Source organism: Camellia sinensis, chromosome 11 (assembly GCF_055761805.1).
Source record: "Camellia sinensis isolate YWXY chromosome 11, ASM5576180v1, whole genome shotgun sequence".
Lineage (NCBI taxonomy): Eukaryota > Viridiplantae > Streptophyta > Magnoliopsida > Ericales > Theaceae > Camellia > Camellia sinensis.
The window spans coordinates 48,350,987-48,423,075 of record NC_138971.1 but is presented as its reverse complement, the minus strand read 5'-3'; the positions used below and the strand labels follow the sequence as shown (position 1 = coordinate 48,423,075).

Here is a 72,089-nt window from a genome sequence, read left to right as displayed (position 1 = left end):
GGGCGGTCATGGCCTTGGTTAGGTTGGGCTGGCTGCCGGAGTGGGGTACGCCGGCGGTTGTTTCTGAGGGGCTCGGTTCTTTGCCTCTGTTGTGGGCGGTTGTCCGTGAACCGACTGAGACGCCCTTGACGAATGAGGGTCTCGACCTGATCCTTGAGGTTGATGCAGTCATCAGTGTTGTGGCCATGGTCCTGGTGGAAACGACAATATTTGGACTGGTATTTCCAGTTGGAAGGGGTCCGTGAGGGCAGGGGCCATTTGAGGGGGTAATCCCGTTGGATCTGGTGGAGGACTTGTTCCATGGGAGAATTAAGGGGCGTGTATCGCTTGAACCGATCGGGCGGTCGGGGTGGTGCCGGCCGGTCAGCATGAGGAGGTCGGTCGGTATAGTTGGGTGTTTGGCTATTATACTGGGTGTTTCTAGGTTCCGAGTCTTTTCTCTGGGGGTCTGGTTTTTAGATATTGGATCCTGCTGAGCGGCTAGTGAATCTTCGGCATTCATATATTTCTGGGCTTTGAAGAGTAGGGCTGCCATGGAGGTCAGGGGTTTTTGGAGAGGGAGAAGAGGAAATCGAACGATCGTAGCCCAGCCATGAAAGCCGTGAGGATGACCTTGTCGTCATTCTCCGCTACTTGTAGGGCTTCGGTGTTGAAGTAGGTAACAAAACTGCGCAGCGACTCCCCTTCGGTCTGTCGGATGTTGAAGAGTTGGGTTGCCGGGCGGCGTTGGCGCTGGGCTCCAATGAAATGGCTGAGGAAGGAGTCGCTGAGGTGCTAGAAAGTGGAGACAGAGTCTGCTGGTAACTGGCTGAACCACAGTCGAGCTAACCCCTTCAGTGTCACGGGGAAGGCCCGACACATGATCTCGTCAGGGAAGGCATGGAGGATCATGAGGGTGCGGTAGGTCTCCAAATGGTCGACTGGGTTCGTCGTACCGTCAAAAGATTCAATGGTGGGCATCTTGAACTTGGCGGGCAGAGGTTTGTCCCGAATGGATGCAATAAATGGTGAATTTTCCGTGGTAGAGGGTTTATGCTGAATGTTCTGCATGACCCCTTGGAGTTGGAGCTTCATTGCTCGTAGCTCAGCGTCCTAGAGGGGAACGTGGTCACCATGGTCAATCAATGGAGGCTGGACGCTGCTGGCTTCCCCTTCAGGGGCTGGTGCTACGATCAATGGGTGTGGAGGTGGTGGTGGTGGATTTATGTGTGGGTGAGGAGGCTGCAAACCTTCCAAGTTGGGTGGATGAGGTTGCGGAGCAGTATGGCTCGGGGTTCTTTCTTGGTTGGGCGGAATATCTGGAGGTGGTGGAGAAGGCATCGGAAGGTTTCTTTGGAGTAAAGCATTTATCAGGGCCTGGTTTTTGCTCGGCCATGCGGTTAATGCTGTTGGTAAGCTCAATAAAATACTGCGGTGGGTTGTTTGGATTGGGGGGGTCGGCCTGATGGTCGGCAGCATTATTGTGAGAAGCCATGGATCTAGTCGTGACCATACACTTTGACGGGTAGGAGGAAAAGGTTGTTGGAACGGGGTCTCCGGCGACAGTGAACACAACTGGCGCGATGAGCAAAGCGTTCCCACAGACGGCGCCAACTGATGATACAGTTTGCCCCGGTGAATGGATCGGACTGGTCCAAGCTCCTCAAGCCCAAGTCCAAATGATCAAGCCCACCAGATAACCTGCAAGCAAGTTCAACGGAGAACGGGGTAGTCCCCCAGTGAACCCTCCGACGAGCACGTTAGGAAGAAAGGTAGAGTATAGAGGGAGAGATTAGAGGTAGAAAAACTTAACCTTCTTCTTGTCTTCAACGTTTGCTTATATCCTTTGGTAATCATTTCACTGTCCCTTCCGACCTGCCCTCCTCGCCGAAAGCCTATGTTGTAACTTACCTTGTTCAGGGTAAGGGGGTCCTGTTCTGACGGGGAGCTGTTGTCGTAATAAATGCTGTGATGGGCTGCATTAATGGTGATGTGCAGTGGCAATAATTTTGCAGATTTTTGTCTGCTGATGTGGCTCGTCCTTCTCTTGCCGCGTGTCTGAATGTCATTGGCTCTTTATGCCATGTTGGACTCCAGCTGTCCTGGACCTCACCAGCTGGGTTATGCATTGGGCTCCAAGTGATGGGCTTGGATTGTCCATAAGTGATTCGTGGCCTTCATGGGCTTATACACGTCAATATATAAAAAATATATTATAACTAATACTAAACCAAATTAAAACTCTTTTAGTAAACCAATTGGGTCCCACACTCCAATAAGGAGGTATACCCAATAGGTTCAACCGTGTTCATACCGGAGCGCCGCCGCAGTTAAGGTGATTCAATTTTTTGCCACCATAGACATAATATTTTACATGCTTAAATTACTCAAGTTGAGCACTCAAGTTCCACCTTGGCTAGGTCATAGTGTAAAATAAATTTTGCTCTAAATTTTATGATCTATAAATTTGTACAATGTTAATTAATATCCTTATCATATATCTCAAAATTTAAAAATAAAAATAATTTTATAATCTAAAAAATTATAAAATATTAATATATATCATTATCATATATATTTAGCCGTGCATGGCAAGGTTGAATGCTACTATAATTATATTGAAATTCATTAAACTTCTAATTCATAGATCACTTACTCATTTTTATTTAAAAACTATTTATTCATATTGATGGAAAAATATTATCATCTCTTTTATAAATAATGTTTATTTTTATATTTTCATATCATTAGTTCTTGTTCTGTTGAGAATACTACAACAACTTCCAAACTCAACTCACAAGCTAAGCTAGTTCCTTCAACAGTTGTTGCAGCCGCAGCCACATCAGCTCAGTTACTTACAAAGTCAGTTAGCTTAGGAGTTGGTTAGTGTGTATGTAACTAGAGTATAGTGTATCAGTAGTTTGTTATAACAAACTCCCAATTGATATATATATATATATATATATGATTGTAATATGTAAAAGATGATTCATTAAATAGAGAGAGAGGATTCATTTCTTGTAATCTCAGTTTCTTTATGGTATCAGAGCATTGAAGCTTCTACGAGCATAGATCCTCCGATCACAGATCTATGGCCAATCTATCTTCTTCTTCTTCTTCTTCGATTCCATCTAATCTCACAGTATTAATCTCATATCTTTCTTCATTCATTACTGTGAAACTTGATTCTAGTAACTTTGTGATTTGGAAAAGTCAACTTCAGAATATTCTCAAAGCTACAGATCTGCTTGGATATGTTGATGGCACAATTTCATGTCTACCTGCCACGATCACAGATTCAACTGGAACAGAGTGTTGAGAATACCACAACAGCTTCCAAACTCAGCTCAGAAGCTAAGTCAGTTCCTTCAGCAGCTGTTGCAGTCGCAGCCACAGCCACATCAGCTCAGTTAGTTACAAAGTCAGTTAGCTTAGAAGTTGGTTAGTGTGTATGTAACTAGTGTATAGTGTATCAGTAGTTTGTTATAACAAACTCCCAACTGATATATATGTATATATATATATATGATTGTAATCTGTAAAAGATGATTCATTGAATAGAGAGAGAGGATTCATTTCTTGAAATCTCAGTTTTTTCAAGTTCCCATAACCTTACTAAAATGGGGATCAAAATAATTATTATGAACTTGTATTTTTTTCCCAAATCTCAGTGTAGCTTACCTAAGGCTGGGCTGATCTGTCATAACTAAATGATCCGAATCAATCCATTACAGAATAGACGGTTTCAATATTCCGAGTGAACGGATGCAGATGCATTTTTTCTAATCCATTTAAGTTAGGACGGATTATAAATAGGAGGCCATCCCACCCAAGTTGATAAGCCAACACCTCTAAGAAAATGATTTTTGGCTTTTGTGTTGCGTTAGGGAAAAAAAAAAATTAATAATTATATTTGCTATTTATAAAATATAAAATTTGGCCTTTTTTAATTATAAAAAAATGAAGAATAAAAATTTTTGGTCCAAAATAGTAAAAAAATTACTAAAAAATTATCCAAAATAGTAAAACCTAAACTGCTAGACCAATCTGTATCCATCTGCCAACCAGCATGGCGCACTCAATCTGCATCTACAAACTAATTGGACAGATGTAGATTAATTTTTCCCAATTCACCTAATTTTGAATGAATAACAGGTAAGAAGCCACCCGATCCGATCCGATCCGATCCGATCCAATCCATTCCAAGAGCATCCTAAGCTTACCTTCTCAAATTTATTGTAGAATTACTGATAGTGTAATCAAAAATTTAAACAAATAGTCAAAAACTTAAACAGATAAAATATTTGAACAAATAGTTAAAAAATTAAACATACAGCTTAAGGAATAAAATTGAAAACAAAATGGCATTCAAAATAATAAATAGGCTTCCCATCAAACTATTTCACAAAAGCTCGACCTCTCACCAACAAAAAAATATCCACCGAACCTTAATGCATTTGACAATTGCTAGATTGTACTTTTCATCAATTTTCTCTTTTATTTATTTATTTATTTTAATCACAGCAATGGATGAAACTTAGTATCAATTAAATTCTGAATACATGATTTTTTAATTCTACATATGTCAAATAATTACTAGACACAAAACTTAAATTTAAATTCAAGAGAGTGGAGAATGAACCCAACTTAATAGTCTCCTAGCCAATTGGCACTGAATCAATCCATCCCAAAGCCCCTAAAATGTAAAATAAAGAAGAAAAAAAATAAAAATAAAGCACGTTAATTGAAAATTAAAAATAAAACAAAAAAACAAAGTTTTAAAACCAATTAATTTACAACAACAGTCAGGACTATCTTGTAATATAGTGAAAGTAAAATAAAATAATTTTTTAATCTATTCATCCATTTTTAGGGGTTATTTGGGATACTGGGAGCTTGTCTCCAGTCCATTTTATAGTAATTTTATATATTAAATTATACATCATTTCTTACATTATTTTATATAATCACAACTCACAAGAAAAAAAATATGCACAATAATGATATTCTCGAGGAACCTCTAAAGTTTAGATTTATTGCTTGAATTATTTTTTCAATTGTTGAACAGTAAGTTCTTTTATATATTGATATCATATTACAAATGATTAATTACTTCACACATTGAGATGTATCTATCATTTGTATGTTTTCATTATTTTTTCTTTTTGGGTTTAGATGTTGTTATGTGATTCTTTTTTGGTTAGTCATCGTTGAATTTCTTTTACATAGTTGATATTTTAATTTAATTAAGAGTGTTTATTTTACAATTTTATAATTTAATATATATATATATATCATATAAAATCATTATATAATAATCCAACTATAACATATTTATATTTAATTTTTTTAATAAATTTTATGTAATTTCTACTTCTATATATTTTTGTTTTCCAAATGAATATAAAAGAAAATTAAATGGTTAGAATTACTTTTAATTTTATTTTACTAATTTTTCTTCTAATTTAACTATTATTTTTAATGTCAAAATGAGTATTTATTTTACTATTTTATAATTTAATATATATTATACAAATGATAATTAGACTTTTATAATATGATAGAACTAAAATTATTAAAATACACAAATAAATTAACTAAATTTAATATATATAAATATTCAAGAAACAAATTTATAGAACGATAACGCCAATATTATTAAAATAAATAATTAAAATCATACTAACTAAAATAATTTTTAGAAAATGAGTTGGACCCCCTCAAGGAGGCACCTCCTTTGACCCCTTCTGTATCTGATTGGTCAATTTTTCTTTTTTCTTTTTTCCTTCTCCTCCAATCACCACCCGCCACGTGTGTGAGGTGGTGATTGGAGCGGGTGGTGATTGGAGGAGGTCTCAATCACTGCCCATAATTTTTTTATAAACACATTATACCATCAAATATTTATTTAAAAAAAAAATAATACATACGTTGCACGGTACCGTTAGTTTCAACAAAAGCAAAGCATCGTCAAAATCCACTGCTTGTACTATTAAACACTTTATTTTTTTTTTTGCAATGGATTAAATAGTGTGAGAGATACTACAAAAATAATAAAAGCTATTAAGGCTTCGTTTGGAAAGTAGGGTTGGGGCTATTTTAATCATGAAAAAATAAAATAAATTTTTTAACCCAATAAATAAAATATCATATTCAATCCATAATCATTACATTTTTTCTTTTACAAAAAGTCAAAAAAGCCAAAAAAAAACTTTCCCAAACGAGATTTTTTAGCCCTATGCTAAAATAGCCAAAAAGTCAAAAAATCAAAAAGCCAACCCACTTTCCAAACGAACCCTGCCTCTAATTGCTTTGGAGTTTTCAAAAATAAAATTTTGAATTTATATTTTTATATTTTTAATATTTTTTAAAAATATTTTAATACATTTTTTTAATTATTAGATCCACTTAACATTAATATACTAAAAAAGTTTTAAAAAATTCTACGCTCGAACAACACTTCCTATGCTCGAGTGGTAACTATTTCTGTGTCTGGATGCTCAAGCGTCACTTCTTATGCTCGAGCAAATTGTGCGTATATCAACCCGTAAAAGTCACTTTTTACATGTCTTTTTCATATCTCTCTCTTTCTAAACTTTCTAAAAACCCTAAGTTGAGACATTCTCTCTCTAAAACACACATTCTCTCTTTTAAAACACTTGGATCCATTGATTTCTCTACCCTACTTCCTTTGAGAAAAAGGTAAAGCTCACCTAGAGTTTCGTTTTCATCCGAATTGAGTTGGATTTTGGCTTCTTTAAGGTTTCTCCATTCCCTCCTTCGTCTTCTAGCTTCGAGGTAGGGATTCTTTACACTCTTTTATGATTTTTAACTTAATTATTTATTTTTATAAAGCAATCTTGTGATTTTGAAGAATTTTGAACAAACATAGGATTTTGGTTTAAAATCAAAAGAGGAATTTTCAAATGGATGTATGGAAAATGGTTGTGGGATTGGAAATGAGGTTGGATTATGATAGAATTGTTGATTTGATACTTGGAATGCATTTTGGAAGAAAAAGGGATTTTGCCCTAAATGTTTCAAATATTTATTTTGTATAAATAAATAGAATTGATGTTTGAAATGTGAAATTGGATATATAGATTGATATGGATGATGGAGTTGGATATGTATTATCGCTCACATCTTGAATTTTGGAAAGTGTATCTATGTTGGAGATTTTATATCTGTTTAAAAATATCTATTTTAGGCCATCGGTGGATGATAAGTATGATTGTTGTAGAAATTGAATGAGGATTAGGTAAATTGAAACTAATTTCTCATTCATGTGCATTGAACATTGTTGCTCATTTAATACGTTACAAATGTATATGATTTTGAGGAAAATGGGTGAATGTGGAAAAGAAGTGTGTATCACCAAATTAAGTTAGCCTGTGTGTCCAAGGTGAAAGTCTCAAAAAACGCGCGATACATGGGTGCCGATTCCCGCAGATGAAATATCCGTGAAATGGCAATAGTAGCACTTGTGTGGGCTACATTTACATGGGTGTCATACGACGATTTCCTACGGACGAAATATCCGTAAAAGATTGTACCGATTTAAGATTTCCCCCTTGTTTTCTATTGTAAAGGACATACCGATTTAAGATTTCCCCCTTGTTTTCTATTGTAAAGGACATGATTTGAGAATTGTGACATAAGTTGAGCATAGCATGGTCTTTGGGAAAGAAATGTAATGTGTTTGGTAACGTTTACGTTTTCAGTTTATATTTATAAAAATTTTATAAACTGATTTTTGTTATTTTTTGTTTATTTTTAGAAAAACATAAACTACAAACGCGTTTGGTAATTGACAAAATGTTTAAAAAATTTTAAAAATATAAAAAAGAGTGAGAAATGGCAAGTGGTGGCAAGTGGCGGTGGAAGACGGTGGTGGAAAGTGGTGACGGTGGATGGTGGGTAGCTGGTGGTGGCGGGTGGGTGATGGTGGTGGGTAGGTGGGTGACAGTGGCAGGTGGTAGCGAGTAGGTGGTGGTGGCGGGTGGTGAGTGGTGGTGGCAGGTGCGTAGCGGATGGCGGGTGGTGGTGGGTGGTGGCGACGGGTGGGTAGTAGCGATGGGTAGGTGGCGGGTGGTGGTAGTGAGTGAATGGGTGATGGTGGCGGGTGGTGGGTGGTAGCGAGTGGGTGGTGGTGGTGGTGGTGGTGGTGGTGGTGGCGGGTGGCAGGTGGTGGTGGTAGATGGGTGGTGGATGGCGGATGGGTGGTGATGGTGGATGGGTAGGTGACTGTGGCGGGTGGTGGGTGGTAGTGAGTGGATGGTGGTAGTAGTGGTGGCAGGTGGGTGGCGGATAGCGGGTGGTGGCGGTAGGTGGCGGGTGGTGGTGGTGGTGGTGGTGGGTGGGTGGGTGACGGTGGCGGGTGGTAGCGAGTGGGGGGTGGTGGTGGTGGTGGTGGGTGGTGGTGGCAAGTGGGTGGCAAGTGGGGGTGGGTGATGGCAGTGGTGGTGGCCGTGGGTGGTGGTGGCGGGTGGGTGGCAGCTGGCTGGTTATGGCAAGTAGGTGGCGGGTAGTGGTGGCAGACGGTGGATGGTAATGACGGGTGGTGGGTGGTGGTGGTAGTGGTGGCGGCGAGGGGTGGATGGTGGTGGCGAGTGGATGGCAGGTGGGTGGTGGCTGGTGGTGGCAGGTAGGTGGTGAGTGGTGGTGGCAGGTGGTGGTGGAGGGTGGAGGGTGGGTGGTGGGTGGTGGGTGGTAGTGGCGGAAGACGGTGGTGGAAAATGGTGGCTTGTGGTGGCTAGTGTTGGGTGGTAAAAAAAAAAAAACTCAAAACGAAAACACATTTTTTGTGTTTTCATTTTTTGGCCAAATTTATAAACTGAGACCACTGATTTATAAATCAAAAATTTTACCAAACAAGTTTTTATTTTAGTTTTTAAAATTTTTGTAAATATAAACAGAAAACTGAAAACTGAAAACGTAAGTGTTACCAAACGGCACCAAAATGTTTTCGCATTGGCATTGCATATGCATTTCATCCTTATATCTTTGTTAAGGTTCATATATTGTGTTGGATTATTTCTATTAGGCTTTGACTCACCCTATATGGGAAAACCATTTTCCAATGTTGATGAGATGCCTCTGCCAAAGCAGTAGCTTGGGAGGATTGGAGCAAGAGTTTCATTTTATTTACTTGTTGTTATTATTTTGTACAAGCCTAGGGCTTTACTTGTATTGGATTTGAATCCATTTTGATGTAACCAAGTATAATCTTGGAAAGTTGTAAGCCTTTAGGGCATATGATTATCTGTTTAGCTTTCGTTTCTTTCTCAATTTTGTAATACATGTTGTAGATTCAGGATATGCCGTTTATGAATGTATATCGCATGTATTACATTTTGTATATCAAACTCTAATTAATGAAAGCGTATAATTTCCCTTATGTTGCTATTTATTGATTATTATGAGGGTATGTTGTATTTATTTCGGAACGTTACAGTATCGATTAAATTTTGAATACATGATTTTTTAATTCTATATATATTAAATAATTACTGGACATAAAACTTAAATTTAAATTCAAGAGAGACCGGAGAATGGAACCCAAGTTAATACTCTCCTAGCCAATTGGCACTGAATCAATCCATCCCAAAACCCCTAAAAAGTAAAATAAAAAAGAAAAAAAAAATAAAGCACGTTAATTGAAAATTAAAAATAAAACAAAAAAAAGGTAAAAAAAAAAATTAAAACCAATTAATTTACAACAAAAGTCAGGACTATCTTGGTAATATAGTGAAAGTAAAATAAAATAATTTTTTAATCTATTCATCCATTTTTAGGGATTATTTGGGATTTACTTATTTTATGTATTTTTTAACTTTTTATGAAAAAATTAAAAAAAAAATTAAAAAATATATATAACTCAAATAAGTACACTTATTACAATTGCACAAGTTTCATAAATATCACAATTACAATGATAACCTTAGTTTGATTTAAAAAAGAAAAAAATAAGAAAGATTGAAATGGGAGTTTTTTTCTTTATTATATTTATTTTAAAAAAAAAAATGCTAAGAACACATAGGGTTTTAGGCATAGAATGCACAACCCTTAACATTTTCCTTAAAAAAAAAGTAGATAAGTCCAGTTTTAACTCTAGTTAGTGACCCACTCTTTTTCATCACAAATTAATTAAAAAATAAATAATAAAAAAATAAAAAATAAAAAAAAGAAGAAAGGTAAAAAGAGGGATAACAATAGGACTTTGTGCTTTTGACTAACGTTAGTTACATCTCAACATCAAACTGAGGGAAACTTTGGAACGAGGCAATGAAATTTCAACTAAAGCAAAGCATCATCAAAATCCACTACTCGTACTACTATATTTCCCAAAACACTGATTTTATTTTTTTGCAATAGATTAAATAGTGTGAGAGGTACTGCAACAAATCAATCTTATTGTAAACTAAACTTGCATTGTGTCAATCACAGAGTGGCTCAACTCAACAGCCAAAAATAATAAAAGCTATTAACTCTTATTTGAGTTTTCAAAAACAATTTTTAAAATTTTTAATTTATATTTTCATATTTTAAATATTTTAATCCATTTTTTTAATTGATAGATCCACTTAATATTAATATATTAAAATCGTAAAAAAAAATTGTACAAAAACTTTCAAAAAAAAAAAATCATTGAATACAACAAAATACGAAAATGTATTGAATTTTCATTTTTTTTAATATATTTTTTTGTAATACAGAGCATCTTAATGACTTTGCCAAAATCCTTTTTTAACTTGTTATAGTGTCAAAAAAAAAAAAAGGATAAATTACAAATATAACTCTTGAGATTTGATTAAAATATGAATCGTCCCTGTGATTTTAAAAATTACATTCTACCCCATGAGATTTTTAATTTCATAACAAATTGCTCATTTTATTAACAAATTATCTAGTCAATTAATAGTTTTTAATGATGTTAATAATATGTTTCAATTAATAATTTAGGTAATTTTATTATTATACAAGAGAGCAATTATGAATTTTATTTTTTCAGTTAATTTTATTAAATAAAAAATTCTAATAAGAAGGTATTTATAATTTTTTAAATCATAAGAAATAACCTATGTTTTAAGTAAATCTCAAAATGTATTTATGATTTACTCTAAAAAAATATTTATATATTCTTTTAGCTATACCAGTCTAACGACGGCTCCCCATTTTGGCAAAACCAAGTGCTAAATTCAACCAATTTTTAAAATTTTCATTCATTGGAATGGTAGATACAGTAAGTTAAAGTTAGCTTTCATTTGACATATCAGATTTTTTAACTATTTTAGTCATAAAAAAAATAAATAAATTTTTTAACTTAATAAAATAAAATATCATATTCAACCCATAATCATTTTATTTTTTCTCTCATAAAAATTAAAAAAGTCAAAAAATTTATTCCAAACAAGACTTTTTAGCCCTAGACTAAAATAGCTAAAAAGTTCAAAAACTAAAAAGCCAACCCACAGTGAATTAAAGTTAATTACTTAGAGCATCTTCAATGGTGCATTAATTTTTTTTATCAAATTTGAGTAAAAACTTCCTTTGATATCAAGTCTTTCAACGGAGGATTTTAGAGTTTCATCATAACACCGGTTGACTAGGCGAATGTCCAGTCAGTGCAATTTTTTCACAAATTTTTGCCTTGAAATTGTCATCTGGGGGACATCCGGCAATGGAAATGAACAATGATTTGATGAAAGGTACATTGTCCTCAGTTTGATGAAAGAAAAGTAAAATTCTCAATTTAATACCTAATTGATGCAACCATTGGAGCAAGAAAATAACTCATGTTTCATCAAATTTAAATTTGATGAAAAATTTGAGTAACCATTAAAGATGGTCTTAAATGGTGCAGTGAATGTTACTCCCGTGGAGTTGTAATTCTTGAGATGATGAATTATAAGTAATTAACCTATATAATTGTAATTATTATTTTTAATATTATTTACTTTGTTTGGTTTCAATTTTCATAATTTACGTTTCAACATATTCTATTTTTTCATTTTTTGTATTTTTTATTTTTACTGAATTTTTTTAATATTTTAAGCAAATTTTTTTTTAAAAAAAATTTAGACACATTTAGCATAAATACACTTAAAAAGTATAATATTTGTGAAAAAAATCTTTAAAAAAATCACTAAATACCAAAATGTAAAAAAAAATGAAAATTCAGTATATTTTTTGTATTTATTAATTTTTTAAAATATTTTTTTATAAATATTTTACTATTTAGATATATCTAAGTAAGGTGCATCTAAAAAAGTAAAACAATTGCTAAAAATTTTAAAAATATTTACTAAAAACAAAAAAAATGCGAAAAATAAAAAACTCAATTTTTAGAAAACTATATTCAAAAAATTAAAACCAAACACACTGATTAAGTTTTGTAATTTGTAAATTTTTTATAGTTTTATAAATTTTGGTAGAGTTTTGATTTGTGAAAATTGTGAAAAATTTTGGTAAGAAATATGATGGGGGCAACAGAATGACCTTGCCAAACTTTGACCGGGAATTAGTGTGTTTGTATTCAATTTTTTAGATTTAATTTTTTAGAAATTAAATTTTTTGTTTTTCATATATTTTTTTTTATTTTTAGTGAATATTTTTAAAATTTTAAGTAATTTTTTATATTTTTTAAATGCACATTACTTAGATGTATTTAAAAAGTAAAATATTTGTAAAAAAATATTTTAAAAAATCAATAAGTATACAAGAATACGAAAAATCTACTAAATTCTCGTTTCTTTTTTTTTTTTGCATTTTTCATATTTAATGAATTTTCTAAAAAAAAATTCACAAATATTATACTTTTTAAGTATATTTATGTTACGTATATCTAAAAATTAAAAAAAAAAATCTTAGAATATTAAAAAAATTTAGTAAAAATACAAAAATAAAAATAAATAAATAATTTTTTAAAAAGTAAATCTTGAAAATGTAAATAGTTTTGACTTAACATTGGAGAATTACCCCGAAGCAGAAGAAGTATGTTGCGCAGAACCAGGCCCCTCTTGGATGGATCCCATCATCCTGTTCCTAAAAGACGGCATCCTACCAGAAGAGAAAAAAGAAGCCAACAGAATAAGGGCGAAGTCGCAGCGATTTTGGCTATCTCCATCTTTGGCATTATACAAGAAGTCATTCTCAGGGCCTTACCTAAAGTGCGTTCATCCCAGCAAAGTAGAAGCATTCTTGTTCGAAATACACGAAGGAGTATGCGGAAGCCATCAAGGGGGAAGGTCACTAGCTTACAGGGCCATTTCACAAGGTTATTGGTGGCCATATATGCAGGCAGACTCAGAGAAATATGTGAAGAAGTGTGAAAAATGCCAGAAATTCGCACATCAAATACATCAACCAGCCAGAGAACTCCTACCATTGACTAGCCCATGGCCTTTCGCAATGTGGGGTTTGGACATCGTAGGACCACTTCCAACAGCGCCCGACGGCAGGAAGTTCTTTCTCGCGGCAACAGACTACTTCACAAAGTGGGTGGAAACAGAAGCAGAAGCATTAGCATCAATCAAAGAAAAAGATGTGAAGAAGTTCGTTTGGCAGAATATCATTACTCGGTTTGGCATACCAAAAGCCCTAATCTCAGACAATGGTACTTAGTTCGACGGCAGGATATTCAGAGGCTTTTGTGAAGAGTACAAGATAGAATTCTACAATTCTACACCGGCATATCCACAAGCAAATGGGCAAGCAGAAGCATCAAACAAAGTCGTCTTGGATGAACTAAAGAAAAGGCTAGAAAAGGCAAAAGGCAAGTGGGCGGATGAACTTCCTCATGTTTTATGGGCTTACCGCACCACACCTCGGCGATCAACAGGAGAAACGCCATTCTCCTTAGCCTACGGAATGGAAGCAGTAATCCCACTGGAAGTTGGCCTCCCCACAATTCGAAGCGAAAATTTTGATCCAGACTTGAATGGAGATGCCATAACATTGGAACTTGACCTTGCAGAAGAAAGAAGAGAAAGAGCACTAGTTCACATCGCCGCATACCAACGAGAGTTGATCAGAAAATACAACAAAAAAGTGCATCCAAGACAATTCAAGATAGGCGATTGGGTACTGCGCAAAGTAATGGGAAACACCTTGATCCCAGGAGATGGAAAGTTAGGGCCAAACTGGGAAGGTCCTTACAAGGTGGTTGGGTTAGCAGGCAAAGGGGCATACCACCTAGAAGACAAGGATGGCAAGGCAATCCCTAGGCCATGGAATACGGCCAATCTCAAGTTATTTTATTTTTAGCCTTTCTTTTTCAAACATGTGTAATTGTTTTTTCTTTCTTCAATAAAACAAGCGATTCTTTTTCAGCATGGACTGTTCTTTGTAAAAACTAGCTTTAGTAAAGATAGGAACATTGTAAACATTGTTCTTTAAAGGTTGGCTGGATTAAACCAACCCTTTATACTCTTCAGCCGAAGTAAGGGTATGGCTGAAGAGTGGTTGGCTGGAATAAACCAACTCTTGGTACTCTTCAGCCAAAGTATGGGTATGACTGAAGAGTGGTTGGTTGGAATAAACCAACTCTTGGTATTCTTCAGCCAAAGTATGGGTATGACTGAAGAATGGTTGGCTGGAATAAACCAACACCCTTCCTAAGCCCAGGATAAGGATCCAAGCTGCAGGACGTTTGGTCGAAATAACCAAACATTATTCTAAGTTAGCTGGAAAAAACTAACTTAGAGGTTGGCTGGAATAAACCAACTTTTGTTACTCTTCAGCCGAAGTAAGGGAATGGCTGAAGAATGGTTGGCTGGAAAAAACCAACTCTCTTTACTCTTCAGCCGAAGTAACGGAATGGCTGAAGAATGTTTGGCTAGAAAAAACCAACTTTCTTTACTCTTCAACCGAAGAAAGTTAACGGCTGAAGAATGGTTGGCTGGAATAAACAAACTCTCTTTACTCTTTAGCCGAAGTAAGGGAATGGTTGAAGAGTGGTTGGCTGGAAATGAACCAACTCTGGTTACTCTTCAGCCGAAATAAGGGCATGGCTGAAGAAACAGTTGGCCGGATAAACCAACTCCGTATACTCCTCAGCCGAAATTATTATATCGGCTGAGGAGTGGTTGGCTAGTGAGCATAGGTTGACCACCTAAAACCGAAATAGCAGTTGAAATAATAGAGGGCATTACAAATACAAGCATACGAATCAAAACCGGAATAACAGCCGAAGCAAAATTTTTCATTCATTGAAAAGTAAGTACAAGAGGGGCATAGCCCGGTTACAAAGACGAAATAACAAAAGAAAAAGTACATAGTCAAGAAAAAAGATCTTCGATCTCAGCGTCAAAGGCAGCATCAGCATTAGCATGAAGACCGATTTCAGGCGGAAGCTCGGTGTCGGTAACAAGGGTGGTTTCGGTCGGAACCACGGTTTCACCTGGCTGATCAACAACCAAGTCTTCCACCATAGGTTCCGACCGAACTGTCTGATCCACGTCAACAACCGGAGCATCGTCAGAAGCAGAATCTTCATCTGAGTCTGAGCTCTCAAGAAACTGTTACTGCATGACATTTGCATACTCCGCAAGGGATTTCGGTATAAAGTAGGCTGGAGGGTCGAAAACCTCGGTTTGAGGATCATGACCGAGCTTCTCAACGGCTCACCTCCAGCCGCACTTAAAGAAAAGCTCCTTGGCAGCCTCACATTGTTTGACATAAACGTCTTCTGCCCTCTGGAAGCCTCTCTTTTCGGCCTCTTTGGCACTCTCCTTCGCCTGGCTTATTTCGGCGTCTTTTTTCTTTTCAAGTTTTAACAGCTCGCGCAAGTACTTGTCCTTCAAAACAATGGCAGTCTTTTGTTTTTCGGCTTCGGCCGAACTAACCATTCCGGTCAGTCGGCCGACCTCACCTCGGAGTTCGGCCATTTCCTTTCTGGCCTCCTCCAGCTCGGCCGCTTTCGCCTCAGCCTCTGCCGCTGCTTGCCTAGTTACTTTCCTAAGCTCCAGTACTTTCCTATGGGTGATTTGGTTTTTCTGAAGGGCCTGACAAAACAGAGATTTCCCTTTAAACCGAAGTAGAAGTTGAAAAAAGAAAGTAGACAGCAAAACGACCGAAGTTGCTTACCAGAATCATGGATTTTGTCGTTGACCGGATGGCCTTTAGTTCGGTATTCAGTTGTTTTTGGTGATGCTCCATGTCTTTGGGGAGGCACACACCCTTGGCCAGATTGAGGGCCAACAAATGGTCTTTTTCAGCAACAACCGAATCTGTATCTCGGATGTCTCGGTCATTGAAGGTAAGTTTTAGGGCCCAGCTGCTGGTAGTTCGGTCAGAAGGTACCAGTTGGGGGCTCAGTGGCAAGCACGGCGGAAGTACGGGTTCTGCTTCATCAACCAAAATTTGTTCGGTCTCAGCAGTCCGGGCGCGCTTGGTTCGGCGAGAAGAGGACAGCTGTTGAGAAGGGAGGGCCATAACAGCAGGCTGCGATTGGCTGGGTGGTGTTACTTCGGGCCTAGTTGTTTCGGTCAGAAGGGCCCTGACTCTGCTTTTCTTTGCCATCTCTTCTTTTGCAGTTAATGGAACAAGTCGTATTTCGGGCAGGGTTGGGTCCGGTTCAGGTGCGTCTTCAAGGAGGAAATCGGTCACTCGGGCTTTTCGGCGACCGCTATATCTGTAGGTCGGCTCAAAGTTTAGAAGCTTAGCCCAACTCCTTTCTTTAACACGTAATGCGGCTCGGAGTATGTTCAGACTTGGGTAACTATAATAGGAGGCAAGATGTGCTAAGTCTGCAAAAAGGATACAACTGTTAGATCGGTTATAACATCTGAAACCAAAATACAAGGAAAAACATACATAAAACCGAAGTAAACTCTACCAGGTTTTCCTTTCTTCCAGTTTATACTTCGGCCTGGGATTTGGGCTTGCTGATCTTCAAAATTGCCCGATACCCAGAAAAAGTCATCATCATTAACATCCTTATCCGGCGTGTCTTGTATTATCTTTTCTCTACGGCGGCGTATCCTAAGGTAATAAACCCAGCCATCTTCTTTGAACCTATGAAGTACTGGTGGAAGATTTCGGCTAAACCGAGGTTCAGGCCTGCTTGGCGGTTTAGCTCGGCTATACCCATTATTATCTGGTATGTATTGGTGGATAGCTGGGTTGGGCATAGTCTGGTTTGCCTAAGAAATTCACAAATTAATGGCTGTACTGGGAACCTTAGTCCGATCTCAATTATTGAAAGCAGGGTAAAGGGTACAAAGCCTGCCTCACCCCAGGGTATGATATCCTTCTTGGCAAGGGTAAGGTGTACATCGTCTGGGATGCCATAATCCCTTCGGAATTCGGCCATACCACCAGGGGTCTCTACCAAATATCTATACTTACCCATCCAGTGTATAATTTACGAATAAATTATATCAGTGCAAAAATCGTGCTCAGTAACTCGGTTGAGCGCACGCAGGAGTGCCTGTGTAACCTAAGTCTGCAAAGTAGAAAACAAAGGGGTTAAGCACTGATCATTAGACCGTGCTACAAATTAAAAACAAGGTAAAAACGCCCTATTTCGGCTTTATGGGCAGGTGATATCTCGGTTTGGCAAAAGGTTTGGTAAGCTCGGGTTGAGCAGGTTGCTTATTAGACCGGTTCACTATCTAGGGGCGGCTTTCTTAGTTCGGTCTAAAAAACTAAGAGAGCTGGCTTAGCCCCAAGGCCTAAATCGGTTGAACTATGTGTTTTGTTACTTCGGTTGAGCCTCTAGGGGCAACTTTCGGAGTTTGATTTAGAAACTGAGAAAGCTGGCTTAGCCCCAAAGGCTTAGCACGGTTAATGACTGAGGTTCCTAGTTTATTGAGTTCAGACTTCGTTCGGTGATCTTATTTCGGCTAAGTTGAATCGGAAATTCATTTTTCAAAGCTGCTGTCATCTTACTAGTTCTAGTTCAGTTAATTGTCTAAGGTGATCTACCGCGGTAGCACAAAAAACAGTATCCTAGTTCGGTTGGGGCAAGATTTTGGATCAGAGACTAGTTTTCTACAACATAGTCCATACACGCATGGGTTCTATTGATTTTCTCATGAGAGTACAGAAGCAAAAACTAAAATGTGCAAACATGTTTCGTAAAAACGTAGAAAGCAGTAAGAAGAAAAGCAAAAACAAGTTTTTAGGGACTTACCAGAGGAAGAAGAAAGCTGAAGAGAGGAGAAACAGCACCAGCAAAGAACACCAAGCTCAGGGATCTCAGGGGTTGGGGAAGCAAAGGCACAAAGAGAAGAAGATGAACAGAAAAGGTGAATGAACTCAGGAAATAGAGGGAATATTTTGTGAAAAAGGACGAGAGAGAAAGGGCGGGACTATTCAAAAATTTCGTAGTACGAGGGCGGCGTGACAGCTGCCCCCAGCCTATCAGAGCCCGCCACGTGGCATGGGAAAGGGAAGCGTTACTGTCGTGATTGAAGAGACGTTTTGACCGGACAAAACAGAACCCGGAGTAAAAATTAACTCGGCCTGAAAGGCTTAGGAGTTTTTTAGCTCGGCTGGAGACGCTAAAGGGTTTTTAGCTCGGCTGGAAAAGCTTAAAAAACTCCAGCTCGGCTAGACTGGTAATCCCAATCATGCTGTGCAGATGGAATTAAGGGGCAATTGAAAGGGTAATTTTTGGTGAAAATTGGGCCGAGCTATGAAATGGATTTTTGTGGCCCAAAGTACGAAGGACTGTGTAAAAGAGACTGTAATATTACTTCGGCTCAATAGGGACAAAGTTACTCCGGTCGAAAGAAGAAGAAGTTACTTCGGCTTACGAGTTATAGAGTACTTCGGTCCGGAAATAGTTTGGGGTTATACCGGTCTAGAATCGTGGGTTCGGTTTGAACGTACTATGGGTTGAACAGGAGAAAACCGAGGTAAGGAAGAATGAAGGGAGAACCGAACCAATGATAGTCCGGCTTAATCTATGGCTCGGCATATCCAGGTTTATTTCAGTTGTATGGAAGTTCGGCCATGATGAAAACCATCCCACTTGGTTTAAGCAGTGGGGGGGGGGTGTAAAGGGATAAGCATTATCCTTTAGGAGTGTGAATCCTAGGAGGACTCTGCATGGAAAAATAAAAGTCCTACTAGGATTGGGCCACTCGAAACCTATAAAAGCTCACAAACATCACCTTGGAGGAGGTAACAGAACACAACACAATTTTGCTTTCTGAGAACATAGAGCTTTGTCTATTTGTCAAACCCACTCACTTAGGCATCGGAGAGGTTTCCGGCACACACCCGCCGGCTAGCTCACGTTTGTGTTTTCAGGTGACAAAGCGACGTCGTACGGAGGAGCGTGGACTTGGTCAACAGGATTATACGAGAAGGCGTATTTCTTTCCCGTACACATGCTATACCAATTAGTAAGAATATTTCCTCTTTGAGACCTCTAATTACATGCTCAATGATATGATAAGAAAGTAGTGTCTCACATAATTGAGTATGTGATAAATTAAAAATTGACACTAATCACTCTACATAATTGCAATGATATGATAAGAAAGTAGAGTCTCACATAATTGAGTATGTGATAAATTAAAAATTGACACTCATCACTCTACATAATTGTAGGTAAAATTGTGGGGGGCTTTAGTGGGGGGCTTTATTAGGGGGTCTCAAACATTTTTCTTATTTTTTTAATTGATCAATAACAAAAATTTATAAATTTATATAACATTTTTCGATTAAGAAATCTGATTATATATAATATTTTTTTTAAGTAATATTAGAGATTCACATACTTATACTTAAAATTTTATCCACAATAATGTGGTATGAGAGTTGGGTCCACCATCATTAAATGTGTAACAAATTAAAAGTTGACACATATCATGATGCTACATTATTATAGATGGAAATGTGGGTATTTTTTAAGGGTCTCTCAAATATTTTTTATTTTTCTTATCTGTTAAGTCCATAAATCACTTAATTTTTGTAGTATTTTAAATTTAAAAAGAATCATTACATATCCTTGGATAATGCAATGAAAATTTTTCACTATAATTTTAAAATGGAGAGGATTATAATTTATCTGGTAATATCCCTATTTATTAAAATTTGAGTTACAACAAAATATGAAAATGTATTGAATTTTCATTTTTTTAATATATTTTTTGTATTTAGTGAATTTTTTGAAATTTTTTTCACAAATATTTTACTTTTAAGTTTATTTAGATTAGGTGTATCTAAAAAATAAAAATAAAAATTGTGTAAAATATTTTTTAAAAAAATCGACAAAAATAAAAAAATATGAAAAATTAAAAAAAATCAATTTTCTGAAATGTGGATTCAATATTCTGGAACCAAATATGGTGATTTAAATCCCAAAAATAACAATTTGCCTATTCCAAGCAATCATATTGCTATAAATTGTTTTATTTGTACATAAATTTATTATAAAACTAAATATAATTTTTTCACGTGAATATTTCACCTCATATTAAAGCGTTATGTCAAATTATATGATTGATATATGTGTGTCTAAACTTTTTTTAATATTATATAAACTAATAAATTTTATAAATTTTGATATGTAATACAGAGCATCTTAATGACTTTGCCAAAATTCTTTCTTAACTTGTTATAGTGTCAATAAAAAAAGGGGGGTAAATTACAAATATAACTCTTGAGATTTGATTAAATCTGAATCGTCTCCTGTGATTTTAAAAATTACATTCAACCCCCTGAGATTTCTAATTTCATAACAAATTGCTCCTTTTATTAACAAATTATCAAGTCAATTAACAGTTTTAATGATATTAATAATATGTTTCAATTAATAATTTAGGTAATTTTATTATTATATAGGAGAGTAATTATGAATTTTTTTTTTTCAGTGAATTTTGTTAAATAAAAAATTCTAATAAGGGGGTATTTGTAATTTTTTAAATCATAAGAAACAATCTGTACTTTAAGCAAATCTAAAAAATGTATTTATAAGTTACTCTAAAAATAAAAATAAAAATCTTTTAGCTATACCAGTCTAATGATGGCTCCCCATTTTGGCAAAACCAAGTGATAAATTCAACCAATTTTTAAAATTTTCATTCATTTGAATGGTAGATACAGTAAATTAAAGTTAGCTTTCGTTTGACATATCAGATTTTTTTTGACTATTTTAGTCATAAAAAAATAAAATAGACTTTTTAATCCAATAAAATAAAACATCATATCCAATTCATAATCATTTCATTTTTTCTCTCATAAAAGTCAAAAAAGCCAAAAAGCTTATCCCAAACAAAGTTTTTTAGCCCTAGACTAAAATAGTAAAAAATTTAAAAAACTAAAAAGCCAACCCACAGTGAATTAAAGTTAATTACTTAGAGCATCTTCAATGGTGCATTAATTTTTTTTTTATCAAATTTGAGTAAAAACTTCCTTTGATATCAAGTGTTTCAACGGAGGATTTTGGAGTTTCATCAGAACACCGATTGATCAGGCGAATGTCCAGCCAGTGCAATTTTTTCACAAATTTTTGCCTTGAAATTGTCATCTGGGGGGACATTCGGCAATGGCAATGAACAATGATTTGATTAAAGGTACATTTATCCTCAGTTTGATGAAAGAAAAGTAAAATTCTCAATTTGATACCTAATTGATGCAATTGTTGGAGCAAGAAAATAACTCATTTTTCATCAAATTTAAATTTAACGAAAGGTTTGAGTAACAATTGAAGATGGTCTTAAATGGTGCAGTGAATGTTACTCCTGTTGAGTTGTAATTCTTGAGATGATGAAAAATTGTAAAAATTTTAAAAATTTGTGAAAATTGTGAAAAATCTTGGTAAGAAATATGATGGGGGCAACAGAATGACCTTGCCAAACTTTGAGTGGGAATTAGGTGCGTTTGTTTTCAATTTTCTAGATTTAATTTTTTAGAAAATTGAATTTTTTTTTTCATATATATTTTTTTATTTTTAATGAATATTTTTAAAATTTTAAGTAATTTTTTATATTCTTTTAAATGCACATTACTTAAATGTATTTAAAAAGTAAAATATTTTAAAAAATCAATAAATATACAAGAATATAAAAAATGTACTAAATTCTCATTTTTTTTTTTGCATTTTTGATATTTAGTGAATTTTCTAAAAAAAATTTCACAAATATTATACTTTTTAAGTATATTTATGTTACGTATATCTAAAATTTTTTTAAAAAAATCTTAGAATATTAAAAAAATTTAGTAAAAATAGAAAAAAATAAAAAAATTTAATTTTTTAAAAAGTAAATCTTGAAAATGTAAATAGTTTTGACTTACCATTGGAGAATTATTTTGTGAAGTCTAATTATTTTTTGACTTTGATAAGTCATCTGACTCCATCATTGGAGATGTTTACCATATTATTAAAGTGAGACTTGTTCCAAATTTTTTTTATATATTTTTATTGCATGCTGTACCAATTAGTAAGAATATTTCCTCTTTAAGACCTGTAAATATACCCACAATGATGTGATAAGAAAATAGAGTCTCACATAATTGAGTATGTGATAAATTAATTAAAAGCTGACACTCATAATTCTACATAATTGTGGTAAAATTGTGGGGGGCTTTATTAGGGGTTTCAAACATTTCCCTTATTTTTTTAATTGATCAATAACAAAAGTTTATAAATTTATATAACATTTTTCGATTAAGAAATCTGATTATATATAATATTTTTTTTAAGTAATATTAGAGATTCACATACTTATACTTAAAAATTTACCCACAATAATGTGGTATGAGAGTTGGGCCCACCATCATTAAATGTGTAACAAAACATATCATGTTACATTATTATAGATGGAAATATGGGTATTTTTTAAGGGTCTCAAATATTTTGTAGTATTTTAAATTTAAAAGGAATCATTACATATCCTTGGATAATGCAATGAAAATTTTTCATCATAATTTTAAAATGGACAGGATCACAATTGATTTGGAAATATACCTATTTATTAAAATGTGAGTTAATATTACACATGCCATTTTACTCGTTAAACGGTTTTAGCTTTTTTATTTCCAAAAGTTTAAAATTCTAAAACTTTGGTAATATAGGCCATGGTTTCAATCTCTAAAATTGTTTTCAATTCTTTTTTAAGAAAACTAGAAACTAATTTGATAAAAGTAAATATCAAAAACATATTTTAAATTTTTTACAAATTGTTTTTCCCTCTAAAGAGATAAAACTATATAAAAATTATAAGTGGTTTTGATTTTTTCATTTTTTTTCATGAAACTAATTTTTAATTTTTTTAACAAATAATCTGAACCAAGTTTCTAAAACGAAACCAAACACTCTGTTTGGTTATCTAGTTTCCAAAATCAAATTTTGAGATTTCAATTTGTATTCCTTTATTTTTAGTGAATTTTTTTTAATATTTTGGTTAAGTTTTTTATTTTTATTTTTTAGATGCATTTAATCTAGTTGTACTAAAAAAGTAAAACATTTAAGAATGTTTTTTAAAAAAAATCAATAAATACTAAAAAATACAAAAAAAAATAATATAAAGATTCAGTACATTTTTTTTTTGTTGAGAAAATAATGGTCCTTTTAAAAAATATTTACAAATTCATGAAAAAATTTGTAACTTTAATTATAAAATGGAAGTTTTTTTTTTTTTTTTTTCAGCTCCCTCGTTCTAAGTTTGTGGAAGAATAAGGGCAATGAACTTTCAACATTAGTCTTCCAAATATGCGCTGGACGAAAATATCCCCAACAATAACGTTTTTCACTTTTTAGGTGATTTGAAAACATTAAAATTTAATAACTTTTGATTTATACTTCTATTTTTTTTTTTTTTACAAAATTTACATTTTTATAATCATTTCATCAAGATCTGTTAAATAAGATCTATGAACAATGTAAAATCTTTATAAAAAAAAAAAATCGTGAACTTTTACTGGGAAAATTCTTACTGACTTTTGTATACTAAAAATTTCACTATCTATTCACCCAAAAAGAAAATTTCACTATTCAAACTCAGTTAAATTTTTATTAAAAAATTAAAATCGTAAATTTGAGAATTAATTACAAAAATTAAGTCCCTAATTACAAATTTATATACAAAAATTCAAATTCAATGTTCTAAAATAATTAATTTTAAGTCTATTTTCACTTAATGTCTTAATGAAATTTCTCTAAGACGGTGAACTTTTATTGTGTGATTGTTGGCTTACTTTTCCTACGAAGAAAAATATCGTAAATGCGAGCGTGCCAGCAAGGATTGAAAAATCCTTATAGATTAAATTCAAGCAAATTATCAAGCGATTGCGGTGACGATGTTTTTTCCTCAACGAAGAGGACTTTAAAATTGCCAAGTGTAAAGAAAAAAAAAATTTAAAAGAAGAAAGAGGGAGACGGAGAAAGATGATTGAGTGAACAATCAAACTAACCATTAATTTATCTCTACTCCTATACTTCGAAAAGGAAGTGCATAAAATAAAGTGCAGAAAATTGACATCTACTACTATACTTCGAAAATGAAGTGCATAAAATAAAGTACAGAAAATTAAGTACAGGAAATATAAATGTCAAGAAAAATATAAATCAATTGTCTTTGATTTGAGTTTTGGATCCTTTACAAAGTAGCCATTGATGGCTATTTGTAGAGGAAAAAATACAGCAATAACTACTTAGTAACTATCCATTTACTCTATCTTCATCATTGTCTTGCCATGTGCCCTTCCATTTATCCAATTTGTCCTTCATGTTCTCCATCATCTCCATAACTTCTTTTAACTTCCAAATGAATAAGAGGATGCCACGTGTTCTGAAAATAAAAACAATAATAATACTAATAATAATAATAATAATAATATTTTATGGTGCCAACATTATCCCCCGCGGCCCTTAAAAATGATGTTTATTTGAATTTTTAAAGAGTCGAACCAAGCACACATACTATCATTTTTGTGCCTTAAAATAAATATAAAAAAAAAAAATAATTGGTCATCAATTTGAAAAGATAAGCAATTCTCAACCACAGATTTAAATGCATAGGCTTTTCCTAGCCAAGTTCAACATTTCAAATGGCTAAGTTGTTATTTAGTACATCAAACTCATCAAAACAATGCTTAAAGATGATTGTTTTATTAGCCATTTCCATCAAAATTAAATTTTGATGTGAACCACAAATCCAATAAGGATTTTGAACACCAAGAACCATAGTACAAGATGCTCTTAAAAATTCAAACAACTTGACATTTTGAATAATTTTAAAAAATTCAGATTCATAAACATTAAATTGTTCATCATTCTTAGCCATATTTGGCTTAAGAATATGTTTTTTGGCCAAACAACTTTCGTCATTCATTGACAAATGGGGTTGTTTTTCCATTTTATCCATTAATAGATTATGAAAATCCTCCATGTGAGTTTTATCATTTCTTGGTCTAATGGGTTGTTCCATTTTAGCCATTAATGGCTTATGAAAATCTTTCATAGACATCTTATGTCCATGGAGGATGGGGTTTTCATTCCCCGAGTCTTATATGGAATATTATTTTTAACCATGCTTAGCTCAACAACATGCTTTTTAGCCATATTATTTTTATAAATTGGCTCTTTAAAAATGAATTTTTTGACCCCCGAGCCATTGATGAAATTAATTCTTTCCTTTTGCTATTTTCAACCATGGAAAAATTCTGAAAAAAATTCACCAATTTCGGCCATTAAAGCCTCAGTTAAAGACTTGGTATAGTGAGAGTTAACAACTTATCATTCCATTGGTAAATTTTCATATCAAGTTGATGAATTTCTCCAATTAAATGGTATATATCTTTTTTCTTCCACCAAATAGTATTGTAAGGAATGAAAGTTTATTTCATCAAGAAAATGGATCTCTTCTTGAAGATCCAAAATTTTTTATTTACGCCAATAGATTTCATCTAGGCTATTTGAAATGGATTAATCTAATTCATTTTTTATTTCTTACACATGACGTCCCACTGAGCGTGCCAAAAAATATATGTTGGCTTACTTTTCTAACGAAGGAAAATATCATAAATGTAAGCGTGCCAACAAGGATTGAAAAATCTTTACAGATTAAATTCAAGCCAATTATTAAGCAATTGCGGTGACGGTTCTTTTGCCTCAACGAAGAGGACTTCAAAATTGCCAAGTGTAGAGAAAAGAAAAATTGAAAAAAGAAAGAGGGAGACGAAGAAAGATGATTGAGTGAACGATCAAACTAACCATTAATTTATCTCTACTTCTATGTTTCGAAAATGAAGTACATAAAATAAAGTGCAGAGAACTTACCTCTACTTCTATATTTCGAAAATGAAGTTCATAAAATAAAGTACAGAAAATTAAGTGCAGGAAATATAAATGACAAGAAAAATATCAATCAATTGTCTTTGATTTGAGTTTTGGATCCTTTACAATGTAGCCATTGATGGCTATTTATAGAGGAAAAAATACAACAATAACTACTTAGTAACTACTTATTTCTCTCATCTTCATCATTGTCTTGCCATGTGTCCTTCCACTCATCCACTTTGTCCTTCATGTTCTCTATCATCTTCATAACTTCTTTTAACTTTCAAATGAATAAGAGGATACAACGTGTTCTGAAAGTAAAAATAATACTAATACTAATAATAATAATAAGAAGAATATTTTATGGTGCCAACATTACCCCCGCAATCCTTAAAAATGATATTTACTTAAATTTTTGAATAATCGAACCAAACAATTGTAATAGTGATGGTGGCGGCACTGGTGAATAGAGCCCGTAACAAATTTTTAGATATAAACCATGTCAAAGAGAGGGAGAGAGCGAAATAGCACATCGTAAAAAAGAAAGTGTTATGGAAAAGAAGATTTAGGGTTGCAAGATATTGTAAAATATTTTGTTATTCTTCTGAAGTTTGAAATCTTTATATCAAACAAATTTTTATTCTGCTTAAAACTTTTACACAAATTTGTGAGTAAAGGGCCGCCTTTTAATTTTCCCTATTAAAATTGGTAAAATGTACTATAGATTTTTTTAATTTATTTTAGTTTTTTTATTTAAAAAAAATTGAATAGCAACACTATGTTTGGTTGCTATTCAATTTTTTGGATTCATTTTTTTGAAAATTAAGTTTTTTGTTTTTCATTTTTAGTGAATATTTTTAAGATTTTAAGTAATTTTTTTAGTTTTTAAGATGCACCTTATTTAGATATATCTTAAAACAAAATATTTGTAAAAAAATATTTTAAAAAATTAATAAATACACAAGAATATGAGAATGTATTGAATTTTTATTTTTTTTAATATTTAGTGAATTTTTTAAAGATTTTTTCACAAATATTATATTTTTTAAGTGTATTTATGTTAGATGTATTTAAAAATTAAAAAAATTACTTAAAATATTAACAAAATTCAATGAAAACAAAAAAAATACGAAAAACAAAAAATTTCAATTTTGTTGAAAAGTAAATCATGAAAATTGAAACCAAATATTATTAATTTTTTTTTTCTTAATTCTGAAATGATATTATATGTGTATCTCCAACGGTTTATCAAAATTTTCACTAAATTTGAGTAAAAGATTCATTTGATATCAAGTACTCCAACAAAAATTTTTGAACCTTCATCAAAACACCGTTGACTGAGCGGACGATCGGGCAAATGTTTGGCTGGTCGATCAGTCAATGTAAATTTTTCACAAATTTTTTTCTTGATGTGGTCATCAAGGGTAGACCAGACGAACAACCAGGTGGATATTCGACCGGTCGATTGGCCAATGTAAATTTTTTATAAATTTTTATTTTGAGATAGTCATCCAAGGGATAAAAATCTAATGATAATAAATAGTAATATGATAAAAGATACATTAATCTTTAATTTGATAAAAAAAAGTAAAATCTTAAATTTGATACATATTTAGAAAAAAGGTGAAGTGCATCTTAAAAAAAATAAAAGCACGGGTGGAGGGAATCACTCTTTTCCCATATTTTGCGCCAAGTTTTTCGGGGCATTTCCCTAAATAAGCCAAAATACTAATTCAATTCCCAAACTAAGCCTAGTTTTGAAAGAATTCCCAAAATAGGCTAAAACGTGGTTCACAACCACGCTTTCAACGTGTGGGCACCTGTCTCGCGTGAAAATTGGGAAGTCTTAAAAGCATGGTTACAAAACGCGCTTTTGATTAAGAAAGCGTGGTTACAAAAGACGCTTTTAATTAAATTTTTTTCTTCTGAAATCGCTGTTCTGAACCACGCTTTTATCAAAAAAAAAAATTCTTCTGAAATCGCTGTTCTGAACCACGCTTTTATCCCAAAAAAAATTTCGTCTGAAATCGTTGTTCTGAACCACGCTTTTACAAAAAAAAATTTCTTCTGAAATCGCTGTTCTGAACCACGTTTTTTTTTTTTCATTAAGTGAATTCGTGGTTCACAACTACGCTTTTAAAACTTATATATAATCTCCCTAGCCCCGTGTTTTGCATTCACGTTTGTTACAATTTCACTCTCTCACTCCCTGCTGTCTCTCTCTCGCTCTTACTACTCTCTCGCTCTTACTGCTCTCTCTCTCTCTCTCTGTCTCTGTGCTCGAGCTCCCTCTGCTTCTCAGTACTGTCGGTACCTCTCTGTCGTTGGTATGGCTTTTGTCATCTACTTTAATGCGTTTTTTGTGTTTGTGAAAATGTGAATAAATTAGGATTAGGGTTCATGAATGTGGGTATAATGTTGGTAGAATAGGGTTCATGAATGTGAAAATGTTGTGAAATCAGAAATAATAAATTAGGGTTAGGGTTTATATTTGTGAAATCTGTTTAGAAATCTGTTGAATGTGAAATCTTAAATCTTAAATTAGGGTTAGGGTTAGGATTAGGGATAGGGTTAGGGTTTTTATTTGTGAAATCTGTTTAGAAATCAGTTGATTGTGAATGTTGAATGGTTTATATTTATCTTAAATCTGTTTATAATTGTGAAATCTGTTGAATGTGAAATCAGATTTCTATTGAATGTGAAATCAAATTTCTGTTTAGTGTGACATCTATTGAATGTGAAATCTGTTGAATGTTGAATCTGTTTAGAAAAATTTAAATATTATGTTTGAAATAAAAAATAAAAAACTTTACATGAAAACGGCTTTAGTAAAACGAAAAGAAATTTATGAATTACATTATCACCTTCTAACCCAAAACAAAGATAAAAGAAAAAATATATATATTTAAATAAAAACGGCTTTATTAAAGCCCAAACAAATTACTGAATAACACCTTCTAACCCAAAACAAAGAGAAAATAAAATAAAAAAAAATTTACATCAAAACGGCTTTACTAAAGCTCAAAAAATTTATGAATTACATTATTACCTTCTAACCCAAAACAAACACAAGAAAAAACAAAATAAATTTGCTTTAGTCAAGCCAAAAAAAAAATGTTGAATTACACATTCTAACCCAAAATAAAAGACAAAAGAAAAGAAAAAAAAATTAACATGAGAACGGTTTTAGTAAAACAATTTTAACCCAAAAAATTATTCTGAAATACATTATCACCAAAACAATGACTACAGAAACAAAAACAAAAAAAAACCAAAAAATAAAAATTTCTTCTTCAGGGTTCAGTTAAACTGAAACTAAAAAATTTTTTTGCCAAAAAACGTGGTTCAAAACCGCGCTTTCAGAAGAAAAAAATTTTAAGCTAAAAGCGTGGTTTAGAACAGCGATTTTGGAAGAAAAATTTTGTTGGATAAAAGCATGGTTCACAAAAGCGATTTCAGAAGAAATTTTTTTTTGGATAAAAGCGTTGTTCAGATCAGCGATTTCAGAAGAAAAAAAAATTAATTAAAAGCGCCTTTTGTAACTGCGCTTTTTTAATCAAAAGCGCGTTTTGTAACCACGCTTTTAAGACTTCCCAATTTTCACGCGAGACAGGCGCACACACGTTGAAAGCGTGGTTGTGAACCACGTTTTAACCTATTTTGAGAATTCTTTCAAAACTAGGCTTAGTTTAGAAATTAAATTGGTATTTTGACTTATTTAGGGAAATGCCCTGATTTTGATGGTCAATCCTAGTCCACTCTCTCTCACTTCTGTGGATGACTCTCTCTCTCTCTCTCTCTCATATAGTTTATGTGTATTTATACAGAATGACCCACGAATGAATGAGTAGTGTGGTCATTTCTGCAGTATATTTCTTTTCATTATGTGAGTTTATTCAGGTTCTGCTTATGTGATAATCGAAGAAATTCAAGTCTCTGCATCTTTGTGAGACTCTCTCTCTCCACCTTTATTAACTTTGATCATAACAATTATGCTTGATTCTCACTATGGAACGCTTTTTTAGTTGCTGATTTTACTTCTTTAAGCTTTAACTAATAGTTTGATTGTTTGGAGCCGTTTGGTTTCTCAGAAAATTCATGAGAAAGAAACTTAATTGAACAAAATTTTCCACTGATAGAAAGCTTGTAAGCCACTATAAATACTGTGTAGATGCATTGCTTTGGATTGACATCAATTGTACCTCTTGTTGTGTACTTATTAACTTCTCAACCCAATCTGAAAATCCCTTTATAAATTGCCTACTGTACTGATATGATGAAAAGTTAAATCTATGCAATTTAGATGTGTTTAATTTTGTCCTCTTAATTCTGTTTTTTACTTTCGTTTTCTAAGAGCCCTGGAGTTAACAATCGGACAAATCTCTACTGACCCTTGGGTTGATTTGAACTCGAGACATGTATCTTATCCTTGAGTCTTTATCGCTTGGCTAACCCCTAGATTTGATCCATATGCATTTCTACAATTGGAATATTGCAATCTTTTGATTATCTTTTTGTTTTTGTTTTTGTTTTTTTTTATCTTTGTTGATGAAATTATGTGTATTTCTAAATTGACCTATTTGCAGTTAGTTTTTGGTGAACTAAAGTGAGTAGAAAAATCAAACTGCAATCACCACATTGCCCTTAATTACTTATTGATCAGCCAAATAGACAATTTGGTTGCATATATTTTAACCCATTTTTCTACAGCATATGAGGTTTATCTTCTCTATCTATTGTACAATAATTAATGCCTTTACTGACCACAGCCTTCCAAGGTTTAATCCCTTTCTTGTTTTTGGGAATGCCTTTTGGCATTTTATTCTAAAATTGCTCTCTCTCTCTCACACACACACACACACACACTCACTCTTATTTTCAATTTGATGTACAAAATGCCTTTTCAACAACATTATTCTTACAATTTGTGACATTCCTTGCCATTACATTACCATTTTTTTTTGTATTAATGTTGAGCTTTTCATTATATGCATCTCATGTTACTCATCTGTTTGCTTAGTTGGGGTTTTTTTTTTCTCTTTTTTTTTTTGGGTGGTTTTTTGTCTTTTTAGGTGTTTTGGCTTTTTTAGTTAATGCATACTAAAAAAGTTGCTTTTTTGTGAGTGAAAAAATTGATGTCACATTTGATTTTTTTAGTTATTAATGACAAACAGCTTGGTGACTTTTTGACTTTTTGCTTTTTTAGCCAAATGGTGGCTTTTTTCTTGTGTCCCCAAATGACCCCTTAGTTTCACAAAACAATAGAATGCTTTCATCTTTCATTACATATATTATGATCTCCTAGTTGTTATAAAAACTGATAGGTTTTGTATTGACACTAAATCCTTAGTCTTTACGATTATAAAAGCATTAAGATAATGTCCCTTGTGTATTGAATCCATTTGGTGTTTGGAAAAGTTCACTAGACAATTCTTCACATAGATGATATTAGAAAATAACGCTTCTTGAATGTATTCCATGTATTGCACATGCAGCCCTAACATGTTAATGTATGAAGATTGACCTTTTGAAGAATTTAAATTTTTTTAATTTCAACTGGAATTTACTATTTAACTTGATTTTTTTTCCCCTCAAAAACTTTATAATAGTGAGAACAGTTACATTTTATAACTTTTCTATATGGTTTCTTTTTAAACTCAAATTGATAGACATTAAGTTCACTGGTTTTTAGTTCAAAAAAAAGTTCACTGGTTTTGACCTTTATCATAACTAATAATTGCACTGATTTTAAAGTATTGGAGAAGTCAAAATGATTCATTTGAAGGACCAAATTATGTGGCACTGGTAGATAGGGAAAAACAGAAAATTGCAATTTGCATCTCTGTATTTATGAGTGATGATAAGTATTACCCTTAAGTTATGGCACAAATGAAGTGGGTTGTTAGTTGTGCAAAAGACGCAAGATAGTTTCCCACCATCATCTTGCTTGTGGGAAGGGGTGGGTTTATTATAAGGGTGGCTGTCTGTAGTGGCTCATCACATTTGGATGAATGAAGGGAAAAAAAAGAGAAAAAAGAAAAATCCTTTTGTTATAAACACGATTAACAAAACTCTTGCTTATTTTATAACATGTATAGAAAATAAAGAGACATGAATGGAAAAATAGTTGGATATACACAATCAAATATTCAGTAGCTGCCTATAAGATACTTATAGCAATTAGTGTGTTTGGTTTGAGTTTTCTGAATTAAGTTTTTTGAAAACTGAGTTTTTTTGTTTTTCGTGTTTTTTTGTTTTTAGTGACTATATTTAAAATTTTAAGCATTTTTTTACTTTTTTAGATGTACCTTATTTAGATGTATCTAAAAAGTAAAAAATTTGTCAAAAAATATTTTAAAAAATTAACGAATACGTAAAAATACAAAAAAATACTAAATTTTGGTATTTTTTTTGTATTTTTGGTATTTATTGAATTTTTAAAAGATTTTTTCACAAAAATTATAGTTTTTATGTGTATTTATGTTAAGTGTGTCTAAAAATTAAAAAAAAATTACTTAAAATATTAAAAAAATTCAATAAAAACAAAAAAATACGAAAAATAAAAAAGTAGAATTTTTTGAAAACTGTTTTTAGAAAAACGAAACCAAACAAGTTGAATATTATGCGGACATGAGACACAGATACAACATGAGATGAACATCCCGACGTAGCAGTTTTAAAAAACCAGGACAATGACACAGCCAGAACATGTTAAAATTATTCGTTTTTACATAACAATCAAATTCTTCGTATATGAAATATTGAAAAATAATTAATTTTCTCCGTTTATATATTGGAAAAATGTTGAATAAAAAGGCTTACCATCTTAATTTTTGAAGTCTTGAGTATTCATACACAAATTGGAATTTGTAAGGCTTTGAGTTTCAATAGTAGAAAATCTAATGGAGGGATTAATACATATAAACCCGTACTTTTTGTTTTATACATGTCAAGTCATAATTGACATAGAAATATATAAATGGAACCTGGGTTGATGACATTGGGAAATTATTAGTACATGCAATGATGCAACATAAGAAAAAATGTCACACAGCAACTGTCACATTAATCTATTGCACAAATGCTTAAAGTTTGGTGTCAAATTGTCAATGATTGGGAATATACTGAAAGTTCCAATAACCTATTTGGAAGTCTAAAAATCTAGCTTGGTTCTCATAATCAAGAGCTTTCTATTGTCAAATATATATTTGAGAAATGCTAGAGACCCACACTAAATTCACCCATAGTGATGTGGCAAGGAAGTTGGGCCCTATATCATTGGATGTGTAACAAATCAAAAGTTGACAACTATCATACTCCATCATTGTGGGTCGAATTGTGAAAGCTTTTTGGAGGTCTCAAACAATTTCTTACGTACTTTCAGCCTGCGATTTTGGAAGTCTTTAAAAATTTCTTATGACTTATCATTTTCAAATCATTTAAGTTGTTACAATCAACAGAATTTTATAATTGCTAGCCTGCTGCAATCATATGTAGATGGTCATTCCAGAAACTTTATACTGAATCCTTAATTTATTACAATCTGCTGGTTGAGGTTTCTGAGTCTAACTGTGCCTTCCCTTCTCTTCCCCCAGCACAAAGATAGTAGCAAGGTGCCCTATGTTGCTGTATCCCTCTATCAATTTATGATATAAAAGAAGAATCTTGTGACTACTAGATATGAAAAATCAAGGGCATTTTTGTGTTGTTTTTCTGTGCTGACTGCTGAAGATACATCTTAGTATTTTATGTCTCAAGAGCATCAAGTTATTGTTTCTTGGTAAAATTTGCTTTAGGATGTGTCCTTTTAATTTTTGATGGTATCGTATGACTGGGAAAAAGGGGAATAAAGGAGGACATGAAGAAAAAGATAGTGGGGAAATCAAGTTTCTCTTGTCTATAGTTTTGGGTCATCTTAGTCTATATGCTACAAAGGTTCTTATGGAATCTGCATACTTAATGTTACAATGTATTGGCCTATTCTTTCATTTTATAACCTTTTATCACTCTAATACATTAGTGGTTAGTCTCATAATCTTCCAATTATTTGTTTTTTTCCTTTCCAATTTAATTCTCTCGTTGGTTCTCATGTTGTATGTACTATATAGTGGAAACTCTTTTCTTTTCATTTCAATTTTTTTCCACCTTTTTTGCAATTGCTGATTATAAGTACTGTAATAATGAGACTGCAGTTAAAGGTAAGACAATTCATTTGTCTGGGTTTCCATACCTTGTTTCTGCAGAAACAGTCAAGGAATTCTTAGAACAACACACAGGCAGAGGAACTGTAGTAGCTTTAGAGGTCAAGGTGCCCAAAAGAAAAGGGTCAAGAGCATTTGCCACAGTTCAATTCGCAACTGCCAGCAGTGCTGATTACATTGTCTCCTTGGCTAATCAAAGGTTATATTATGGATCATCTTATTTGAAAGCTTTCCCTAAGGACTTTGATCTCGTTCAAACAAAGGCATATGTGCATGACATGGAAAGTGTGACTCTGTACTTTGGATGTCAGATCTCAAAGGAGAAGTTTTCACTGCTCTGGAAGAGGGAAAATGTCTCTGTGAAATTTGGTTTTGGTCTAAGAAAACTGTATTTCTTTCTGTCCCACTTTTTTGTTGAGTACAAGCTTGATCTATTTTATAAGAACATCTGGCAGATTGAGCTTCGTCGTCCACGTGATAAAACTTCAAAGTTTCTGCTCATTCAGGTATGTTCCACTAAAATGTTTTCCGTTAGCATTCATTATTTGCTTTTCTTTTTCTCTTGCTGCTGAATAAACTGCATTTCTTGTGACAGCCTTTTTATGGATTACATAGAGATTTATGCAGCTGGGTTGTGTGCAGGGACGGATCTAGGATTTGAGTTTTTTTTTTTTTTGGAGGGGGGGGGCGCAAAAACACATGTAACTTTTCATCGAAAAAAATTATTATAAAATTTTAAATTTTGATTTATACCAGCACAAAAAAATGAATAATATTACTCTTAATCGGACGTCCTTTGTTAACATAATTGAGAACAAAAATATAATTAGACATATTTATTGTCTGCATTAACTCAACAAAATATTAACTATTACTATGTCTCTGTCTCGTAAAGTTAACTATTTGAAAATGTTGTAATCATCACTTTTTATAATATATATAAAAACATCTATGATAAACTCGATATCAAAGCCTTAATTAATATCTTTCTCAATAAATATGATCAAGTAATTTACTACAAAATCATCTTCCATCTTATAATGCAGTTTACTTTTGAAAAAAAGTTTATAATTGAAAATGTATGTTTTTATGAGTATAATGACAATCCATTTCAATAAGCGGTATTAAATTATATTATCTTATTTTAAGAATATCATGCTGAAGTAGATGATTTGTTTATTTTCAGACAATATTCTTATTTCTAGAGAATGAACAAACAAGAATGAATATAAAATAAGATGCATAAGTAAATTAAAGTGTGATTTATAAAAGAAGAAAAAAAACGTAAATGACATAAGAATAGTAAACAAGAATAGTAACAAATAGAAACAAATAAAATAATACAAGTAACTTTAAACAATATAGAAATGTAACAAATAATACAGATAACAAATAGAATAGATCAATATTTGATAAAACTCAATTTAGAAACTATTTTTAAAATTTTGTAATGTAAATAATTTGGAGAGTGCGAACTACTAAAATTTTGGGGGTGCGAAGTACTCCCTTTTGAAATTTTCTTACTAATTACTAGCATAATATACATAGTTTTTAAAAAATTTTGGGGGTGCGACCACCCTGCCCGCACCCCCTAAATCTATCATTGGTTGTGTGGCGGTTTGGCTTCTAAATATGTAAAATTATTTTTAATTTTCCTATCGACAAGAAAATTAAGATATACATAACAACTAATCCAAAAAAAAAAAAAAAAAAGCTTCACAAATTAATATGTCTCTGCCATTTTGGAAAGACTAAAGCTTTAAATTTTACAATCTTTTTGAAGTGATTGGCCTTAGATTGCTACATTCTTGATAACATATGTTCGTTAATTCATGGTTTCAAGGGTGTCATAATAGGCATAGCTGATGGGACAAAAATATTTTACAGGCGCTTTATAGTCTTGACAGGCCAATTGATAGTAATCCACCATCTTGGACACTGGGGAAGCATACAAAACAAAATATGATAAAACATTGGAGGTTCTTAGGGATGTTTAGACCGTCTTGAAAGGGAGGACTTTTAAGAATATTAGTGCAAGGTCAACCTTTTGGCTTTCTTGACTTGCCCCTTAGGATGAGACCCAATAGGCCTTGTATGGGTGTTTTGGCATATCTTAGGATCTTTATTAGAAACTGTTATATGTCTAAATCAAACAAGGCTTGTGGAAATTGTCACTTGCAAGAGATTTGGACTTGGTGGCCTTGGACCTCAAGTGCCTAAACTTTCAGAACTCGCATGTCACTTAGGACTATGATTTGAGCAATGGCATTGTGATAAAAATCATCCAAACATTGGAGAAATTTTCTCCATATCTGGTAGGATTAAGTTTTCAATGTCACTCTTATCTGAAGAGGGTTGCAGCCTTGTCTTAGTGACCCACTTTTACTTTGTCAAGAAAACACCTTCAAGGCCTATAGCTATCAATGATAGGGCTTCATGACCTATGTGCTAGTAGCTGTAATGCTATGCTTGCATAGAGGACTTTGGCTTCTTTTTACCTAGGTGGCTGTAAAATTTAAGTATGAATCTCCTTAATTCAGATACATCTTGATTGTTGCACTAAGCCATCTGTAAGAGAAAAACGCCTAACTTTGATAACGGTCCCTATCAACTAAGTATTGTTTCCACTCTCACTCAGTTTATGATTGTGTTCAATGGGAATGTCAAAAGGTTTATACCCCAACATTCATATCTCCTTAAGAAGATCAAGCACCTACTTGTGTTGAGAGATGAAAATACCATGTCTTGATCTAGCAACTTCAATACCCAAGAAGTAACCTTTCCATGTGAGGAGTGTTTGACAAACAAAGTGTGATCAACTTGACCTTGGTGATACTCAAATTTGAGCATAGCCTTGGTAAATTTCTCAAACTAGGCTCTCAGTGGTTTTTTAAAACCATACAAAGACTTATTTAGCCTACAATCATCACTATCATTGGGAAGTGGAAACCCTAGGAGAATATCGATTTAAACCTCCTCTTCCAAGCCACCATGGAGAAAGCATTTTTTACATTAAGCTACTGAAGTGGTCAATCCAAGTTAGCTACCGCGGAATAATGAGTGAAATGAAATTTATCTTTCCTACAAGAGCAAAAGTTTCTTGCTAATTCATTCCGTAGGTCTAGTAAATTTGGAGAGGCCAATCCACTCATATACTTATCTTGTAAATTTGGAGAGTCCTTCCCTTGTCCACAACCACACCCATTTCTAACAGTCTTTAATCCAATGTGAAATTAACTCCTTGTATTTTCAACATGGAGTAAAGAAGAATACACTAGCTTCTTTGCATTGAAAATTTGGGCTGGTTTGATGCTTGCCATTCCTATTAGTGGACAATCACTTCAACTTGTTTTCTTACTTGTATATTACCACTAAAGCTTATTTTTTGTGCAATTTAAATGGTAGTTGGTTGGTGCTCCTCGGATCTATAAGAAAGTTGAAGAATCTATTTACAGCTACTTTAAGGAAACTTCTGATGACCAATGGGTCAGGGAAACTGATTTCACTCCATCAAATTGCATTGGCCAATCTTCTTCTTTATGTTTGGAGCTTCCATGTGATGTTGACCTTTTAAATTTCAGCGAATATTTTGCTTTTTATAAAGAAAATGAAAGCCCATTCATTTTGGAGAGAGGTTTAACTTTTTCTTGCAATTTGGATCTAGTACCCATTGTGGGTCCTCCTCATGGACTTGAAATGCCATATAAAATATTATTTAAGATCTGTATCTTGGTTCAGCAAGGGTGTCTTCCAGGACAAGCACTTGCTATTAACTTCTTTCGGTTGGTTGATCCTGGGAGAATAAACATCGCGTTTGTAGAACATGCCCTAGAGAAACTTTATCATTTAAAGGAATGCTGTTACGAGCCTGTAAGGTGGCTTGATGAGCAATATGGAAAATACCTCACCTTAAAGAGACTTCCTAGAACACCTGCTATTACTTTGGATGATGGACTGGTGTATGTACACAGGGTTCAAATAACCCCATGCAAGGTGTATTTCTCTGGTCCAGAGGTTAATATTTCCAATCGTGTATTACGCCATTATTCTGAAGATATTGATAATTTTCTCCGGGTTTCTTTTGTTGATGAGGAATGGGGTAAGTTGTTTTCAACAGATTTATCCCCACGGGCATCTTCTTCAAATGAGGATAGAAGAACTAGCATTTATAGGAGGATACTGTCGACTCTTAAGGATGGCATTGTTATTGGCAATAAGAAGTTTGATTTTCTTGCTTTTTCTTCAAGTTAATTGCGGGATAATTCTGCATGGATGTTTGCTTCAAGATCTGGGCTTACTGCTGCTGATATAAGAAATTGGATGGGTGATTTTCGTCAGATAAGAAATGTGGCAAAATATGCTGCCAGACTCAGTCAATCTTTTGGTTCCTCCACAGAAACTTTGAGCGTCAGCAGGCATGAAATGGAAATAATTCCTGATGTAGAGGTTGTAACACGTGGAATCAAATATGTTTTCTCTGATGGAATTGGGAAAATATCTGCTGACTTTGGTCGGAGAGTGGCCAAGAAATGTGGCCTTAAAAGTTCAACAACATCTGCCTTTCAGATTCGATATGGTGGGTACAAAGGAGTTGTGGCTGTTGATCCCAATTCATCAATGAAATTGTCTTTAAGAATGAGCATGTCTAAATATGAATCAGACAATACAAAATTAGATGTTTTGGCATGGAGCAAATATCAGCCTTGTTTCTTGAATCGCCAATTGATCACTCTTTTGTCTACCCTTGGGGTTCGGGATCATATCTTTGAAAAGAAGCAAAGAGAAGCAATAGAAGAACTGAATACCATCTTAACAGAACCGTTTTTTTTTTTTTTTGATCGGCAAAAAGAATACTTTATTGATGGAAAATCAAAGATTACATCAATAAAGGGGAGCTTGGAGCTTAAAACAAGCTCCAACCTCCAAGTTGGTGAGAAACCAACGAGCCAACAAAACAAAGGAAAAAGAAACAAGGAAAACCAAAAAGGGAAGTCACTATAACACCAAAACCAGAGCAGACAACACAGCCCACATTTGAAGCACCAATCAGATCAGGTCCTGCAGTTAGTTAGGCACCAAGACAGAACAGATAGCCATGAAGTACAACGGCCCAAATTACCCACAAAAGCTTTAAACCAACACTGCAGCAGGTTAGATCAGAAACAGCAGCATTCCTTCAAACTGATTAAATACAGCAGCAGCAGCAGTTCACCCACCAAGATTGTTAGCCCAACACATCTGCAGTTCACTACTACGGCCCTACAAAACAGATCATCCTCTGCATCAGTTGCACCAAAACAGAATCACTCAGAAACAGCAGTACACAGGTTATAACCTCAGTGCATTAGGCAGAATTTCACATTTTGCAAATTATACACCAGATCATCAACAGAATAGCAAAAGGAAGGACTAAAGGCCCTGAACCACATTGCAACCCGTGTTTTGATAAGATCACACAACTTTCCAAAATCCAACTGTGACTCGTTAAAGATGATTTCATTCCGTAGCTTCCATAACGACCAAAGCACTGCCAGTGGAATTATCTTCCAAATTACCTTCAATCTGTTTTTGCATCTAAACCCAGCCCACCATTGAATAAGACCCACCACTGACCCTGGCTGTACCCATGATACGCCCCACCATCCAATAATATTAGACCAAACTCTCCAACTAAATGAACAACACAGCAGCACATGGGATACAATTTCCCTTTCCTTTCTGCAGAATACACAATTAACATCAGAGTTGGGACTTAGGATTCCAATTCTTTGCAGATATGTAGAAGTCTTGATCCTCCCTTTCCATGCTAGCCAAGCAAAAAATTGCGCTTTCGGAGGTGCTGCATTCTTCCAAATGAGCTCCACCACTTGTGCAGGCATGGTAGTTGTTAACTCACTCCACTTGTAAGCAGACGAAACAGTAAATATTCCAGATCTGTCCGCAGCCCAAGACAACCCATCTACCACCCCGTACCTGAGCTCTGGAGCAGTTTGTAACAACTCCTTCATTTTCCTCAATTCTTCAACTTCCCATTGAAACAGTGCTCTTCTGAAAGACAAGTCCCACCCCCCACTACCAGTACTCGTACTCTTAATCACTGCCACTGATACACCTTTCTGCATAGACACAGAGTATAATCTAGGGAATAGGTTCTTTAAACAGTCACCACCAACCCATTGATCCAGCCAAAAACTTATGAGCCTCCCATCCCCAATGGTGATCTTTGAGTTAGCCTTAAGTACCTCCATCAGCTGTGGACACTTAAGAGCCACCTTCAAAATGTCCCTCCATACCATAGAATATCTGAAATTTACATCTTGAGCTGGCCACCTAGATCCACCATTATGTGGGTACTTGCTGATAATCACTTTTTTCCAAATAGATTCAGATTCACTCCCAAACCTCCACCACCATTTGAGAAGAAGACATTCATTCATGGTTCTCACCTTTCTAATACCTAGACCCCCGTTACTCTTGCTTTGAGTAATTTCTTCCCATTTTACCATATGAATTTTCCTTCTAAGTTCATCACCCCCCCCACAAAAATCTGGACTGAATTTTATCAATTTCTTTGGTAAGGTGGATTCAAAGCTAAAGCAACTGGAGGAGGAGATACATGACTTGGATTTGTTAGCTGAGCAAAGAGTACTCACTGAGACAGAGAGATCTAAATTTAGGGAATTAAAAGGCGAAGCATGGAATTTGAGTAAAATGGTTGAATGGGTATGGTTGCAAAAGTCTAGAGCTAACTGGTCACTAAAAGGCGATAGAAATACTAAATTTTTCCATATCATGGCCTCCACGAGAAGGAATCGGAATGCACTTTGCTCAATTGAGGTTAATGGGGTCTTCACTGAAGATCCTAAGGAAATTAGAACAGAAGTGCTTAATCACTTTCAGAGGCAGTTTTCAGAATCATGGTTTGATAGGCCAAGTTTAAATGGTCCTTTTAAGTCTATTGGGGAAGAAGAGGAGCGTGTTGCTTTGGAAGCTGAGTTCACAGAATATGAAGTTATGGCGGCTATTAAGAGTTGTGATGGGAATAAGGCCCCTGGCCCGGATGGATTTAACCTTTTGATGTTCCAGAAATGTTGGCATATAATTAAAGGGGATGTGATGAAGTTCATGAGTGAGTTAATGGCTCAGGAAGCTTTGGAATTGATGTCTCCAAGAGAGAACACCAACATTCTCAAGGAAATGCTTTTGTGTGGCTATAAGCCTGATGCTGAACCATTCCTTTCAATGATGTGAGCATTTAGGGCTGCAAAGTTGCTGGGATACGGACAAAAACAAGGATATTTGTTCCAAGAGGAAGGTCAATGATGGGATGTCTGGATGAGACCAGAACCCTGGAATATGGGCAGGTGTTTGTGCAAATTTCTGGGGTTGGTCATAGGCCATTTTATGATAATTCTCTTCTCATGCTTGGTGGCTGTGGCTGTGATAATCGTATTGTTGAGGGGAAGGTAGTTGTTGCTAAAAACCATTGCTTGCACCCAGGTGATGTTCGTGTCTTAAGCGCTGTTAATGTGCCAGCTTTGCACCATATGGTGGATTGTGTAGTTTTTCCACAGCAAGGAATGAGGTAAACAATGTCATAGTCTCTTGCTTTTCGTCATGACTATATCTCATATAATCTAATGTTCCAGAAAAAGAAAAAAAAAATTGTTTAATGTTTATAACCAGTTATGTAATATTATACCAGATTTAGTTTGGTAGTTCTATTTCTAGTTGTCACTATTGATTTAGTTGTTACTTTGCACTTTTTATTTATAATTTTAAAGTTTAAGAAAAAAAAAAAAAGTAGAGAATTCTAAGCTCTCCAAATTATCAATCTCCTCTTTGTTTCTACTTTATTTTCTTCTACTTGTTCTTATATATAGATAACTAAACCAATTTAATATGTTCTGCCTTATGCATACATATAAACATAACAATATTTGTATGTATAATGTGCATGTGTGGATATGTGATATATCCTTGCAAAATGCTTGCACTATAGCATGTCATGGGTGCCTTGTCATTCTTTCAAATGGACTCGCTTTTTGCCTGATGCATCTTTTTACTTTTTATTACATGATACCCCGTGGTCACTACCCATTTTTCAATTTTAAAGTATTCATCATAATGAGATTTGTTAATTGCTGATATCATGCATCACTTTATCTTAGTCACCAGTATTATATGCATACAGGATGGGTTCACAGAATGACTGACTAACGATCTTGACTGGAATTTCTTCTATGTAATTTACAATAACTGACATTGAAAAAATGCATTGGCATTGGAATGGATGAGGAAGACACGTGACTGGTTTCTATGAAACATATCCGGTCTATGATGAAAGCATTCTATCAGGTTGGTTGATGCAGACAAACACATGTCAATGTATGTGTCTATCAATTTGCTGATCATGAGGCTGCCAGTTGATAAGCACAGCTTTGGACTTAAACCTACAACTGCAGCATCATGTGGAACTGCAAGCACATAAATCATTGTGTGAATGATACTATTAGATTTTGTTGTTATTTTAGAAATGGGGGTACTTTTGTAATTTGTTAGACTATTTAATATAAATATATGGGTCCAGGGATGAGAAGTGTAGTTCATACCAAAAAAAAAAAAAATAAATTTTCTGTATTACTTTTTCTTTCTTTTCTCTTCCTTCTTCTTCTTTTTTTTTTTATTTTTTATTTTTTATATAACTGATACCTTATCTACCAACATCAAGTAGTGTTTTTAGGGGGACTTGGTGAAGCTCTGGGTGTTTTTGATAGTAGAAGTTATAAATCTAAGAAGCACGGACACTTGTAGGAACACTTTTTCAACGTTCTTAATTAGAATTTAAAATTTTGTTATTAGATACTTTATAGACACTTCACGGACACTTCTGTGACACTTAACCCTCCAAACAAAACCATGTGATGAACCTCTTATGGAGTAACAATGTTCTCCATTCTCAAAATCTAACTTCTACACTAAATATGTCTTGAAACATTTATAACATGAATACATCATGGGTATTTCAATGTTCTACAATTATTTTTGCATCGTTTATAATGCAATTGTTATGTGAATGATATCTTGACTTTGAAGTTATGAAACATATGACTTTTTAATTTCAATTAGTGCTTTTTAAAATATTTTTTATACATTTGAATAAATTACACATAGATTTGAACTATAATAAATTTTAAAAATATAAAATTTTAATGTATCTCAGGCATGTCATGTCGTGCATTTTAATCCAAATTTTCATGTCGGCATGTCTGTGTATGTACTACTTAGTAGTTATAAACTAATTGTACTTATCTGTGATGTTTCTTCCGAGCTACAGTGGTAAAAATTGCTTCTTTTATTTCCTCTCCAATAACCATATCTGATAGCTGTTAAAATCTTTCTTTGTTCGTAATTGTTACTAATTTTAGCCGACTCTAATGGCGGACCTCATCCAAATGAATGTTCGGGGAGTGATTTGGATGGTAACATTTATTTTGTCTGTTGGGACCCTGATCTGATTCCACCGCGGCAAATCCAACCCATGGATTACACCCCTGCACCAAGTATGTTGTCGGATCATGATGTTACAATTGAGGTATTACTATCCACAAATTTATATGTTAAAGCAGTTTTCTTGATTTGTAAATCTATAAATTAAGAGTACCAACAAAAAGAGTGCTGGAAATTTGTGTTAATGTATATAATATGATAGTGGTGTTGGTGAAGGATAGTGGCATGTATAGAATATGATAGTGGTGTTGGTGGTAGATAGTGGCATGTATATAATATGATAGTGGTGTTGGTGAAGGATAGTGGCATGTATAGAATATGATAGTGGTGTTGGTGGTAGATAGTGGCATGTATATAATATGATAGTGGTAGATAGTGGTAATATATAATATGTAAGTGGCATATAATGGGTTATAATGATGTTTGTAATATCTCCTATATAAGGAGTGTCATTTGGTCTTGTAAGATAAGAAGTTTTGAATATAACAAAAATATATTCCTTCTTCCTCATATTTTCGGAGTTCTTCTTCCTCATATTTTCTAAGTTGGTATCAGAGCAACAAAAAACACAGCAGCCCTAAAACCGTCATAGCCATGTCGGAAGTCACGTCTGAAACCACTTCAACCCCTGCCGCTGCCATTCCGGTGAAAACGTCCAACTCTCACTCTGTCCAAATCACCACCATCCGCCTAAATGGTGATAATTTTCTTCGTTGGTCACAATCTGTCCGGATGTATATCCGTGGGCAAGGAAAGATCGGTTACATCACTGGTGACAAGAAGGCTCCTGCTGTTAATGATCCGCTGTTCGACAGTTGGGACGCTGAAAACTCCATGGTTATGACATGGTTGGTCAATTCCATGGAGGAGGATATAAGCTCTAATTACATGTGCTATACTACTGCACAAGAATTGTGGAATAATGTTAGTCAGATGTATTCTGACCTAGGAAATCAATCTCAAGTTTTCGAATTAACTTTGAAGTTGGGAGAGATTCGTCAAGGAGATGATTCCGTCACCAAATATTTCAATTCGTTGAAAAGGTTGTGGCAGGATCTTGACATCTTCAACACATACGAATGGAAATCGGTTGACGACTGCAACCACCACAAGAAAACTGTGGAAGACAGCCGTATTTACAAGTTTCTTGCCGGCCTCAACATTGAGTTCGATGAAGTGCGAGGAAGAATTATTGGCAGACCTCCTCTCCCATCCATTGGCGAAGTATTTGCCGAAGTCAGAAGGGAAGAGAGCCGAAGGAGCGTCATGCTTAAGAAAAAAGGTACTGGTGAATCAATTGAAATTTCTGCTTTAATTAGCGATGCTGCGGCCAACAAGGCTGCAAATTACCAGCGCAGGTTTGATGATAAGCCACGGGTCTGGTGTGATTTTTGCAACAAGCCTCGCCATACACGCGAAACGTGTTGGAAGATCCATGGCAAACCTGTCAACTGGAAAAGCAGCAAACAAGGAGAGAAGAATCGTGGCTTTCCTACCACTAATGAAGCCAATTCAGGTCCCTTCAACAAAGAGCAGATTGATCAACTCTTAAAGCTGATAAAATCCAACTCCTCATCCGGTACTCCTAGTGTTTTGTTGGCACAAACAGGTAGAAATCCTAAAGCCTTCTCTTGCCTAAACTTCTCTCCGTGGATCATAGATTCCGGTGCCTCTGATCACATGACTAGTTTTTCCCATTTATTTAGTACCTATTTCCCTTGTTCTGGTCATGACAAAATCAGAATAGCCGATGGTAGTTTTTCACCTATTGCAGGAAAAGGATTTATTAAACTAACTGAGAAAATTAATCTCAATGCTGTTCTTCACGTCCCCAACTTAGCCTGTAACCTTTTGTCTGTCAGTAAACTATCTAAGGATTCTAATTGTCGTGTTACATTTTTTGAATCCCATTGTGAATTTCAGGACCAGAACTCGGGGATGATGATTGGGCGTGCTAGGATGCTTGAAGGTCTTTACTACTTTGATGAAGTACCTGTTAGTAATAAAAAAGCTCAGAGCTTTAATAGTACTAGTTCAATCTCTGTTCAAGAAAAAATAATGCTATGGCACTATAGGCTAGGACATCCTAGTTTTCTTTATCTGAAACATTTATTTCCAGAATTATTTAAAGGGATTGATTGTTCTTCTTTTCATTGTGAAAGTTGCATTTTTGCAAAATTTCATCGCTCTACTTATTTGCCAAAACCTTACCAGGCTTCCAAACCTTTTTATTTGATTCATAGTGATGTTTGGGGCCCTTCTAAAATCCCTACTCTTTCTGGTAAAAAATGGTTTGTTACATTTATTGATGACCATACCCGCTTATGTTGGATTTATTTGATGAATAAAAAATCTGACGTGAAAAATTTATTCACAAATTTTTACAATATGATTGAAAACCAATTTCAAACCAAAATTGGTATTTTACATTCTGATAATGGAACAGAATATTTCAATGAGCAGTTGGGTGAGTTTTTGGAAAAAAAGGGGATTTTTCATCAATCTACATGTCGGGATACCCCTCAACAAAATGGCATTGCAGAACGAAAAAATAAACATCTACTTGAAGTAGCACGTGCTATAATGTTTTACATGCATGTTCCTAAATATTTATGGGGTGAAGCAATTTTAACAGCCTCGTATTTGATAAACAGGATGCCTACAAAGGTGTTAACATACAAAACACCTTTTGATTGTCTCAAAACTTTTTTTCCTGACACGAGGATGGTTTCTGATTTACCCGCCAAAGTTTTTGGATGTACTGCCTATGTTCATGTTCCCAGTCAATTTCGTTCAAAACTTGACCCCCGTGCTATAAAATGTGTTTTTTTGGGTTATTCCTCAAACAAAAAGGGGTATAAGTGTTTCGATCCTCAAACCAAGAAATTTCATGTGAGTATGGATGTATCATTTGTGGAAACAAAATCCTATTTCCCCAACACTTCTCTTCAGGGGGAGACAAGTGGAGTAGAAGACCGTTTTTGGGATATTTCTATCCCGCTCCCCAATGTCATTTATCCTACACAAAAACCACATCTGTCTGATAATGATCACTTAGGAGAACCAAGTTCTATGGTGCCTAGTCAAGAAGATTCTTGTTTAGGGGGAGAAGTACTACAAAATGATCTAAATCCTGAGCTTCAGGTTTATACTAGGAAGCGATTTCATCTGAGGAATAATGACCCGAATGTCCATCCTAATGACCCGAATGTCCACCCGAGTTCTGGCATCGAAATTTTAGGTAATCCTATTCCTTCTATTTCCGACCTTGATGTTCCTATAGCAATTAGGAAAGGTGTCCGAAATTGCATTAAACATCCTATTGCAAATTACCTCTCCTATCAAAGACTGTCTAAAAACCATAGAGCTTTTACATCTAGGATTTCACACTTGTTTGTTCCAAGGAATATACAGGAAGCATTGGATGATCCGAATTGGAAATTAGCAGTCATGGAGGAGATGAATGCTTTAAGGAGAAGTGGTACTTGGGAGATAGTTGATCTACCCAAAGACAAGAAAACAGTTGGGTGTAAATGGGTGTTTACGATAAAATGTAACGCAGACGGAAGCGTTGAGAGATACAAGGCGAGACTGGTGGCTAAAGGCTTCACTCAAACTTATGGGATCGACTATCAGGAGACGTTTGCTCCTGTTGCTAAAATAAATTCCATCAGAGTACTGTTATCTCTTGCAGTAAATTCAGATTGGCCTCTACATCAACTTGACATTAAAAATGCATTTCTCAATGGTGATCTTGAAGAGGAGGTGTTCATGAGCCTACCGCCGGGATTTGAGCGGAGACTTGGAAGCGACAGAGTATGCAGATTGAACAAGTCATTATACGGACTCAAACAATCACCAAGAGCGTGGTTTGAACGCTTTGGGAAGGCAGTTATCAGTTGTGGCTTCTCGCAGAGTCAAGCAGATCACACAATATTTTATAAACATTCAAAAAATAGTAAAATTGCAATTTTGATTGTTTATGTTGATGACATCATTTTAACTGGTAATGATGAAGCAGAGTTAGCAGCCCTCAAAGAGAAACTCGCAAAAGAATTTCACATTAAGGATCTGGGAGCCCTCAAGTATTTCCTCGGAATGGAATTTGCAAGATCCAAGGAAGGTATATTCGTTAATCAGAGAAAATATGTTCTTGATCTCCTTGGAGAAACAGGTATGCTTGGTTGTAAGATGGTGGAGACTCCGATCGAGCCTAACTTGAAGTTACAAGCTGCTAAGGCTGAAGAAGTCAAAGAGAGGGAACAATATCAGCGACTTGTAGGGAAATTGATTTACTTGTCTCATACGCGGCCCGATATTGCCTTTGCAGTCAGCATGGTAAGTCAGTTCATGCACTCACCAGGGGCAGAGCACTTTGAGGCCGTTTATAAGATCTTAAGATATTTGAAAGGAACTCCAGGGAGAGGCTTACTGTTCAAGAAACATGGGCATCTTCAAGTTGAAGTATACACAGATGCAGACTGGGCAGGAAGTGTTACAGACAGGAGATCAACATCCGGATACTGCTCCTTTGTAGGTGGGAACCTAGTTACATGGCGGAGTAAAAAACAGAATGTGGTAGCTAGAAGTAGTGCAGAAGCAGAGTTCAGAGCTGTTGCCCATGGAATCTGTGAAGTAATGTGGATTAAAAGAATTCTTGAAGAATTAAAGCTTTCTCACCCGACACCTATGAAAGTCTATTGTGACAACAAAGCAGCTATATCTATAGCTCATAATCCAGTTCTACATGATCGCACAAAACATATAGAAGTGGATAAACATTTCATCAAGGAGAAAATCAATGCTGGCATAATCTGTATGACCTACCTTCCAACAGGTGAACAATTAGCTGATGTGCTAACGAAGGGACTACACAAGAAGCAATTTGATAAGCTGACTAGCAAGCTGGCTATGGAAGATATCTTCAAACCAGCTTGAGGGGGAGTGCTGGAAATTTGTGTTAATGTATATAATATGATAGTGGTGTTGGTGAAGGATAGTGGCATGTATAGAATATGATAGTGGTGTTGGTGGTAGATAGTGGCATGTATATAATATGATAGTGGTGTTGGTGAAGGATAGTGGCATGTATAGAATATGATAGTGGTGTTGGTGGTAGATAGTGGCATGTATATAATATGATAGTGGTAGATAGTGGTAATATATAATATGTAAGTGGCATATAATGGGTTATAATGATGTTTGTAATATCTCCTATATAAGGAGTGTCATTTGGTCTTGTAAGATAAGAAGTTTTGAATATAACAAAAATATATTCCTTCTTCCTCATATTTTCGGAGTTCTTCTTCCTCATATTTTCTAAGTAAGAGGGTGTATGCATATTACTCTATGTTGATGCACTTTTGGAACTTACGTTTTCAACCTATCATAGAATTTTTTTTTCACATGGGTTTAGTAGTCCCAACTTCACATGGGTTTAGTAGTCCCAACTTCACATGGGTTTTGTGTTCTATCTCTCTTTTCCTTCAATGCTGTCATATATTATCAAGAAATACGATGTTGATCGCAAAATTTGCTTGGCCATTTTTTTTTCTCTTCATAATTCCTCACTTCAAAATGATTTGAGATTTGATTTGTTATTTCATGTTGTACATAATTCACCATAGTTAATTTTAACAGTGAAGACGCTTTGTGTTCTGGCCTTCATTTTCTTGCTTTTCTTATTTGTTGAAAAAGATTTATGTGACTGTTGTTATATATTTCAGTTTACTTGTGTATGTGCACGTGTGTATGAGCATATATGAATGTGAGTCACACATGCCTGCGTAAAATAGCAATTTTCAGGTTTCCTTGAGGTAGATACACAAGTCATAAAATGGTTTACAAATGGAAAGCTTGGAGTCATTTCCTCCATTTGCAATTCTTTTTTAAACCTAGGCAATTGGAAATTTTTTGCATAAGATGTATAATTCAAGTGAAAATAAATCAAAGATTAATGCACTACATTTAGTATGAACTTCCAAACAGTAATAGGAGGAACTTATCTAGAAGTTTTTACTGCCGTGACTTGGCATCATGCAACATTGGTTTTGACGACACCTGGCTCAATATGTATGCAAGCATCGACATACCATCTTAAGCCTTAACCTTAAACCATCAGAAACTTGCTGAACTAGTAAGATTGACAGGAAGTCTTATGATTGATTGAAATATTACAGTTCATTTGAAATCTATAAAAGGTGTCAAACTTTTTATGTACCAAGAGTGGGAAAGAAGAGTCATTGTTCCTCTTTTGTAATTAAAGAATAGATAACTGCTGGATCTGTTACATTATGTAATTTTTGTTGAAACTACAATGTGCTGAGAATTCTGGTGTGACCGGTTAGGTGAGCTTAAATTTGTGTGCTAATGAATATTATCCAATGCAATTCTACAGGTCTGCCACTGGGTGGAATCTTGGAACCTTGCCGAAAGTGCTTGCAATAAATCAAGATTAAAATTATAGTAGGATAATGAATATGAGGATGGTGATGGAGTCCAATTTTTTTTTTAATTTTGCTGTTTTATTTATCAGGGTAGGAGTTGTGGACAGGGTGGTATGTAGTTATATTTATTGGCTTTAAGATGTACTTGGCTAATCGAGCCCATCAATTTTCCTTACGTAGCCTTGTTAGAACTCTCACCTAAGTTTATTTAAGTACTTCATTAGGACCAAAGGTGTACATATTTTTCCTTATTCATGTTGTATGGATAATTAGATAATTTGAGCATGCAAATTGATGATTATGAAGAAAAAAATTTGTTGGCAATTTTGTGTTTCAAAATTAGTAAGCCAAGTTTCTTCGGGATCAAATTGAAGTCTAATTATATATATAACATTGTGCTGAAAAAGACATGTATAATGGAGTAGTGAGTACAATTAAGGTCAATTGCAGGAGAAACTAGTGAATTCTCAATCATTGTAACATCAAGTGTTAGCTATGAATCAGGATGTAGCAGATGAAATTTTTGAAGGAAATAATACTAAATTGGAAATCTGGAGAGAAGCATTTGAGTCAAAAAGTTTAAATTAGTAGAAATAAAACTAAATATATGAAATATAACTTTAGTAATAACAAAAGTATAAATAATGGAAAAGTGAAGATTGAAAATTAGGAAATTACAAATAGTGAACATTTTTGTTATTTAGGCTCGATTATTAGGAAGGATAGTAAGATTGGAGACGATGTGCTCCATAGAATCAAAATAGATTGGCTCAAGTGGAGGATTGTGCTGGACATATTATGTGATCGGCAAATACCCCAATAAAACCGAAAGGAATTTTTTTACAGCTACAAGGCTAGCGATGCTTTGGAGCACAGAATCTTGGGGATTTAAGATTAAGAAACAACACGGTCATAAAATGAGTTTAATTGAGATGAGGTTGCTTAGATGGATGTGTGATAAGACTAGAAAAGATATAATTATAATTTAATATATTCGCAAAATAGTAAGAGTAGCACTAATTAAAGACAAGTCAAAAGAAAACATGCTAAGACGATTTGATCACCTATAGATGCAGCAGCAAGGATGAGTGATGATTGCCGTAAATGAAAATGTTTGGGGGAGGGAAAGACCTAAACTGACATGGGATACGGTAGTAAAAAAATTATGAATTTTATTTAATTTAATCAAGGATATAACGTTGATAGAGAAGAATGGAGAAAAATGATTCATGTAGCCAATCCACTCGATTGGAATTTGTGACACAGGGCTTAGTTTGGTTATTGTGCTGGAAATATGTTCAAAATAGTATTCTGATTTTAAGTTTGGTACTTATTAAAGATGAATTTTCTCCAACTAAACTTATGCTTTGTTACTATTATTATGATTGTAGTCGAAAGAGGGGTGGAGGTCTTATCAAAGCATGCCTCAACACTCTTTAGGGTGATGGATCCTAGTAACAGGGACCTCAATGATCATGACAGACATTTCATTCATGTAGGATATTGAGGACCTGTTTCTCTAATGGCTTATTGAGATGACGTGGGGTATTATAATTATTAAGGACCCCAATGATCACGGTAGACATTTTATATTTAGAGACCCAAGTATCCAGTGTTTTCTAGGTGTTAAAGATGCCAGGTATTAAAGGGCATCATCTATTTCGCTGTTGAAGTGTGTAAAGATCTATTTTGCTGAGAAAGGTTTATTTGGTTTTAAGCTATTGAGACACATTGAGATATCCAGTGAAGATAGTCTACTCCTTTGATAGCCCTGGAAGATAAGGAGTCGTACTTGGAAGGCCATACGTGTGGCTTGATGTGACATGATATTAGATGTGACTGTTGCACTGTTGGCCCAATAACATTCCTAAACTAAGCTACTAACAAAATTAAGATGAAGTAAATAATTAAATTGTAAATCAATAATAAACTAGAAGTAGCTGGGAACTGCATGGAATCACTCTCGAATATTTCATGCTCGACTTATATTTCTGTACAATTGTGATGTTTGATACAACTCCAAGTTATCATGTTCAATGCTTGCTCAAATGTTCCGTCCCATTCCCAATAACATGTTTATTTGTTATATTCAACACACCACATTTTTTTCTTGTAGGAAGTTGAGGAGTACTTCACGAACTATATAGTGAATGACAGTTTAGGCATCATTGCAAATGCCCACACAGTTTTTGCAGACAGGGAACCTTTAAAAGCAATGAGCGACCCTTGTATAAAGCTTGCACAGCTATTCTCGATTGCCGTTGACTTCCCAAAGACTGGTGTGCCAGCTGAGATACCAACTGAATTACGGGTCAAAATATATCCTGATTTTATGGAAAAGCCTGACAAGACTACCTATGAATCAGAAAGTGTGATTGGGAAGCTTTTCCGAGCGGTGAAAGACATTTCGCCACAGTCGAGCTCTTTCAAATCCTTCACGAGGGACGTGGCAAGGAACTCATATGATCCTGATATGGAAGCGGATGGTTTCGAGGATTACGTTGACGATGCTTTTGATTACAAAAGTGAGTACGATTACAAGTTGGGAAACCAAATGGACTATTTTGGGATCAAAACAGAAGCCGAAATACTCAGTGGTAGTATTATGAAAATGTCGAAATCTTTTGACCGGAGAAGAGATGCAGAGGATGTTGGCTTGGCTGTGAGGTCATTGAGAAAGGAAGCTAGAACCTGGTTCAACACGAGCAGAACTACATCTGATGCTGAATCTGACGATGTATACGCAAAAGCATCTGCTTGGTACCATGTTACCTATCATCCTAGTTATTGGGGTCAATATAATGGTGGAATGAACCGAGACCATTTCCTTAGTTTTCCATGGTGTGTTTATGATAAGCTGATCCACATCAAGAAGGAGAAATCTAGAATGGCTCTCCAGCTGTCCTCGCTTCAGCGGCGGCTCCAATATGGATTGAGCTTGGGATAGAAATTCAGTATCACGCCAGTTCCTTGTTCTGTAAAATTTGAAGCATTTTCATTTTCATGTGCATTTATCTATTTTATCTTTTGATTTGTGTTATGGGTGTGTAGTTTATTCGATATAAATGAACTGTGCTGATGACTGGGGAATTGTTATCGGAACGATTTGTGGTTTGTTTTTTCTTCCTTTTGTTGGAGTACTTCATTTTAAATTCTTGTTCATTTGGGGTACTTATCAATCAGTCTTATTTATTTACAGGTCATAATTGATAAATTTATCACTGTAAATTTATTCATAAAAACAAAAGAGACTGATAAATTTATAACTTGATAAATTGATCAATAGAACATAAGTAATAAGTTTCAAAAGTAAAACTTATTGGTAATTTACCCTGTTCATTTTTAAATGTTTTGGAATGTGACACTACAAGTTTAGGAGGGTTCAAATTGTGGGGTATGGCGGTCATCTTCAGAGAATTTATACACATTATCCATATTTCAAAGCTTTGACGAGTTTATGAATATTAACAGGGTAGTGGAAATGGATATGGGAAATCAAAATCAACCTGAGTATTGATACAAAGCTGGTTCAAGCAAAAGGTTTTCACTGTGGAATCTCAAATGGGTGACTCAGTGCAGGAGGCTTATGTTAAAATAGCGAAAGTAAAACTATCATTTGATTCTTGTTATCAGCATTTAATCCGAACAAACCCTTATGACTTCTATTCAATCTGTTTTTTGTTTTTGTTTTTGTTTTTTTTTGATAACTGGCATGTGCGGATCAATTTATGCATATCTTGACTAATTCTGAAATCTTAAAATTAACAGCCGGACAAACCTTCAGTGGTCTCAATGTTTATAATGCTTGTTCTTCATAAGATTTGAACCGAGTAAACCTGTTTGATCTCAAGACTTTTATTCTATCTATGTTATTATGTAGTGTAGACCTATTTTATGTCTATTTATAATTTATAGTGATAAGGTAGATATGCCGCAATATAATATTAGTTATGACAAAAAAGGTGGCGAGGTCCGTTTATGGTAAAATCAAGATGAGCCAACTTGATTATAAAATAGTTTTTAATTACATTTCAATGTGAGTTAGTTATAAACTGATGATGTTGTTACAACTTAAATTGATGTTTAATTACTAAGGGTGTTTAATTCGAAGTGGAATTATTTTTCTCATAATAGATACATGTGGTATGCATTTAAAATGAATGTGTATCGTTGCAGTTTTCTTTGTAAATAGGGTAATTTTATTCGCACATCATATTTTATTTTAATATTTCATTTGTCTCAAAATATTAATCTATTATTCTATTTTTTATTATCTCAAAATATTAGCTCCTTTTTCAAAAATCAAGTATAAAAATAATATAAATTTTCTATTTTACCCTTCTTTTAAATTTATTAACAACATAAAAAGTATAATTATGACATTAATATTCCCAAAAAATGTACTATCAAAGGGTAATTTTGAAAAATTAATTTTTTTAAAGTGCAATAATTGTACTATCAAAAAATGTTGAACTCCCCAAAAGAGACCATTATTTTGGGACGGAAGGAGTATCTATTATTTGTGTCCTTTGAATATTAAATAAAAATAAAATGTTAGAATATCAATTTTTAAATAAAAACCAACTGTTCAAACAAAAATTCCATTTGATAGTTGATATCCGAGCATTTGTACTTTGTTTGAATGTAGATATTCGAATAATTATATTTTGTTCAAAATTTGATATCCGAACGATACAAATGGTGTGTACTGAAACAAAGTGGGATGTGCAAATAGAATCACCCATTATCTCAATGCACATCATTTACTCAGTGCACACCACACATAATTTTAATTATTTTATTTTTGCTCAATGCACACTATTAATTTTCAAGTATTCTCAAAATATTTCCATCTTTATCCATCCCAACTTTAACCCTAGTCATAACATCTCTTCACCGCCGGTGTCGCCCCTCCGAAAGGTTCCCCCAAAGTTGATGATCAGATTAAACTAATGGAGTCAAGCACAAGTCCTTCCTCTCCTTTCGACTCTTTTTCTTTGTTTTTTACTTTAGTGTTTTTTTGGTGTTGCAAAATCAAATATATGGAAACAATCACAAAGCAAACAAAGGGCAAAAGAGTAATTAAGCACTCTAAAAAAAATACTCCAACCACACCACAAACTATCTCAGTGCATATCATTTACTCAGTGCACCCCACACATAATTTTGATTGTTTTATTTTTGTTCAATACGTAGCATCAATTTTCAAATATTCTCAAAATATTTCTATCTTTACCCACCCCAGCTTTAACCCTAACCATAACATCTCCTCACCGCCGACGTCGCCCCTCTGAATCCCTTTTCGCCACAGTCGCCCTTCTCTTGCCGACAACATCCCCTCTCCATCTTCTATCCCCCAGCTCCTCTGCAACTCTCACTCCACTGCTACATCCTCTATTCCAGCCACCCACAACCCTCACCCTTATTGCAATTGCAGACAATATCTCTCTCTCACAACTGTTAATAGTGATTTAATCGAACGGTGGAAGAGTTGTGTCTCACTTTGGAAGGGATTTAGATGATGGGTTGTGTTGGTGAAAATACCAGAAAAAATTATATTTTATTGATAAAAAAAATGCAAAGAAAATGAGATACAAATAGATCAGGCTGAGGCACAGATATCTCATTTTCTTTAAGGAGATTAAGCCCACTACGGTAGGAAGAATCCAAATACCGATACAGCAGTCACAAAAATATAACTTGTCCCCTCTAGGATACAACAGCCCGACCACTTGTCGTATGGTTTAGGCCAACTCTGCACAAGATGGTGAACCCAAAACTCCACCAAGAAAACCACCCTTCTTTACTAGTAATCTCTCAAGTATAAACAATAGTTGGTGTGTTCGTGTAGAAAAGAGTGGATGAGAGGAATTATTTATAGGCCACTAGAACTTTACAAAATACACCAAAAAATAATAATGACCATGAACCTAGAGAAGGGAGAGTGTATCCAAATATTAACTCACCACCAAGTTCATGAATTCTAATTAATCTCTATTCATGAACAAGACAAAAGATTACCAAAGCAATGAATCTTCATTCATGAACAAGATGAGATTCATGAATAAGACAAAAGAAGATTCATGAACAAAATATATAAATAAATAAAAGATATTAAAATGGTCCAACAAACCCCCACTCATTTTAATATCAACAAGGATAAGAGAGATTACCAAACAAAGATAGACTAGCATGCATCATGAAGGTGTGCTCTGCATTGAACCTTCATTAGTGAAACAACAACCTTTACTCTAGAGTCAGTAATGGTCTCAGACTTGAACTATGACTGCTTAGGGGAAATAAAATATTACTGCTCACACATAATAGTCTAGGTGTTGACATGAGCTTTAATAGCCAGCACATTACGGTCTTGTACTAATCCCAATTTTCATGAGCATATTTGAGAATAAGCCTTGTTCTCATAGAAAACGGCCCCATTTTCATGCTCACATAGGTGAAATCTGTCAAGGATGTTCCTGTAATTTACACACCCTACTAAACAAGAGCTACAAAATTTCATTAAGAGTATAAAACTCAACCCTTCAACATTACAGGACAAATGCACTTACATCATAGGGATGGACAACAAAATATTAAGGATTGCATTTTTACAACCACTATATGATTCATTCTTCCCATTGAACCTAGTTACAGGATCTCTGGTCCCTAGGTTGGGTATCCTCATACATGGTTTATGATTTTATAGGCTTCAAACCCATCCCCCTCAATGTATTCCAGACCCTATCTCTCACCAATGCCTTGGTTAACGGATCTACAAGATTATCATAAGATCTTACATAATTCACAGTTATGATGCCATTACTCAAATAGGATCTCACATTACTGTGTTTCCTTCGAATAGGTCTGGTTTACCATTATAAAAATAGTTGTTCACTCTACCAATAGCAGCAGTGTTATTACAACGAATTAACACAGAAAGAATTGGTTTTTCCCAAAAAGGGATTTCATGTAACAAATCTCTCAACCAATTCACTTCCTCACATGCTGAAACTAACGCTATAAGTTCAACTTCCATAGAAGAATTAGCAATTATAGTATGTTTTTTAGACTTCCAACATATAGCACCACCACCCAAGGTAAAAATAAAACCCGAGGTAGAGAGAGAATCACCTGATAAAGTGTTCCAATTGGCATCACTATATCTCTCAAGTACCGTAGGATACTGGTTATAAAACAAACCATAATTTTTTGGTATCAGATAAATATCTCATAATTCTTCTCATGGCTAGCCAATGATCTCGACTTGGCTTGCTAGTAAACCTGCTAAATACTCCAACAACATATGCAATGTCAGGTCTAGTACATTCAGTAGCATATCTCAAACTATCAATCATGCTTGCATATTCCTTTTAATTAATCACTTCTTTTTCATTTGTTATAATAGGCAAATGTGTGCTTGCATCAAAAGGAGTAGCAACATGTTCACAGTGTAGAAAGTTATATTTTATTTACAAATTTCTCAACATAATACGACTGATCAAGAAAAATGTCATCCTTAGTCTTGGTAATTTTAATTCCCAAAATAAAATTGGCTTCACCAAGATCTTTCACATCAAAGTGACTATTAAGCATATTTTTAGTCTCATTTATAATATGCAAATTAGAGCCAAAGATAAGTAGATTATCCGCATATAGGCTAATAATCATATGTGCATTCTCACAAGTTTTATAATATATGCACTTATCACATTCATTAGTCTTGTAGCCATTCTCAAGCATGCAGGAATCAAATTTTTTATGCCATTGTTTAGGAGCTTGTTTTAAACCATAAAGGGATTTAGTTAGCTTACACACCTTGCTTTCTTGGCCAGGCTCCACAAAACCTTCGAGTTGGTTCATGTAAACCTCCTTATCTAGATCTCCATTTAAAAATGCTGTTTTCACATCTATTTGATGAATTTTTAAATCATGAATTGCAACCACTGCTATCAACAGTCTAATAGATGTAACTCTAGTAACCGGAGAAAAAGTATCAAAGAAATCAAGATCAACTTGTTGCTTAAAACCTTTAGTGACAAGCCTCACTTTATATTTATCTATAGTTCCATCTGGTTTAAGTTTTTTACGAAGGACCCATTTACACCCAATAGTTTTACAACCTGGAGGTAAATCCACTAGCTTTCATGTTTTATTTGAAAGTAGTGAATCTATCTCATCATTTACAACATCTCTCCAAAAATAGCATCAGGTGATAATAAAACTTCTTACACCGTAAGAGGAATTTCTTCCACATTGTAAAGATAATAGTCAGGGCCAAAAAAAATTTCAACTCTAGCTCGTTTACTCCTCCATGGTTGGATTTGAGAATTTTCTTGTTCTTGAAAAACTTGAGAAGGAGTAGAAGAGCTAGGCATGGATAAAATATTTTCAGAAATTATTTGACCCCTACTATTTCTAGATTTGAAAGGAAATTTATTTTTATGAAAAATAGTATCACCTGATTCAAAAATAATATGATTTTCCATATCAAAAAATCTATAAGTTGTGCTATGCAACACATACCCAAGAAAAGCACAAGTGGTAGCTCGTTCACCCAATTTAGGTCGTTTAGGATCTGAAAGCCTCACAAAAGCTAAACAACCACAAACCCTCAAATAACCTAATTTTGGTTTATGGCCCCGCCATAACTCATAAGGTAAAATTTTAGTCTTTTTGTGTGACACTCTATTTATCACATGGCAAGCTGTCAAAATAGTCTCGCCCCAAAGATTTGAGGGAGCACTTGAATCAATAAGTATAGCATTCGCCAAGTCAACTAACGTTCTATTTTTTCTTTCAGCTACGCCATTAAATGAAAGTGAATATGGTGGAGTAGTCTCATGAATAATTCCCAATGACTAAACAAAAGAGTTGAATCCAAGAGATTCATACTCTCGGCCTCTATTACTTCTAGTTCTCTTAATCTTTTTATCGAATTGATTTTCCACTTAAAGAAGGAATTCTTTAAATTTCTCAAAAGCATCACTTTTATTTTTTAATAAATATACGTTTGTGTATTTTGAAAAAATCATCGATAAAAGTGATAAAATATCGGTTACCACCCCGAGTTAAAATTCCTTCAAACTCACACAAATCAGTATGAAATAATTCTAGCAATTCGGTATTTTTTTCAACACTTTATGAGGCCTCTTGGTAATTTTTGTTTTACTGCAAACTTCACATTTCTCAATTTTTTTTGTCACCTTAGGAATTAATCCTAAACTACTCATGATTCTCACATATTTACTGTTAATATGACATAAGCGAGCATGCCAAAAATTAATAAAAGACAAAGTGTAAGTGGTGTCATAGTAATAATCATAAAATTAATCAGCAAGGAAATTTAAGAGATAAAAATGACATTTATACTCATCTATATTATAGGAAGCCACTTTTGTCTCATGTGTCTCGTAGTCTTCATCATTCATCTCTTCGGTTGGGATTTTGTTTGGGTTCTTCTCGGTAAGAACATATGCAACTTTCAAAAGACTGAGGTAAAAAAGAACTTTTTCTTTCCACCTCTTAAAATGAACTCTCTTGAACTTGAAAAGCTTGTTGAGATCTCCAATTCCATCATTGGTGTTTTCTGGTACTTGTTCCATGATTGATCTCCTTAAAATTGTTGGTGAAAATACCAGAAAAAAATTATATTTTATTGATAAAAAAATGCAAAGAAAATGAGATACAAATAGATCAGGCTACGGCACGGATATCTCGTTTTCTTTAAGGAGATCAAGCTCACTACGGTAGGAAGAACCCAAATACCGATGCAGCAGTTACAAAAATATAACTTGTCCCCTTCAAGATACAACAGCCCGACCACTTGTCGTATGGTTCAGGCCAACTCTGCACAAGATGGTGAACCCAAAGCTCCACCAAGAAAAACACCCTTCTTTACTAGTAATCTCTCAAGTATAAACAGTAGTTGGTGTGTTCGTGTAAAAAAGAGTAGATGAGAGGAACTATTTATAGGCCACTATGACTTTACAAAATACACCAAAAAATAATAATGACCATGAATCTAGAGAAAATGGAGAATGTATCCAAATATTAACTCACCACCAAGTTCATGAATTCTAATTAATCTCTATTCATGAACAAAACAAAAGGTCACCAAAGTAATGAATCTCCATTCATGAATAAGACGAGATTCATGAATAAGACAACAGAAGATTCATGAACAAAATATATAAATAAATAAATAAAAGATATTAAAATGGTCAAACAGGTTGCTACGAAGGGTAGCCGGGCGCTGGAGGGATGACAGGAGGAGCGTCAACGGTAGAAGGAAAAGCAGTGTGTGTTGGGGCAGCCGCATAGGGCATAGTGCGCGTTGCAGAAGAAGAAGAATAATAAGAAGAAGAAGCAAGATAGAGAGAGAGAAAGGCAATGGAGGCTGAGAAAAGAAGAAGAGAAAGAAGATAGAGAGAAGGCAGAAGAAGATAGAGGGAAGACAGATGAGTGACTGACGTCGGTATCGAAACTGGGACCAAAACCGAAGAAAATGAGTAACTATAACTAAATGTCTAAAGGGGTAATTTAATTAAGAGATAAATTGTAATACAAAAAAAATTAATAGATGCTATGTATTGAGAATATGAGTTGTGTGTAAATAGAATTACCCTGAGATAGTTTGTGGTGTGATTGGAATATTTTTTTTAAAGTGCTTAATTACTCTTTTGCCCTTTGTTTGCTTTAGTGATTGTTTCTATATATATATATGGGCCATGCTACAGACTCCCAGTGGGGTGACCCCCACTGACAACCCCCAGTGAGGTGTCACCCTCCCATTGGCTGAAAAAAAAAAAAAAAAAAAGAGAAAGGAAAACAGTTTTTGGGCCAATGAAAAACGCTCCCAGTAACCCCACTGGAGGTGTTAGGCATTTTTCCATATATATATATTTGCGCACACACACAAAAGTAAAAAACAAAGAAAAAGAGCCAAAGGAGAGAGAAAAGACTTGTGCTTGACTCCATTATTTATTCTGATCATCAACTTTGGGGAACCTATGGAATGAGGCCGGGAAATTTCAATAAAGCCAAAGCATCATCAACCAAGTTATAATAGCCAAATCACTTTATCACATATCTATTCCATGAAATATTCAGTGAGAGAGTACTATAAGGATGTGAATCTTATCATAAACTTATTTTGTGTTACAAACACAAAAAGTTAGGGGTAAATTAAGTTAAATTAGTAACTTATTTCTCAAACTAGGTCTAATTTGGACGGAATTCTCAAATTAGGCTAAAGCGCTATTACAAACCATGCTTTCATTGTTTCCAGGCCCCTCCCGTGGAAAATTTGTGAAATAGTAAAAGTGTGGTTACAAACCATGTTTTTAATTAAGAAGACGTGGTTACAAACCATACTTTTAAGTTAATCATAAAACGTGGTTTCAAACCACGCTTTTAAGTAAAATAATAATTTTTTTTTTCAACCACATTTTCTTAATTAAACTGTGTTGTAAAGAAAGCGTGGTTAGAAACCACGCTTTCAATACTGCACTAAACACACGCACTCACAAACACTCTCTCTTTCTCTCTCTCACTCTCTGACACAAACACACACATTACTGACACAAACACCCACACTCAATATATATATAAATTTTAATATATATATAAATTTTATTTCATAAAATTGAAATCAATATTAAATATATATAATAATTTATAATAACAAATAATAATCAATTATATAAAATGATTACTTTTTTATTTTAATTCTTAATTTTTTTTTATTTTACTGTTTAGGGATAAAAAAAAAAAATTATTTTAGGGTTTAAGGTTTAATTCTTAAAATTTATTTTTTTTATTTTAGGGTTTAGGATTTATAAAAAAAAAATAAATTTTAAGAATTAAACTATAAATTCTAAACCCTAAATCCTAAACCCTAAAATAAAAATAAATAAATTTTAAGAATTAAACCCTAAACCCTAAAATAAAAAATAAAAAAAATTTATCGCTAAGCACTAAGGTAGCGTTTGGTAACATTTACGTTTTTTGTTTATGTTTATAAAAATTTTATAAATTGATTTCTGTTTATTTTTAGAAAAACATAAATTACAAACGTGTTTGGTTTGAACAAAATGTTTAAAAAAAATTTAAAACATAAATATAAAATATAAATATTTAAACTAAAAAATATGTAATTTAAACTAAAAAATATGTTTGTTCAAGCCTAAAATATTTATATTTATATTTATTATCATAAATATTTAGGTGCCGTTTGGTAACACTTACGTTTTGAGTTTTCTGTTTATATTTACAAAAATTTAAAAAACTCAAATAAAAACTTGTTTGGTAAAATTTTTGATTTATAAATCAGTGGCTTCAGTTTATAAATTTGGCCAAAAAATGAAAACACAAAAAATGTGTTTTCATTTTGAGTTTTCAGTTTTTTTTTTTTACCACCCAACACTAGCCACCACCTGCCACCATTTTCGACCACCGTCTTCCGCCACCACCACCTGCCACCACCACCCACCACCCACCACCAGCTACCACCCACCTGCCACCCGCTCGCCACTACCACCTACCCCTCGCCGCCACCACCACCACCACCACCACCCACCACCCACCTGCCATCCACCCGCCACTACCATCCACCGCCCGCCACCACCACCACTCACCAGCCACCTGCCACCACCATCCACCACCTGCCACCACCAGCCACCTGCCACCCACCCGCCACCACCACCCACCACTCACCACCACCACCACCATCACCGACCACCCATTCGCTACCACCGACCACCCACCACCGTCAACCACCCACCCACCATCACTACCACTCACTACCCACCTGCCACCACCACCCCTCGCTACCACCCACCACCCGCCACCGTCAGCCACCCACCCACCATCACTACCTACCACCCACCCGCCACCACCAGCCATCCGCCACCCACCTGCCACCACCACCCACTTGCTACCACTCACCACCCGCCACCATCACCCACCCACCCATCACCACCACCCGCCACTTACCTGCCGCCACCACCACCACCCGCCCTCCACCACCCACCACCACTCGCCAACCGCCACCCACTAGCCACCACCACCCACTTGCTACCACCCACCATTCGCCACCCACCTGCCACCACCACCCACCTACCGCTACCACCACCCACTTGCTACCACCCACCACCCGCCACCGTCACACACCCACCCATCACCACCGCCCGCCACCGACCCGTCACCACCACCCACCCGCTACCACCACCCGCCATCCTCCACCCACCTGCCACCACCACCCATCACCCGCCACCGCCACCGCCACCACCCACTCGCTACCACCAGCCACCGTCACCCACCCAACCACCACCACCACCCACCCGCCATCAGCTACCCACCACCCACCGTCACCACTTTCCACCACCGTCTTCCGCCGCCACTTGCCATTTCTTACTCTTTTTTATATTTTTAAAATTTTTAAACATTTTGTCAATTACCAAACGCGTTTGTAGTTTATGTTTTTTTAAAAATAAACAAAAAATAAACAAAAATCAGTTTATAAAATTTGTGTAAATATAAACTGAAAACGTAAACGTTACCAAACACACCCTATATTTTATATTTATGTTTTAAATTTTTTTTAAACATTTTGTTTAAACCAAACACGGTTGTAATTTATGTTTTTCTAAAAATAAACAGAAACCAGTTTATAAAATTTTAATAAACATAAACCAAAAACGTAAATGTTACCAAACGCTACCTTAGTGTTTAGGGATAAATTTTTTTTATTTTTATTTTAGGGTTTAGGGTTTAATTCTTAAAATTTATTTATTTTTATTTTAGGGTTTAGGATTTAGGGTTTAGAATTTATAGTTTAATTCTTAAAATTTATTTTTTTTTATAAATCCTAAACCCTAAAATAAAAAAAATAAATTTTAAGAATTAAACCTTAAATCCTAAAATAAAAAATAAATAAGTTTTATCCCTAAACAGTAAAATAAAAAAAATTAAGAATTAAAATAAAAAAGTAATCATTTTATATAGCTGATTATTATTTACTATTATAAATGATTATTATATATATTTAATATTGGTTTCAATTTTATGAAATAAAACTTATATATGTATTAAATTACAAATATATATTAAAACTTATATATATATTGAGTGTGAGTGTGTGTGAGTCGTGTGTGTGTTTGGGTCAGAGAGAGAGAGAGAGAGAGAGAGTGTGTTTGTGAGTGCGTGTGTTTGGTGCAGTATTGAAAGCGTGGTTTCTAATCACGCTTTCTTTACAACACAGTTTAATTAAGAAAGCGTGGTTAGAAACCACGTTTTCTGAAGAAAAAAAAACTTATTTTACTTAAAAGTGTGGTTTGAAACCACGTTTTATGATTAACTTAAAAGCGTGGTTTATAACCACGTCTTCTTAATTAATAATGGGGTTTATAACCACGCTTTTACTATTTCACAAATTTTTCTCAGGAGGGGTCTGGAAACAATAAAAGCGTGGTTTGTAATAGCGCTTTAGCCTAGTTTGGGAATTCCGTTCAAAGTAGGCCTAGTTTGGGAAATAGATTGTTAATTTGGCTTAATTTGGGAAAAGCCCCCAAAAAGTTATTCATGTGCGGTTTGACACGTGTACCGTTTATTATTTTTAATTTATAAAAAATGTTAAATATATTTATATTTATATTTATTTTGAATAAAAATAAAAATAAAAATAAAAATAAAAACATATTTATTATACAAATATTTTGAATTTTGTGTTACAAACACAAATATTTATGTGCCGTTTGACATGTTTATAGTTTATTATTTTTAATTTATAAAAAATACTAAACATATTTACATTTATTTGGGGTAAAAATAAAAACAAAAACATATTTATTACACAAATATTTTAAAATTGAGCAAATTACCTGCACCTCTCTTGAGGTTTAACGAAATTACAAATTCTCTCATGAGGTTTCAAAAATTACATCTCGTCCCATCGCAATTAACGCCGTTAACGGATATCATAAATTGACTAAAATGCCCTTTTGACAAATAAGGGCAAATTACCTACACTCCTTTGAAGTTTAGCTAAATTACAGATTCTCCTGAGATTTAGCTAAATTATCATTTTTAAATAAGTTATGAAATGCAAAATTAAAATGAAAAAACACTTATCACACTACAAAAAATTAAGCTTTTAGAGACCAAAATTTAAGGACAAAATTATTTTTAAGAGACCAAATATTTTTGTTGTGAAAAGTGTCGTCATTATATTTTTAGTAACAAAAATTGAACATTAGTGATTAATTATTATTTTTTTGGTATCAATTTTTTGTCTAAAAAAATAAACTATTTTGAGATTTCGTTCCTAAAAGTCTATTTATTATTGACATTTTCAAAATTTTATTGCTAAAAGCCTTATTTTTGACTTTTCAAGGTAACCTTTTAGCGACTATCCCCTTGACGATAGAAATTAGTCCATAAATGTCTTTTGCAACAAAATTTTCACTTTTAGAGATCAAAAAAATTGGTCTCTAAAACTCTTATATTTTGTAGTGTCAAATGGTGAAAATATCATAAAATTAACAAATAATTAAATAAGTTAAAAACACAAGAAATGGCTTGTCAAAGAATTCTTAGAATATGTTTGGTTTGATTTTTAGATATTTATTTTTAATTTTTTTTAAAAAAATTAAAAATTAATTTGGTTAAGAAATAAAAAATAAAAAATAATTATTATACTTATATAATTTTATCTTTTGAGTGGTTAGAAATAATTTTTACAAATTAAATATATTTGTTCATATTTGTTTTTATTAAATTAGTTTTTATTATTTTTTAAAAATTTTGAATTTTTTTTCTTAACAACAAATCAAATATGGTTCCAAAAACTTGATTTTTTTTTTTCCATTTAACGTAATTCTTTTGTAAATTTTGTTGATTTATCAAAAGGATTTCAACAGGGGCAATATCGTCCATCAATTTATATTTTGGTACTGTCAGCTAACCATTCTTAACAAGTGAAGGCCGAGTATCAGAGCCCAGCGGGTTTGTTGCAACCCTTGCCTATAGCTGAGTGGAAATGGGAGCATGTTACGATGGACTTCGTTGTGGGCCTTCCGAGGACTCAACGGGATAGTGATGCCATTTGGGTGGTCGTTGACCGATTAACTAAGTCGGCGCATTTTATTGTTATGCGCATAAGTGACTCGATAGATTATCTAGCCGACTTGTACATTAGGGACACAGTGAGGTTGCACGGGGTCGCTGTGACGATTGTTTCGGATAGAGATCCACGTTTCACTGCTCAGTTGTGGTAGAGTTTGCAGAGTGCCTTGGGCACTAGATTGACTTTTAGTACTGCGTATCATCCTCAGATTGACGGACAGTCCGAGCGTACCATTCAGATCCTTGAGGATATGCTTCGAGGTTGTGTCCTTGACTTTAAGGGTTCATGGGAAAGGCATTTGCCATTAGTGGAATTTGCCTATAACAATGGTTTCCAATCGAGTATTGGCATGGCACCGTTCGAGACCTTGTATGGTCGACCGTGTAGATCTCCAGTGTGTTGGGCCGAGGTGGGTGATGCACCTTTGTTGGGTCCAGAGTTGGTTCGAGAAACTACGGAGAAAGTTGCACTTATCCGTAAGAGGCTAGCTACGGCTCAGAGTCGCCAGAAAAGTTATGCCGACCGTAAGAGGAGACATTTGTTATTTGAGGTGGAGGATCATGTCTTTTTGAAAATATCACCTAGGCGGGGCTTGATGAGGTTTGGGAAGAGTGGGAAGTTGTCCCCTCGGTTTATTGGTCCTTTTGAGATTCTTGAACGGATTAGGGAAGTTGCTTATCGTTTGGCGTTACCGCCACAAATTTCTGGGGTGCATGACGTGTTTCACATTTGTATGCATCGGAAATATAAGCCGGATCCATCGCACGTGTTGGATTGGACCGACTTAGAGGTGGATAAGGATGCCTCGTATAAGGAGAGACCGGTGAGGGTCTTGGATAGACAGGATCTAGTTTTGCGAGGCAAGACAATTCTCTTGGTAAAAGTATTGTGGAAACATCACAGAGTCAAGGAAGCGACTTGGGAACGTGAATTAGAAGTCCAAGAAAAATATCCGGATTTGTTTGTTGATGCATGAGCATGTATTGGGAATTTATTTTGTTAATGAGAAGTATAAGCATTGTATATGCTTTAACTTGTAAGAACATTGTATATATTATAATTGTTTGGAAAGAACATGGATTCAATATAAACATTGTATATGTTTTGAGAATGTGAAATATTGATGATGTTGTATCATTTTTGGAAGCATTGTATATGCTATGTGCGATTTTTGAAAATTTGGATTTTGGTTAAACATTATAAATGTTTTGGGAAAATTGAAAATTTCATTTTAATTTGCGACTTCTGAATCGAGTCGGTGTGAATAGATGACCGGAGAATGGGTCATGGTGTTGAACTTGTGGGAGTAACATGGTTGTGAATAGTTCAATTATGTTTTAGAGCTTGATTTGTAATTTCGGGGACGAAATTCTTTAAGGGGGGGAAGTTATAGCGACCCTGGTTTTTGACCCGTCTCTTGTGGTGTTTCAGACTCAGGCTTGTATGGTTGGGACGGTGGTTCATGTCTTGCTTCCCTTGTCTTCCCCTCAATGTTGGCTATTGGGTTGTAGTTGTATGTTTGGAACAGGTTGGGTGCTTGTTTTTCCAAGCCTTTATTGCACAGAATTTGGCTCCTCCGCTTGAGCGGGCATTCTGACGCTCGAGCGAGCTTTACAAATTTTGCTCCACACTCGAACGGGAAATCGGACGCTCGAGCGGAGGGACTGTATCTGCAAAAATACTGGGAGAGCGTATTTCAAGCTCGAGCGCAGGGTTTCACGCTCAAGCAGGAGTCTGTGTCTGACGCTCGAGCGGGGGTTTTCACGCTCGAGCGGACTGTGTGATAACAACACACGAAAGTGACATCTTAGATCACTTTTTGCAACCCTCTCTCTCTCTTAAAGTCTCAAATCTGCAGATCTAGAGCCTCTCTCTCTAGAAATCATCTTCTTCCTTTGATTTCTCCAAATCCATTGGGATTTTGGTCATAGTTCCTTTGTCAAAGTTGTGTAACTTCTCAAGGGCTTCGTTGTGTACGGTGGAGATCGAGTTTCATCATCGTTGATTTTGGGGGTTTTAACTATTTTCTTCTTCTACACTTGAGGTAGGAATTTTCTACATTCTAGTATGGTTTTTAGCTTAGTTATTTGCTATTGTGTATAGATGATGAGATTTGGTTGTGGTTTTGATAAATCTAAGATTTGGGTGTAAAATGAAAAGAGGGGTTTGTGATGTATATGAGATAAATGATGTTTGGGGTTGAATATAAACTCTTGGTGTACCAAAATAGTTGATTTGGGTATTTGGGTTAATATTGGAAAAAGGTGGAATTTTGCCCTAATTTGATAAAATGATTATTTTGTATAAATAATTAGAATTAACATTGAATACGTTAAATTTGGTGATTATTGATATAAATGGTGATATTGGATATATATTATCTCACCTATGGAAGTTTTGAATAAACCATTAAATCCGATATTGAATATATCTTGGAAATAATTGTATTGAGCTATCGGTAGAGGATAGCTATGATTGTTGTAGAAATTGTATGAGAATTAGGCGATTTAATGCTAATCTATTGTTGGTGTCATTGAATATGACCATGTTGTAAATACATTGTATATGTATGTTTATTGGGAGGAGAAAGGGGATGTACTCCATATATGACCATGTTATAAATACATTGTATATATATGTTTATTGGGAGAAGAAAGGGGATGAACTCTATATATGATTATGTTTATTAATACATTGCATATGTATATTTGTTTGGGGAGGAGAAAAGGGATAGACTCCATTTAAAGCAAGCTGGCCTGAGTGTCCTGGGTGAAAGACCCGAAATCTATTATAAATGAGTGTCGGTTCCCTCAAACGAAATATCCGTAAAATGGCAAGTTTGAAGTGTCTATGTGTGTGTTTTGCATAATTGGAGAACTATTGAGTTGTAGTCTCATTTTGGTTGATTGAAAGATAATGAATTTAACTCATAAATTGAGTAGCATATATAAATTTGAAATGAACTGATGGACAGTGGGATAAGATTGGCCTTAGTGGCATTTGGATATGTAGGCCTTGTGAGTGCTTCCATATCGGTATTGTTTATATACATGTTATTTATACCTTTGCTAAACTTCATAAATTGTGTTAGATTATTTCTACTGGGCTGTTGGCTCACCCTATAAGGGAATACCATTTTTCAGGTGCAGATGAGATGCTTCCTCCAAGGCAATAACGTGGATGGACTTTCAGGAAGCAAGAGCTTCTTAATTATGTATTGTTGTGTGCTTGTTAGTATTTGTAAAGCCGAGGGCTTAAGATGTGATGAGCGAGACTCAATTTGTGTAACCAAGCAATGACTTGGAAATATGTAAGCCTACAGGGCATTTTATTGTTTGTTAAACAGTAAACTCCGATGTATGAAAGCATGTTGTTTCTCATATTTATTCCACATATGAGTTATCTTTATTGTATTATTTTGGGGGCGTTACAAGGGGGTAAATGGTGTACTAAATAAATTCTTGTTTGACATTGAAGATGAAAATGAATGCAAGTTAGAGTGGGATGAAATGCTTGATAAATATGATGCTCATGATAACCATTGGTTGAAATTGACTCTTGCGGTGAAAGAAAAATAGGGATGACCATATGTTAGATCGACATGGGTTGCGGAAATGAGTACCACACAACTTAGTGAATCGTTTAATATTTTTTTGAAAGATTACATTCGTTCTGATTTTAATTTAAATGAATTCTTCATGCATTTCGAAAGGGTACTTTATGAGAAGCGATACAAGAAGTTAAAAGCAGGATATGCTTTGTGCCAAAGGTTGCCAAAGGTGAAAGGGACAATAAGAATGTTAAATCAAATGGGTAATGTGTACACAAAAAAGATTTTTGAGGAATTCCAAAATGAGTACTTTCGTTCCATTGAATCGAACATAGAAGAAATTGAACATGGCGAGGCTTGTACCATATACACAGTTGTTGATGTTGCTAGGAAACATGCAAGGAAAGTCAAGATGGAGAGGGATGGCTCTTTGGGTTGTAATTATACAAAGTTTGAAAGAGAAGGAATTTTGTGTTGTCACTCTTTGAAGATTATTAGAGACATAATGAAGATGAAAGAGGTTCCTTCACAATACATTCTAAAGAGGTGGACGAAACAAGCAAGAGCTGAAACTGTGAAGGACATTAAAGGGAATGGCATTCAAGTAGATGTCAAATTCCAACAAGCCTCCCGGTATAAGGTATTGATGACCTCATTTAGAGTAATAGCATGTAAAGCCGCTGAAACTGAAGAAACCTATGATTTTTCAATTGCACAAGTCGTTACATTAGGTGCAAATGTTGAATGTAAGTGAAGTGCTCATTTTACTGTTGAAAATGAAATACGTAATGATGATGAAACCCAAAGCTTTGAAGTGGATAGCGAAGATGACAATCATGTTGTGCAACTAAAAGGATTGAAAAAAAAGGTGGCAACTAGTAAGGGCAAAATGAGGGTAAAAGGTGGATGTGGAAAGAAGGGTAGTCATGGTAGCTATGTGAAATAGAAACTGAGTGGCATAAGAAGGCTGGGAAAAGGCTTGCGATGGTAGGGGAAAGGGTTGGAGGTTGTCATGACCCAAACCCGCCCCTGTAGGTTTAGCACCGTAACCGGCTAGTAATCCGTGGATTACCAAAGGCTTCTGAACAGATTCGCAAATAATAAGGGGCTGCGGAAGCAATAATACAAAATAGATAAGGTCCAATGAGCTGTGATAACGTATATGGGACAGAACATTTCAAAACTTATTTATATATACATAAACATACCAGTCCAGATACACAATATTTACAAGGTATTTACAAGATGTACTTCCCAAGACCTGACTTTACAGAGCATACACAAGGACTAGCATGAATACAAAAATAGCCATGGCTTTAGACTTCGTTCGGAACCTCCTCAGGAGGCACAACAGTTGGCTGACAAAAACAAAACAGAAGGCCGTTAACTCTGGCCCTGGTCATGTGCCGGCTCACCTACATACATAATATAAACTGTGAGCGAAAGCCTAGTGAATAATAATAGAGTAAAGGGTTTCAATGAATAAGTTCATACAGATTCAGAAATCATAATTCAAATTTGTATCAAATTCATCATTTGTCCAGATCATATACAGACAGAAATCATAAGTCATGATTAAGTTTACGTGATACATCCATTAGCATTAACAGAACAGAACAGAACGTATACACGTGAGGTTATGAATAACCAGTTCCATAAAGGAATCTCCGGATCCGGGCAACAAAACAAAAGCTGAGCCCCCGTGACAGGGCCTCCGGTACGGGTAACAGAGTGCAGACAGAAATAAGTTCCATAAAGGAACCTCCGATACCGGGTAACAGCTAACAGATATCACATGATGCTAAGGATGTCATGAATACATATCAGAAATTGAACAATCATTCATTGTACAGAACATATCATTTCGAAAAACAGATCTTGTTTTATCACACAGAAAGTAGATACAGTTTGAACATAACTTTACTAAGTTATTACTCACAGTTGGCCTTGAAACAGACAGACGGAGCAGATTAGTCAGACAGAACGCGATACGTGACCTACATAACACATAACAGATACACACTTGAAACCCACATTCTAA

At 34.5% G+C, this 72,089-nt stretch overlaps 1 pseudogene across 1 annotated transcript; it reads left to right on the top strand.

Moving 5' to 3' along the window:
• Positions 1 to 17,998: 17,998 nt before the first annotated feature.
• Positions 17,999 to 53,527, top strand: LOC114295375 (RNA-dependent RNA polymerase 1-like; annotated as a pseudogene). The gene is made up of 6 exons (XR_014344561.1): positions 17,999 to 18,233; positions 34,411 to 34,925; positions 37,825 to 39,239; positions 41,550 to 42,003; positions 43,863 to 44,014; positions 52,492 to 53,527. The product of XR_014344561.1 is annotated as an RNA-dependent RNA polymerase 1-like (transcript).
• The last annotated feature ends 18,562 nt before the right edge of the window (positions 53,528 to 72,089 follow it).